Below are 72,089 nucleotides of genomic sequence, written 5' to 3'. Positions count from 1 at the left end.
GCCTCATGTACATAGACAACCATCTACTACTACCACCTAGGAACACAATTTGGGATAGATACAATTACATAAAAAAGCTAGAGTCTATGCTCTCTTCCACACAAACCAGTATGTCTAGCACTGAGAAGGTTGTCAACACAATCACTACACCTCAAACATTGCCCAAAACTACATAACACACACCCACATATGTGGAGGTTCTCAAAAAAAACAAACACAAACAAAGGAGACCTCAGATGCAAAAACACACATTAACTCTACAACTCTCCACACCAGATACCACACATAGTCCACACACCAGTGTCTTGCAACCACTACTGCCTAACCACAAACCCAACATATTAGTCATAGGAGACTCCACTGTGAGACACACAGATGTGCCTCTCACCAAGCTGTTTGTCAGGTGCCAGAATCCACCATATCACACGCGCATTCAAGTCTCTCAACAACAGGTACTGTTATGATTCTGTCATAGTCCATGTTGGTGTAAATGACTTGAGACATACTTCTCTGGACTATATGAAGAGAGACATGATTGAGCTCGCTGAATATGTGTCTCAGGAAGGTATGTCCCTAGCCTTAAGCAGATTCTACCATCACCCAGAATGATGCCTCAATACAAACAGAAAATAATTGACTTTAACAATTAGCTTAGTTTCTGGTGTCATTCCAGGGAGATCCAGTACCTGACAGCCTGGGAAGGTATGATCGACAGACCACAATGCTTTGTTAGAGATGGCTTGCATCTGTCTCACTTTGGCTTCAGGCTTCTGGCAAAGGCCCTTGCCTCTCCCATAGTGCATTTTAGGAAAAGTCATGAGGTTGATACTACCTACATAGAAATTTCAACAAAATGCAAATTAAAGGTCATGCTGCTAAACACTAAGAGTCTAAATATGAAACTGTACTCATTGCAAGCATTCGTAACCCTGGAAGATGCTGATATTTTTGCAAATACAGAAACCTGGTTCAAAGCTGTAGAGAGCATCCCAGGCTTACCTGGTTACTCATCCTATCATACATTCAGACCCCAAACTGTGGGCAGCAAAGCCAAAGGAGGTGGAGTTTCAATATATATTAGAGACACACACATCTCCAGGCTGGTCAAACAGTGTGGCACACATAAGACACTCCAGGTGCAGTTAACTGTTGACAAAACCCCTATTCAAATCATAGCTTGCTACAGGCCCCCAAATTTGACTCAAGATGTCCACTCCACCTATCTGGACCTCTTCGAATCTATCAAGATTCAAACCTTTACGCTGATCCTGGGTGACTTTAATTACTCAACCATACACTGGAAAACATACTCATGCCAGAACATAAATACCCAGAGATTCCTCAACCTTATCATTGTAAATGCCTTGGAACAGCTAGTAGATACCCCCACAAAAGGTGATAATATCTTGTATTGGTATTAACCAACATGAGTAACCACTAAAGCTCCCCTACAACATCATCTTCCATGGTAAGATCCTACCATAAGGCGGTCACTTTTGAAGTCACCATCTCCCTTGACCCCCCTCTAGCTAGGGTCAAACAAAAAAAAAACTTCTCCAAAGCTGATTACAACCTCCTGAGGGATAGTATAAACAGCTTCACAGCCCTCCCCCCTCTGTAGGAACTGGAACCATTGTCAAAATCTACACCAAAGTACTATACAATCATTTATATAGATACATGGAATCAGGAATACCTGATAGGACAATATCATCCTCCACAAGGAAGAATAAACCTGTCTGGTGGACATCTGCAATAAATAAACTACATAACAAAAGGAAAAAAATGGCTGTCCAGGACCAAGAAGGGGCAGGTGCCCAAATGGAAGCAATCTCTCCTTAGCCTGAACAAGCAAATATGAGCACTAGTGAAATCATCTAAAGCAAACTTCGAGTCCAAATTGGTCACACCTACTAGAGACAATCATAAAGCCTTCTTTACATATGTTCGCAATCTCAAAGGAGGCACCTAGATCTGTTCAGAACTGGTGGTCAATGACACTACATACACAAATGCTGTAGATATAGCCAATCTACTGGATGACAGATTCAACAAAAACTTCACCCCTCTGTCCCCCCATCAGTAAATCAAGACATCCCCAGTACCTGCCTCCAACCCTTATCTCTAGGGAATAGGTCATCACTACCCTCTCAAAGACAAAAAATACAGACTCTGTGGGACCCGATAACATCCCAGGCTGAATCCTATATAAACTCAGGCATGAACTTGCAGCACCATTAGGCACCCTGTTCAACTAAAGCCTGAATACCAGCTTTGTCCAAGCTGAGTGGAGGACAGCCATGTCATCCTTTTACACAAAGGCTGGAGCATCCACCGATCTGGGAAATTATAGATCCATCAGCCTAACTAACATGACGTGCAGGGCCATGGAATGGATTATCTTGGACCTCATTAACAGGGACATTGGCAACCTCAAAACACTCAACCCCACACAGTTTGGCTTTGTCAAGAGGAGGCCATGTCTGTTAAATCTGGTTGACGTCTTTGAGACAGTCACCAAAGCCATGAACAAGGGAAAGACGGTGCACACTGCCTACCTTGACCTAGCCAAAGCCTTTGAAACTATTCCCCAATCGGGCATAATAGATAAACTCTCTCAACTAGGCATCAATCCATATGTTACCAGATAGGTAGCAAACTGGCTCACTGATAGAACCCACCTAATCAAAATAGGGGAAGCCACCTCAAGCAGTAGATCTGTAATGAGCGGCATACCCCAGGGATTGGTCCTGGGTCCTCTGTTATTCGGGATATACTTCTCTGAGGTGCAGGCCAAACCAGTAGGCTATGGCTGACCAAGTTTGCAGATGACTGCAAACTGGGTGTGGTCATCAATTCCCCAAGTAATGTGGACATCCTCCAGGAGGGTCTCAACCAAACAAATGACTGGTGCCAGAAACATGGCCTGAAGCTGAATGCCAAAAAATGCATCATCATCAGCTTTGGGGAGAGTAATATTTCTACATATTATCATATTAACAACAATGTCCTAAGTATGCAATCAGTAGTGAGGGATTTGGGCACCCAGATTGATAGCAACCTGACTTTTGACCACCATGTTGCTTCCATTGTATGGAAAACTTTCTACATAGCCCATGTCATAAGTAAGGGTATCTCATCCAGGGACAAAGAGGTCATAACATCCCTGTATTCTTGGAATAAAATTGTAGTCTAATAGTAGTTTATTCAAGTTGAATACCCCAAACACAAACAGAACACTAGTTAACCTAGATTTCGTCCATAGGACTTCTTCCATTTCTTCTGGTTGGTTTTCATGGTCTGGTTCTTGGTTTTAGTGTTTGGTCGATCCCTGTATTCTTCCCTTATAAGGCCAATTATTGAGTACAACACCACCTTCAGCATGTATCTCACAAAGCAAATGCAGCAGCTGGAGAGACCACAGAGGTTCCTCACCAGGAGAATCTAGGGCCTCAAACATCTACCCTACACAGATAGGCTAAAAGCCCTGTCGCTCTACTCAGTTTCATACAGACTCCTCAGAGGTGACCTCTGTCTGGCATACAAAGCAATCTCAGACCCCACCTTGATGGAACTGCTGTATATCCTCAAGTAAAGCTCCACTCAAGTAACCCTTATGTGTGACCTCATCCTAGTCTGTGATATCAATAGAACTTGTTGGCAGGACAGATTTGTGTCCCAGAGACTCCCCCATATGTGGAATAGACTCCCTCTCCATGTCAAGCAGAGTACCTCATTATCCCTTTTTAAGTGCAGCCGGGATAACTGGATGGGAAAGAGAAAATACACCCCTGAGATTCATCCTGTGTCCCTGCTGGATAGGGGCTTTGTGTGTTGACTTATCTAAACATGGGCTAAACTCTTGGATAGGCTTATAAGGGCCTCAGGGTCAATAGCCTAGTAACTTCCTATGATGCTATAGGTATATTAGGTATATCCTAAGTAAGAACTGATCAGTTATTTCTTTTTTTAATGGCATCACAAACAAACTGGGGGATAGGCTCATTGTGGTTTATAGAAAAAGTAAAACCATTAAAAACATTTTGGAACCTGGTAGCACACATACGGGCCAACATTCCAACAAAAAACCTGGATCAAGCAAGTGTGGGTTTTGTTCCCAGTGAAGGTCGATTTTGGTGGGGAATTATGTGAATGTCAATTGAATCCCCCTTAAAGCCAATTTTGCTTGTAATTGCAACACCACAGGAGTGATTTATATTGCTCTTTGTCAAAAATGCTCTGGCTTTTATGTTGGGAATACCCAGAGGAAATTGAGGGAGTGTATTTATGAACACTCTTGATATAAGGAAAAATAAGGTTAATAGTTCCCTTGCAAAACACATTAGCAATAATCCTGGTCATTATTTTTTATTTTTTTGGCTTGGACCATTTAGTATAAAGCACTAGGGGAGGGCCTTGGGAAGATTTATTAGAGCAATGTGAGTTGCTATGGCAACTAAGGTTAAATGCCTATACCACCCCAAGGATTAATGAGCAGATATCTATGGGTACTATACTAAAATTAAGATCTTACAATATATAAGTTTCTTTTTTATATGTACATTTAGCTTTTTTTTTATATGAATGTTTTTTTATACTGCAAGTGTACTAGATTTGCTTTTACTTTATATATGCACTTGTATTTTATCCAATTTAACAGTTAATGGGTGTAAGGAATCATGTGATTGTTAATAGGTATTATTTAAAGCTGTTTGTACTTTAAGTGTCTTACTCTGAAGAAGTCTAAGTATCAGACAAAAGTGCTCAGTATTACAATATATTGATGTTTGGTTTACCCTTGGTCTTCCTTTTTGGTCCAGTTGGCTCTGTGGACTGCCTTTTAGTTTGGTGTCTGAGATTCCTGGATTAGCTGTAGAATAACCTAGTCAGTAATTAATATATTCCCTGCCACATGAGGTTGTCAGCTTGTAGTGATTTTCCTGACATGAGGCAAAAGACTAATGGCATACATTTGCCATAACCTTCATGCCTAATAAAACCATGGCTGTTGTACAACTGATGGCAAACACAACTTTTTGACAAAAGGTAGCACCACTTATATCAACTAGATTTTGCAATGTTGACAACACTGTTGCAGTTGAATTATAACTACTGTCAGTCAATGTTTTTTTTGCATAAATGACAGAGTCTTTAGCGCAAAGTTACCAGCTCTGACAGACTGCATTGTTATTCCTTCTCTATTCACACCTAACATTGCTTGCTTAGGTACCATATTTACTGTGTATAGTATGGCTGTTCATAATGGCATAAAAACACTGACCTTAAGGGATGTGCAGGAAATTACATCATCCACTAAGAGACAGTGTCTCTGTTCATGGCTGTATGCATTCTTAACTCACTGCAACACTTATACTTTTTTACTTTTGTTGCATTTGTATGTCATGATGTATGGTGCTTTCAGTCAGCTCCTCCCCACCCACACTGGATGATGTGGCCACTCTGCCCTTAATCTTCTCTATCACTTTTTGTCTATATGCCAGATATATTTTGCTTTTATCCACCTTCTCACAAAGAAACATATAATTGTTTATGATGGTTTTCCTTTCTGAAATGCTACAGTCTCATATACATTTACAATACAGCCAAAAACAACAGAAATCTAGATATGTGCCACTGTGGTCTCATTTGATTTCGTGATCCATGCCTACAAAGACAGGAAGAGCTAAATTTATACCTTGTGTGAGGATATCAGATATTGTTATCTGTGCTAGCATCTCTGGCTGTAGTTGTGTAAATACTTGTAAATAATTATAAATTATCCTGTGTTATAAATGCCAGCATGACTAGCTATACTTTTGTAAATACGTTTATGGTCTTTGATTGTGTCTTTGATTTGTGTAAGATATTTGAATCAAACAGTGTTCATCTGGCTGACCAAATGTACATGTCTTTTAAAAATAATTCTGAATAGAGGATGTGCCAGTCAGCTGACTCAGAGTGAAGCCATCATGTGCTAGAGCTGAAAGGAATGGAATCTCTACAGCAGCTGATTTTGTTTACTTTTCAAAAGTCTGAAATGAGAGAGTAAAATTCTCATAACAGCTTTCTGTGACTTTTAAAAGATTCTGCCATAAAAAGCAGGTTCTGCATCAGTTGTGTTCAGTTGTTATTAGTTGTTCAGTTGCAGTTGAGTGCAGCTGGTTGTAGTAGTCAGTGGTTGTTTTCCAGGTCAGTATTTATCACTCAGAGTTTTTCAGAGCTGTTCAGCAGAACTAATAGGATTTGCTATTCCAGTCACTGAGAACCAGGCAACAGCCTGAAGAGTGGACATATATTCTTATTTTGGTTGCAGAAGTAAGAGTATCATCTTGCCTTGCTGACTTAATTAGATTAGATGGACAGTTAATCTTTAGACATGGATCTACAGTTAGTTATTTAATTGTTTTTCTTCAATCAGTATGAAACCTATACTGCAATGTTATTTTCATAATTCCTGTGTGTGAAACTCTGTGGTTTATCGAAATCAGTTATTCAGTGTAAATATGTTTTAAATCATTTTTATGTATTAAATGTTTTACTACCTTCTATTGTGGCTGGTTATTTAGAAAGTCCTTTTAGTAACCTGAGAGTTTTTTACGCCTATTGTGATAACACCAAGGCCACTCAAAAAAGCCTTACTGCTTGGATTACATGCTGCCTTACATATCAAGATTTATTTTCCCAATATAATGGAACACCTGTTTTGAAGGGTATCATGGTAATTTAACTGGTGGCAGCATTATTGTGTAATTTGAGAAAGAAGACATAGGTAAATCTATGCCAGTCTTTCCCAAGAGTGTTTGCATATGTGATTATCACATATTTAAGAGTGAGTGTGTCAAATACCTAGTACTGAGACACAGTGCTCTGCAAGTGGGTAGTGTGCAAACTCATTTGGGGAGCTGGAGTGAAGAATATAGTCCGGTCCCAGGTTTGAAGCCTGCTCCAGGTGTAGTCTTAGGGGAAATTATGTGTTCTATCCCTGCTTTCAGTGATACTCCCCTACCATAAACAGTGGTGAGGATTGAGGCTCCTTAGTTACTGCCCTAGGTTTAAGTAGGGGGTTGTCACACCTTGTTTGTCTTTGTCAGCATTTGGCATTGTCAGTTGTTGACCTTATTTTCAAGTCATTATTGTTGAATCATGTGGCACAATTTCAACATGGAAAGTAGTCAATCTTATAAATGTATTCCATCTTCCATATAAATAAACATCTAATATCTGCTGCAGTCTAAAATGGCTCCTTGAAAATCAAAAAATTGCAATTAATGTTTAATAAATAAAAGGTATGGGGCATACCTGTTTTTCTTTTCCTGTTAAAGATGTAATTATATTTTGCAGAAGAAATAGATGAAAAGAAGACAGCTGAAGAAGGTAAGTGAACAGTATAGAAGGATTATTAAAGGAAAGGGTATTTTTTTTATTTTAACCCAACTATGTTCCACATATTTTATAACAGTCTACTAAAAAGGAATCACTTCACAATGGCTATTTTAATTCCTGTCAAAAGGTTAGCTACATCCGTGTCTTAACTGACTGCATTTTGTGCAGTGGTAATGATGGCAGATCAATCAGGAGAACTAGATCTAAAGGCTGTCAGGACAAAAATACAGCATGCACACATTGTTCAGGAAGTTACCGTGTGCACTCCTAATTGCATTAACCTGATTAGTAACAAACACTGTCACACCATCTACTCAACCATAAGTCTCTAGCATCAACATCTTGTCAAGAACAATCTTAAAATTTCATGATAAAATTTGATTTCTTCTGTGCCTTCTGAGTATCAAGCCTACCTACAATCAGACATGGCACATTTGTTTCCTAACCTTGGAAAATCATCAGGAATCACAGTGAAAGATCCCCAGATGGACTGTCATCCAGACAGCCCATGACAGTGCCTTATGTCATTGCCAGCACTATGGGTATTTGTGATGGCCTAACCCCTCCTGCTCGGTGGGATGTGAGGTGCACCTCACCATGGATCACCAGATTGTCTTTTCCATGCAAGTGCATGTTTCTGCACACCTGTGTTGAAGGCTACAACCAAGTGGCAACTTTGTGAGTCTAACTGCCACCCCCTAGACCATGACTCCCATTGCTTGACTGTGTTAATGAGTGGCCAATGCCACTGTGTCCCCTCCAAAAAATGCACATATCCATTTTCCCAAGTCACTTTTGTCAGCCTCCTGAACCACTAAATACATTTTGGTGACCTTGTTCTTAGCATGTGCTTTATATGTGTGTGTGTGTGTGTGTGTGTGTGTGTGTGTGTGTGTGTGTGTGTGTGTGTGTGTGTGTGTGTGTGTGTGTGTGTGTGCTTTTATCTTATTTAAAACATTCTTTGTTGCTTCTGATTTCTTTATGGCACGAGGAATGATACTTTAAACTCCAACTCCTCAAAAACTAAACTGCAGTTCTAACAGAAGACAGCAACTTTCAAAACTCACTGTTATATTCTAAAGCATTTTTAAGAGGGACTTTACCCCTGCACTCCCCATAAAGGGAGCCCACACCCTTACTTCAACTTCTAAGCTCAAGATATCTGGAAAAGCCAAAAATAATGGGGAGACAAAGGCTCAAAAGCAGTGCTATATTTTAAATATTGTTCTTATAAACATAGAAAGTTGCTAGAATACCAGCTTTTGCATTAGTACTCATTTTCTGAAGGATATGAAGTCTGAAACTCAATGTTTGTCATTATTTAGTGACTACAGTTCTCAATGATTTATCAGATAACCACAAATTTTATGAGGAACAGACCAAAAATAAAAGGCAAACATTTGGACAATTAAGAGGTATACCTAAATACCAGCTACCAAAAGCACTGACTATTTTTTTTTACCAAACTGAAGCTGTAACCAGAAGACTTGAACATTTATTCTTCCACAGTCGAAGCCGTAAAAAGAAGATTTGACTGTTTTTTTTTTTTGTCCAGTTTAAAGTCTAGACAAGTGAAGCTCAGAGAGCCACAGTAGAAGCCATCCCTGCTTCTGCAGTGCATGTCTCCTGCCTGGTCATGTGGTCAAATTAATGGGGCAGAGTGACTCCCATCCACTTCCCTTCTAGCACTCATACAGCATTCATTCTGGCTGATAAGCTTTCTCAAACACCTGTCCTTCTTCCAAACAACTAGTTCTCATTTCATTATTTTTCACTTACTAATTGAACTGATAATTAATTGGGACTGTAAGGTCCCATTTTAGCCATATCCTTTCTCCATCTTCTGGGGTCAAAGCCTAAGAAATAAATATGATAATTTGCTAATGGTAGTGTTCTGTACACATTGCCACTACAATGTTTTTTTTAATAATAATAATATTGCTTCACCCATTTCTAAGGTATTTAAACCATTCAGAGCAATTGCGCATCAAGATTTAAAGCAAACTAAAATAATATAATGCTCCAGTACAGATGAGAACTCCACTACACTGTGTCAGCTGACAAATTTAACTAGGCAAAACTGAACTCCCACTCACTGTTTTTATAGGATATCACTATCTGGTGTGATTCCTATGTGTGCACTGGCAATAATTCTTTTCTTTTGGGAGATTTCCTCCTTCTTCATATTTGCATGTTCATGGAGATGGAATATATTAGTATATGGGGTGTTGTGGCTTATAATCATATAAGCAACATATTTTTTTTCCTTATTGGCATCCTACACTATGTGTTGATAAAATAATCTGTGTTTTTATAGTACTTCTTTCCATCTCACATTGTACTGTTTCTGAGGACTGTTGGTTTAATCAAATGTACTTATGTCTTGGCAATCACAGACAAAAACAAAGGCTTTCAAATGGCAGATTTTGCAAATCATATGTATTTTTAACCAGAGGAAAGAAATTGTTAAAATTTATGATATAAATCCCAGACCATGTAAAGTGAATATGAAAGTGTACACTTGCTATATGCTACAAAAAAGTGGCAGCATGGTTGAAATATAGCTGACGTATTCAGTCTCAGTTAGACTTAAAATAGCACATATACTAGGTATGAAGGAGGAAGAAGTCAGAGCTAATTAACATAGACAAATTGACTGTGATACCTGGTTATACATGATTCAGTGTGAAGCCATTATTGTCCAAAAAAAAACCCTACACAGCAGGTTTCAACAGTCATACAAATGAATGTGATATGAAGGGAATTTTCATAACAGCAGTCATTTTTCACAGACATGGGATTTAAAATGATTTAGTGGTTGTTATGCCATATAACGTCAAACATCTGAATAACTTGCATTTTGAGATTAGTGGAGAAATTATTCTTGTATTTCTTAAAAACAGTGTAAATTTCTTCCACCTGATTAGTATCAGATTTTTCTCTTTCTGCATTTAGGTTTGCTTACCCATAGATGAGGATATATGTTTTCTGAGTTATTTAAATTCAGTTATTTCTGGATATGATATTTCTTACCTTCTTTATCATACATTTCTTAGTCTCATCCTTCCTCTCAGCAACAATGTCACATTAATGGGTAAAAATGCATTTACGTGAGAAGTGGTTGAGCCAATAATTCCAGCAGGAACAGATTCTTAATCCTTCGAATGATTGTATGACAAGTCTCTCCCAGCAGGATAATGTATATTTATCACTTCTTTTAAAAGCAAACATATTTCAAAAATGTAGACGTTGGATTATGCTTCTGATAACAATGCAGTAAGAGAGTAGACAGCTATAAATGATGGTTTTAAATATGAATACCTATGGAAAATAACAATTTCACTTGTATATATCAATATTTAGGAGATATAAGTTCATTTGCATATGTACAGGAACCTATTACAACCTACAGTGGTTATAAGAATACTGGAATTCTCTGAAAACCTAGTCTGCCTGTTTGAATCTAGCTATGCCAGGGCACATAATATATAAATATCATACTGTAGATATTTATGTTCTTCTTCTTCCGGCTTTTCCTGGTTAGGGGTCGCCACAGCGGATCACTGTCCGCTTATGATTGGCAGTGGAGTTTTACGGTGTCAAATTGCCAGCCCAGTGCCCAACCTTCTACAGAAGGCACACACACGCACTCATGCCTATGGCCAATTTAGTGTGTCCAGTCCACCTACAGCATGTCTTTGGGATTTGGGAGGAAACCGGAGTACTCGGAGGAAACCCATGCGACCACAGGGAGAACATGCAGACTCCGCACAGAAAGCACCTCAGCCGAGGATTGAACTAGAGAACCTCTTGCTGTGAGGTGGCAACGCTAACCGCTGCACCACCGTGGCCGTCCTACTGTAGATATTCATGTTAAAGCTGCTTATCTGCCACATGTAGGCCTCATCTGGAAAAGATTTTACCTCACTGATAGGGTTCAGAAAGTGGCTCTTGTTGTATTTCCCCATTAGGGTTCAGAAAGTGGCTTTTGTGGTTCATTTTTTGGGTTACTTATTCCTGCCTTATAAGGTACTTCAGTGGTCAGCATTGTTTGCTTTTTTTATTTTACCTTATGGGATACTACACTTGTCAACATTGTTTTCTTTTTCCTGCTTTATGGGCTACTTTAGTAGTCAGCACTGATTGTTTATTCCTGCTTTATGGTGTACTTCAGTAATCAGCACTGCATGCTTATTCCTGCTTTATGGCGTACTTCAGTAATCAGCACTGCATGCTTATTCCTGCTTTATGGCGTACTTCAGTAATCAGCACTGCATGCTTATTCCTGCTTTATGGCGTACTTCAGTAATCAGCACTGCATGCTTATTCCTGCTTTATGGTGTACTTCAGTAATCGGCACTGCATGCTTATTCCTGCTTTATGGCGTACTTCAGTAATCGGCACTGCATGCTTATTCCTGCTTTATGGCGTACTTCAGTAATCGGCACTGCATGCTTATTCCTGCTTTATGGCGTACTTCAGTAATCGGCACTGCATGCTTATTCCTGCTTTTATGGCATACTTCAATAGTCAGCATTATTTGCTTATTTATACCTTATGAATTACTTCAGTATTCAGAATTGTCTACTTTTTTCTTGCCTTATGGGATACTTTACTAGTCAGCATTGTTTATTTATTCCTACCTTCTGGGGTACTTCAGTATCAACATTGTTTTCTTATTCCTGCCTTATGGGGTACTTTAGTATCAGCATTGTTTGTTTACTGATGCCTTATGAGGTACATCAGTATCAGCATTGTCTGCTCATTCCTGCTTTATAGAGGACTTCAGTAGGCAGCACCATTTGCTTGTTCCTGCCTTATGGGTTACTTTATCAGCATTGTTTGCTTATTTATGCCTTCTGTGGTACTTTAGTAGTCAGCATTGTTTGCTTATTCCTGTCTTATGGGGTACTTCAGTAGTCAGCATTGCTATCAGTATTGTACACAGTATATATGCTGTTGTTTGGTGATATTGCTAGATAATCCAGTTACATGAATTGCTGCCAGATGGATGGAATGCAGCATTATCCATCTTTTTACCTGAATGTGATGATGCTAACAAGTTTGTCCAAAATGTTTCTCAGCTAATTAGATTTAATACTTAGTGTAAGGGAGAAGCTATGGTAGCACAAACAACTCCTTGGGATTTTTTTAACTGCACCTTTATCATTCCATCTGGAAAACATGTGATCAACAGGTGTGTTATGTAGGAGGAGTAGGTAACCCTCATGCAGTCCTGCATAACAAGCTCTGTGTGAAAATCAGGTACTTGGTACTGTAAGATCATTTTTATGGAAACTTAAATACTGCTGAATGATAAAAGCTACTTGTCTGACACATTCTGATATCTCCCTGCCACTGAATATGCTGCAGATCATACCTAAATCACAGCACCTTTTCTTCCTTATGCGAGATGCTATTTATTTTGTGCACCATTCACTAGGGTTGTTATGTGATTTAATGGTGCACCAGAGCCATATGGGATTAATAATCAGAGGTACACAATAGAGTAAGACCAGGTATATAGCCTTGGCTTACTGTGTAACCCATCTACTTCATGTATGGAGTATAAATGCAGGTTATGCCCCCCAGGATTATAAACCATTTGAAAACACTATTCCAACTGTAAACTAATTCCAAAGGTAACTTAACAGAACTTCTCATGCTCTGTCCAATGTGAGCAATCTGTACATTTTGTCCCCATGTAACTTTAGTATGGTAATGTACCTTTGTCAGTAGTCATGGCAATAGAAGGTGAAATTAATGTTTCATTTTGAAAAAGTGTTATTTTATTCTCATATTATGCACTTTTTCCGTGGTTGTGTACAAAGAAGTGAATAAAGTAATAACTGAGAAGATATGTACTTTTTCAAAACATCATTTAAAATAATACTAATGGAGGATGAAATTACTATCAGACATTGTGTTACATATACTTGTGTTGGGCCTAGACAGAATGAACTATGAGTTGTGCTATTAATATTGTGATAATCAGGAATAGATAATGTATGACTGTCATGTTTTCTAACTATGAACTATGAGATGTGCTATTAATTCTGTGACAGGCAGAAACAGGTGATGTATGACTGCCACATCTTCTAAGTCTCAGAATGATCAAGTGCAGTTCCTTATAGGGATTGTGTACAAGCTATCCATTTGCAGTCCTGAAAGGAACATGATTAAGGTTTAAACTCACACTACTGATAGGACCACATGTAAGTAAAACTGAGTACAATCTCATTTATAAGACTGCTTGCAATGCTTGTAGGTATTAGGCACAGCTATATCAGTTAAGGGCATTCATACATTTTTCTGTTGTTTCTGACTGTGCACTTCTTCATCAATGCAGTTTTAAATCAGAGATAAAAACTCTTGTTATAAAAATCACATCCTCCCCTCTCCTTTGATCTATCTACTTTGAATTTTCATATAGTGTCCATTTCTTATTCTACATTTTTTTGGAATATTGCACATACATGAACACAGCAGATTCCTTTGAGGCACTGACAAAATTATGTCATGACCTATACTTAACTTCTTCCTTCAAAACTATGTCTCCCTTTATATGACATCTGGTACAAACCTGGCATCATTTTTTGCACCCTGCATGGACTTTGCCAGATGATCCCACAGCACACTATCAGTGTGTTTTTTTTTCCCTGGGAAATAGAAACTAGGAATTTCGAGGCTGAGTAAGAGACATGGGGTACCCATTTGTTCCCTCATGGGAACCCCAATCACATCTTCAGTTCTCCAGTGAGAGTCTGGTGGAAGGAAGTAGCCAGCTTGCTGGTATTTTGAAGTGGCCTATCATCTCCTTATTGGAAACATTCCCCTCCTCTTCAGTGTCCTCCCTAAATAGCCCATTACTGTCCCCAAGGTAAAGTGTGCCTCCACGGAGAGTGTTGGCTCAGATGGTTTAAACTCCAATGGATATCACCTAGTGCTCCTGATAGGTGTCACCCTTGAGGTGAGCCACAGCTGCCTTCTCCTCCTGGGAAAGATGAGCCGAACTGCCACTCATTGCCATCAACCAGCTCCTACAGGCATCAGAGTTGCTACCCAGACTTGAGTTGCCCATGGCATAGTAAAACTATATACCATTTTTGTTACTCTCCCCCAAAATGTTTCTGTCATGCCTTGGGTCTGTGTAAAGATGCAGACGTCAGAAATGCATACAATATTCTAGATTAGTTTCACCAACTGTCTATGAAAAGGAATGACATTCTTATTGGCATTGACTCACTTCACTTGTAACTCTATAAACTGAGTACTCTGTTTTCTCACATTATTTCTTCATCTTTAGCTCATCTAATATAATTGCCAAGTTCTTCTCAGCAAATATAAATCTCTGTGTTTTAAAACATTTTCTAATCTTGCTAGATCTATATTCAAAACTTGAACAGCTTTTTATGTAGCAGTCCTGTTCTGTATCCTTCGTGTCATTATTGAAAAATTAATTCAAAATCTCCAGCGGTGTGTCTTGTAAAATCATTAAAAATGTTTGTATCGTATAAAATCAATAAAAATGTTTGTAAAGTACTGCCACGTGTGGTACCCAGCTGGTAAGCATCTTTTCATTGAGCAGACAGCTTTACTATTGTCCACTACTTCTTACTCTCAGTCTAATGTGTTATGAATGTTGCTAGCCTAGGACCCATCCCAAACATCTCTGATTTTTTTTTGCTAATCATTAAAGTAGTATCATATCAGATGGCTTGCTAAATTCTAAATAGGCCATGCCAATGCTTTATTTCCCATCTTCTTCCATTGTTACTTAAACACAAACTGAGTGGCATAGTATTCATAGATATTGTCAAAACTGGAATTAACTGCTTTATTTTTGTCAAATCTTTGTTTCACTGAAATCTGCCTGTATGAAACAATGTTCTTGCAGAACAGTGCACATAAAAAAATATACTTACCCCCAATGTTGTGCAATGACAGAGTTAGTATATTAAGATATGCAGTGATGTGGGCTGCTGAAGGGCTTCCCTCCATCTCACAAGACTGATGGTTTTATATATATTTGGATCAGCCAGTGGTATGGCATTTTGATTATTTTTATAGTTATGACAAATGTTTCATTGACATTTAGCAATGTAGTCCAAAAATTTGTTAGGCATATCTAGCATGACCCTACCACTACAAATTCATGATGCACTCGGCCTCATGGCTCACTGGTTTTCAGACATTCCAAAACTGATTTCATCAGTGGTGATGTTTGGCTCTCTCTAAGACTGAGACAGACCTGACAAGTTGGCAGTTTCCAGCCTATGTACTGCCAACAATTCTATAAATAGAATTTATTTTGCTCTCTTAATGTTCTCTGAAAGTCTTGTAGAAACTTAGGAGGGAATTCAATAAACCCTACACAATTTTTTTTCATGTATACATCACAGAGTGATGTGTACACGAGCATAAACAATGTGAGATTCAGTAAGCCTCTTTCAGTGGCACTCAAATATGTGCGAACATGGAAAGATCTGTGTAATGCAAATTCCTGCATGAGCAGGTGAATTATATTCAAATTAAACAGTGGAAGTGATCCAACAACCAGAAAACCATCTGTGTAGACTCAGTGTCCATGTTTGTAGTGTAAGCAGAATTTTTTTTGCATACAAGAGTCTACACAGACAGTAGGGAATGAAAATGTCCACAAATATGGACATGCCTCCCCTGAAAAGGGTATATCATAAAGAATATTGGGGAGAAATATATTGTGGATGTGGAAAAATGCATGGGGAAATGTATAATCAATAATATCTATTTTTTATAAATCTCCACCTGTTTGCTCTATGTGCCATGGTGTGCAAACGTGCTTAATGCAAAAAAAAAAAAATTATAAATGTATGTATGTCACAGAAATGTACTGTAGGACCTTGCATCGGGCCTGTATAATGGTGCATTTGTGCTGTTGCCTGGCCCACAAGGGTATCATCCATGTAGTTTCCAGGCTGTCAGCATGAATATGTATGCAAATGAGGTGCATGGGCTAGAGGCTGAAGTTAATGCCACTGGTGCTGATGACCATAGGTCTAGGTCAAAGAGGAGAAGTGTGTTCAGGTCCAGGGTAACCTTCCAGGAGCTACATGAGCTGGAGATTTTAGAGCACTACAGGGTAGACAGGGACATACTACAACAGCTCACTGAGCTCTGCCACTCTCAACTCAGAGCTAGAGTTAAAAGAGGGGAACCCATTCCAGTGGAAATTAAAGTATGTATAGCCCTTAGGTATACTAGCTACAGGTACTTTTCAAAGACCAGCTGGGGACATGATGGGGGGGGGGTCTCCCAGGCATCTGTATCCAGGATACTCCACCAATTTGTAGATGCTATGCTTCCACATTACTTTGAGCACATATATTTTCCCCTTGATCCTGAGGTGAGGGCCACCACTATGCAACACTTCTACCTATCGTGTAACACACTACCATGAAGTACTGGGTTCCATTGACTGCACTCATGTACACATCAAGGCACCATCTGGTGAGCAGAGTAGAATCTACATTAACCACAAGGGATACCACTCCATCAACTGCCAAGTCATGTGCAATGCCCAGGGGATTATCATGAGTGTGTGTGCTGGAAAACCCTGGCAGTCATCACAACACCCGTATCTGGCACATATCACAGCTGTACTAGATGTTTGCTGGGGGAACATCCCACAGAGCCATTTATTGGGGGACGCTGGCTACACCCTGGGACCATGGATGATGACACCCATTAGAAATGCACACGCACCCACAGAAGAATGCCATAATGAGGCACATACATGGATGAGGAACATAATAGAGCATGTGTTTGAGCCTCTGAAGACAGGGTTCTGGTGCCTCGATATATCTGGTGGAGCTATGCAGTATACTCTAGCCACATGTGCAGTGATATTCACAGTATATGCTATGCTGCACAATCTGATCCTGTGGAAAAAGCTGCAGCAGGCTCAACAAAGGGAAGGGATACACAGCCCCCCCAGCAGTGCCTAGGTCACCACAGCCACAGTCACAGGAGGGCTCCGAGGAGGTACTTCCTGCTGATGTCCCTGTAAGCGAGTACACCCTGGCTTTGGCTAAGAGACAACACATAGCACATTCACTGACAATTTAGGGACTAACATCTTAATCCTACTCATATACAGATAGTAACAGTGATGCAAGCCAACTCACACATCCGGTACCTATCTATGTATCGGCTGTGTACTACTTGCATCACACAGAGTCAGCCCTGAAATACTGTCTTGTCAACTGCTTCACTTGCAAGGTAATTCAATAACATAAACAGTATTATAGTGGACTGTTATGTTAGGTCATCATAGCTATGGACTGGATACAATATGCAGGCTACTATACTGGCATATTTGGACAGACAGTACATCCACATAGAACTACTGACAACCATTCTACTAACATGTCACTATTTGTAGTCAGTAGGCCTCATGCATGGAATATTCATGCAGTCCTACTGCAACAGATTACTGTTACGTCATTCAAGGGACATGTTGGAAGAGAGGTTAACTGATAGACTACTGTGTGTCCTGGCAGAACATGTGCATTACTTCCCCACCCTGCAAAGCAGCACTATCCCCATGTAACTGCCACTAAAGTTATATTGTATGACCTATCACACAGCTAGTATGTTACACAGCATCAGTACAGTAATGCACAACCTGAATTTACATTTCATGTGTAATTTAATTGAGAACAGCACAGTATATATTTATGCAGGTGATGATGTGATAAGCGATTCCTTGCTCATCTACCAGCCTCTGTGTCTCAAAAAAATAAGGCAGGTAAGTTGTGTGATAGGGTCCAGGGTTCTAATCCTTCCATATCTGATTATTATGCATGTGAAGTAGCAATAAGTATATCTTTTTACAGACTGTCTCTGTGTGTACTATACTAGTATGATTCTATTTCACATAGTAATTACACATGCATCTGTGCCACGGTTCTAAGACCTATTTAATAAGTACATTGCTACTAATGGATAACTTAGTAGCAGAATTGTAAAGGCTGGGATATAAAAATAATATATAAAAAAATATATCAGCACGAGTATGTAGAAAATACATCCAGTACCTTCTGTAACATGATGTAGTATAACAATATAAAACAGTTATGAATGAAGGATTGTGCTATGCTGTGATTCATGTAGAATTGACAGATCCATACACAACACACTGATCACTACATCAGAACAACTAGGTATTAATGCACTCTAGAGAAGATGGATAGCTGCATGGCTTACATATAGGACATGGCAAGTATCATACAGCAATTGGACAGATGATATTTATGTTTACAGTCAGGGTCTTTCACAGGGCTCTGTACTAGGCCCAACTTTCATTTCAATTGTCTGAAGATCTATCTTTCACAATTTGTTGTTCTACAATTTGTATGCATTTGGCTTGAGATTGGGTATACTATTTAAATGTGTTACACATTGGGCATGTCTGCACAAGAACTGGGCTACAGAAACATCAGAAGCTGTTAAATACATTGAAAAGTAAGCCATTTGAAAGACAGAAAGAGAAAGGTGACTATTAAATGCAGCACAGTGATTGAAACTGTAGATTAAGCAAGGAACTGGGTATATAGGTAGATCCAGATTGGTGTTTTCCAAGTCATCACACACTCCTGGCCTGATGTACACCTAGGTGGAGCATGGAGTCAGTTTATGCAAAAGGAAGTCTCAGGTGTCAATAGTGCACCTCCCATTTGTGTGTTGCTAAGCAACGTGCAAACAAGCCAAAAGTTAAGCAGAGTTCAAATCTGTTGCCTCACATGCTATTTTGTTTAGTAATTTATATATATATATATATATATATATATATATATATATATATATATATATATATAGTTTATATATGTTTATATTTATAAACAAATATATATATGTATATATGTGAGTGTATATGTCTGTATTGTCCTACATACACATATCGTGGATAGTAAAGCTGTACTACGACACATAAAACATTGGAGGAAGGGACACAAGGAAAGGCTCAAGATTACATAATGCACTTTCAGACATTTGCATCTGCGTAGACCAACATGTGTTGTAATCTTAGGACTTTTGGAATATCTAAAGTTCACAGTTCTGGCCGTCTTCACCCATCATATGTAAATGATACCACATGTGACAGCAGGACACAATGTACTATCAAACACACATAACCATGAGTCACACCTGTGTACTTGCAAACAGCTGGACGGTGGTGAGTCATATCACATCTCCCTAACAGACCATGTGGTACCCTTGGAATGTATGGCATGGCATAGGAATACATACATATATTGTGAAGTCATATGTATATAGCTACGCCAGCAAGAATGCCCACATTCACTACAGACCTCTGCGTCTGCTTCATTTAAACAAACACACATCAGTAACTGGGCAACTGCTGTAATGTATTATGTTGTGTGCCCAATCATCTCCTGGGTAAATTTTCTTTTGCCACAGAGCTGTCCATCCACATGCAAACAGACTCATATGCCCAACACAGGCTGGTGACATATAGCTAGGCTACAAAACAGTTGTCTTACTGTTGGGCTACTAGCTGCAGCTGACAGTGAAGCTGTGTGATTATGCAGCCCTACCAACCCATTAAACCCAGGGCTTCTTTATGTCTTCTATGATAACATAACTTGCAGTCATTTGGAATATCACACTTAAGCTGTGGTGTGTGCAATAAGTACTGTGATTTGTAGTGTATAGTAATAGATAGGTAGGCGCTCTAGTCCCCCTCCAGACCAATTGGTGTGTGTGTTTCTGTGTGTGTGTGTGTGTGTGTGTGTGTGTGTGTGTGTGTGTGTGTGTGTGTGTGCTCACGTGCATCTCCCTTCCAAATGAATGTAAATTTAAAACTGCAATGGGTCTGCACTTTTTGGCCTTTGCACTTGATGCAGGCCCCAAATGTCTTCTCCACCACAAGGCCTGCTGATGTCATCTACCATAAGAGTACCTAAAGCCATATCAAAGTCAGATTTAAACTGTGACACATGCGATAAGTACTGTGATCTGTAGTGTGTAAGACTGGATAGGTAGGGGTTCTAAACTGACTCAAGGTCACTTGCTGTGTTTATGTGCATCTCCTCAAAAAGCAAGTGTGTATTCCACAATACCATAAACAGAGACAGGGTTTTGCAGTGTTTTGGGCCTATCAGGTGGTGCAGGCCTTTGGACTCTTCCCCATAACAAGGTCTACTGATGTCAACTACCATAAGAGTACCTAAAACCATATCATTGTCAAACTTAAGCTATGGCACATGTGATAAGTACTGTGACCTGTAATGTGTAAGATTAGATAGATAAGGGTTCTAAATGCACTGCAGCTCATTTGGTGTGTATCTGCTGTTCAGTGTTTTGTATACATAAATAGGTAGTGGTAATGATCTAACTACATCCATTCTGGTGTATATGTGTGTGTGTGTGTGTGTGTGTGTGTGTGTGTGTGTGTGTGTGTGTGTGTGTGTGTGTGTGTGTGTGTGTGTGTGTGTGTGTGAACATTAGCCAGTATGTTACATCAGCCTATGGTATCATAGCATCATTGGGCTGTAGTAGATTAATGGTGCTAGGGCCCTCATACACCTAGACAACTTTTACACTTAGTGACACATTCAACATCTACTGCCCCTGTCCAGAGTCTACAAAGTTGGAGGCAATGTGGTGTAATTATGGTCATCCATCCAATCATAAAGATTGCATCTCTAAAAGGCCAATGAGGTGCTCAGTTTGCCTTGAAGTGGACATGTGTTCCAAAGGTGTGTCAGTTCGTACCCTCCAGCAGGTTTTATAAAAGTTGTATACCAGGTTAAGATCATAACTGGGAGTAAACTGGTTATCCATGTCACTTATGCATGTACAGCATGTCCAATAAAGCAAGGTCACAAACTGACTCATATGCAACACAAAGATCACCTCTGAGTATTCTGTTTGACACACACTAAATTGATGGTGATTTCAGACAATTCCCATGGAACAGATGCTGAAACTTGCATCCCCCTTGTGAGGAACCTTTGTAGTTTCCCCAAATGACACAGCTATTTGGCTAGTAACATACCAAAAGGAGCATTACACTCAAATATTGTCCTGATGAGGGAAGATTAAATGGAAGTACTAAGTACATATACTGGAAACAATGCTGTCATATATGATATGAGCAAGATATTATGAATTTACCATTATGTAGATATGATGATCTAAGTTATAGTAGCTGTCAACATGTCTCACCAGGTCTCTCACCCTTGCCTATGTACTTAAGATGTCGCTATTTATCTGGTACTTAGTAAGAACATCGCTGCTACCAAAATGAATGACAATACATATATTTGCATTGAGTTTAAGGCCATGTGTTTGGCAACAATCATCCATCCCTGTAACGCCATAATGTAGAATGTTGCCATATTATGTATATTCTATGACCACTCACAGTTAACAGGCATCATTAAACATTGTCAGCCATAGTCATTTACATTGTGTTTGTGCTTTGGTGAAATGGATTCCAAACAGTAGGTGATCCAGGACTGAAGCCTCTGGAACACCATTGGTTACAGCTCAACTATTGAAGGTGTCTTCCCCTATTGAACTATATGACTTGTATCAGTGAGGCAGTTAGCAACCCCTATAATGCTATAAGGGTCCAAGCCTAGTTGGGTGTGTTTTTCAATTATGCATGCATGGGGGATAGTGTCAAATGCCTTCTCTTAGTGCAGGTAGGCTGTATGCACAGATTCACCATCAACTAGGTTCTTGGGGACTGTCTCACAAACGTACAACAGGAATAACAGGCATGATGTCACTTTGACAAATCCAAACTGAATGGGGCAAGTAATTGAATGTTCTACATTTTAGTTGATAATGTCCACGATCTGCCCCATGGCCTTGCAGATAAGGATAATGAGGCTGATATGCATATAGTTTTCAGAGTCACTGGACACACCACATCTGTGCAATGAAATAATCATGCCTGGTTTACGGTCAGCTGTGATGAAGCCATTGGTTACACTATGATTGGGAAGAGTTTCCAAGGGTGTTACAACTCCATGTTGGAGCTCATGTAGGGCACAACCTGGGATGTTATCAGGTCCCATACATGCTCTCTTTCTATCCTAATAGTGGCCAGTTATGACATGCCCTACAGAGATACAAAGTAGTGGGCAGGTGGTAGGTATGTCATGGTGTTCATGTGGTGGGAGCAGGGGAATGAGGTTTTTGCAGACCCAGCTAACCAAAAGATGACATATGTCTACAGCACCAATATATGTGGTATCATGAAGGACAAGCTTGACACTAAACTGGGCCTTTCCTTTTAGGTTACATATGTAAGCATAGAATGCCTTGTGGTTGTACTTTGTGGGGGAGGCTAATTTGGAGCAATACTTTGTTTTGGAAGAATTCACAAAAAACTCTTATTTGCCTGCTCAGGCAGATGAGGTAGTGTTTCCATTTCAGGGGGGTCTCCCTCTCTCCTACTCTTAAAAAGCAATGTCTTCCTGTTATTGTAAAACCTGTTAATGGCAGTTGTTCACCAGGCAGGTTTACTCTTCCATAATGAGCTTGTATTGCATCTATCAGGTGCAGCCATTTTAATGCAGTTATACAGGTGTTTGTATAAAGTATTGGTGTACAGCTCAGAATAGTTGCTAGTTCCTTCTAAGGAGAGGAGGTGCAGTGAAGCTCTTGATACCATCCTGTAAGAAGTTATAATATGCTTTGGTGAAGTTTATTACTCTGTCTTCTGCAAGGAGGGGGTATCAGGTGTGATATGTACTTTGAATGAGACCGATTATTTGTCATATCAGACCAAGGAGGGGCACACAGTGGGGGTGCTACAGTGGTCCTCCATATCGGTAAGCACACCATCCAGTATGTAGGCTCCCCTTGTGGGAGTGTCAACCAGCTGGTGCAGGGCATTGTGGTTAATGACATCAGGAATATTTGTGCAAATGAGTGTGAACATGACTAATATACTCAGTCGGTGGGTACTTAACACCACCCAAAATAATGGTGTCTGGATGTAGCTTGATAGACTCAAGTAAGTGCAAATAAGCAGAGTGGGTGTCCTGAGTCATGGAGGGGCTCCTGTAGCTGGCAATTACTTGAATAGGTGCCTACAAAAAGGCCATACCATCTGGGTTGTCTCCAGGGAATCATATTGTGTAACCAATCTGGATGTGTATGTATCCATGATGAATATTGATAGACCAACCCCATTACTTTGCATGCCATGAGTTTGAGGTCTGCATGTGTGGAAGGAGTTGTAGACTGCTATGACAGTGTGGCTCTCCACAGTCCTGACCCAGGTGTCTGTAACTGAATAAATGTGTGCATCTATTAAGGTGAGGTCTGCTTCCAGTGAGTGAGGTCTCGTGTTGACACTCCTAGCATGTAGCAACATACCCTTGAAGTTGTTTGTAGATGGGCTTTTTACATTAGAATTTTGCCCCTGGGATACCACCTAAAAAGGGCAGTATGGGGTTGGCGAGAACCTTGGCCAGCAGCCAAAACTGCACAGGTAACAGATGAAGACCATCTCTGACAAAGCATTGAGGTCTGTTGATAATGTCATACCAGGGTGACAGATAGTGGATCCCCTTTGAATGACATCAGACACTAAGCCAATTATTGATGTAATTCGTTCTTTTTTCATGTAAGCATCATCCAAGGTGATGTCAAATGAAGCTGAAGACCAAAGGCATACATGTCTGAGATACATAGTCCAATAGCTCAGTCATTTTTTTCTTCATATACTCCTGATAGGTACATTTCAAGTTGTGCACACAAACAGGAACTATGACATAGTCATGACAGTATCTGTTGTTGAGAGACTGGAGTGCATGTGTGATATGGAGTAATAGGGCACCACACATACAGCTTCCTGTGACCTTCCCCTTTTGAAACCTGGGGAGTGAGACATCAAAATGTGTCATGATGCAATCATATATGAGACAAACCAGCAACCAACATTAAAAATCATGATGAAAATAACAAATTCCAAGTACAAGAAATGAAAACAACCTGCAACCAGACAGCAATAAATGTTAATAGTTAAGTGCTTTCATCAAGCATGTATCATAGTCCTCTTCAGAACAAGTAAATCACATTGCAAAACTCATTTAAAAAACCCTCCAAATAAGTCACATGCAACACAACCACCAATCAAACTGAGTGCTCATAAACAAGCCAAATGTACACACCTTCAAAGCTTAATAAAATGAAACTAAGAATAAAGCAATCCTTGAAACAGACCAATAGAAATCTAAAAATATTGAGCTGTAAAACATATTCACTTGTAAAACAATTTACAATTCAATAAAATAAATAAACAAAGTCATTAACAATAAAACACATGAACTTAAAAATACCTAATAACCAAAAACTTTAAACAGTGTGTGAGCGTAACTTCAAAATACTATATAAAGAAATGTCATTCAAGCCTGGGTAAACACATGCATTTAGTCTGATCTTCAATTCTGATTTTCAACTCCACAGCCTCAATCCAGTCAACCTAAGGACTCCTCTAGGGTTTTTAATAACCTGATCAATCCCCATGCATTCAAATTTGTGCCCTGGATTTCTTTCAACATGTTTATAAAGTGCATTATTAATGTTCTGGTTTCTAATATCTAGGGAATGCTCATAAATACGGTTCTTAAATCTTCTTTGAGTTTTCCCTACATAAAAACAGTTGCACAATCCACACAGGGCCATGTATATTACAACAATGGAGTTGCGGATGCAGTGAAATGATATCTTAACCTTAATGTTGTTAACACATACAAAGCTCCCATTAGTCAAATATTTACATTGGTTGCAAGACCCACATTTAAAATGACCTTGTCTTGCTTCAATAGTCTTATTCAAAATGTTATTCCCTATTTCTAAAATTTCCTACCTTTTATATACACAATATGGGGACAGTCCCCAAATACTTCAGTATAACAACTGAAGCAAGAAAAAAATGTTCCAATTTTTCCTGAGGGAATAAAAAATAGCTTTGTCTTCAGATGTATAAGTAGTCACAAATACTAAGGTGAAATCTTTGGCCAAGTTTTTTTGGTTGGCATTATGGTTTGCTTGTAAACCACCTTCAGAATGTAATACAGGGACATACACCCCTCCATCCTTGTTTACTACTTTCCTAAATACATTTTCTAAAGAAGACTTAATGGATACCCATGATATAAAAACATGTCCATTAACTTATATGCCTCAGCTTTAATAATCTCATTCTCAGACACCATATGTGTTAGTCTCACAAACTGGTCCTGTACAATTCCCCTTTTGTAATGTTCAAGGTGAGCATTAAAATAATGTAACAAACTATTAGAGTGAGTAGGCTTTCTGTAAATACTACTTACAAGCATCCTATTAATAGCATTATTTGTGACCTTCACATCCAAATAGTTAATGGATGTGTCATTGTAAGCACAGGTAAATCTCAGAAAAGGTGTGGTAGTATTCAGGTACCAAACAAAACTATCAATAAGCCCCACCATTTTTTCCAAGCCATGAACACATCATCCAAAAAATGGACATATTATTCCCAAAGTGGTGTATTGAAAATATCAAATGAAAACCTTTTTTCCCATTGTAGCATTATTTTGTTTGCAGATATGGGTTGACTGGAATGAGGCTGTGGAGTTGAAATGGCAGATCAGGCTAAATGCATGTATTTATCCAGGTTTGAATGACAATATTTCTTTACATAGTATTTTGAAGTTATGCTCAGACACTGTTTAAAGTTTTTGGTTATTAGGTATTTTTAAGTTTATCTGTTTTATTGTTAAGAATGACTATTTATTTTATTGTATAGAAAATTGTTTTACAAGTATGTTTTACATCTCAGACAATGTTTTTAGGTTTCTATTGACCTGCTGCAAGGATTCCTTTATACTTAGTTTCATTTTATTAACTCATTAACTCCGAGTACCATCCCATGGTGCCTCTGTGCTTAAATCCGATCACACTATAAGATGAAAGGAATTGCATCATGTTACCCCCAAGTGCCTTCCACAAGCACAAGTAGGTTTACAGCCCTAATTTAAAGCTATTGTTGAAAAATAAGTTGAAAAAGTAACTGAACATTGTCAGCTACTTTCTCAACTTAGGTTTCAGAGTGGAGATACCTGATGGTCATATTGGACTTTTCTGAGAAAATTGGCTTGGTATGCATGCTAACTTTTCTTCTGATTACACCAAAGCTGATTTGGTCTGTGTTTCATGATGCAACTGGTAGCAGACAATCGGATTCTTGCAATCCAGGCCACTACTTGCATAACACCTCCACCCCCAGATCTAAGTTTCCATTGCCCTGTCAAAATAAATAGAGGTTCCAGCAGCAGCTATTCCCTTTTTTACTGACATTTGCAGAATTTAACCGCATTGTTACTGGATCCCTCTATTTAATATCTATGCCAATCAGTTTGCTAGAGAGGAGAGTACAGCCACAGTCAAAACAAAACTCAAACAGCTGCAATGCAGATCTGTTACCGTAACTGACTTCAACCAAGGACCAGATTCATATTTGTCTGCTGAGGTCAAGTCATTCAGTATTCAGGCAAACAGAATTGGGTTTTGATAACACTCTGTAAGCAAAATTGCATTCTCAGCTGATTGATTACCTGCTGTTTGGGGGTGGGGGCAGTTAAGCTATTTTCAAACATTACTGCACTCTTTAAGCCCCGTTCCTTCCTCTCTGTGCTTTCTTGTGTATATTAGCCTTATTGCAGACCTTCACGTCATTCAAAGAAAACCACACATATCCTTTCAAATCTTCTATATCATAATCTTTTAAAAATATTGAAAAGGTTGCCCATTTATGATGTATCTTTGGTATCCCATTGGCTATTATCATTTAAGTCAAACACAACACACATCCATTTGTTTCTGCTCTTGCAACTTGCAAGATGGAGATAATTTTCACCCTTCCTCTCCTCCCTTGAGGCTGATACTCGCCACTATAATAAAGAACTCATTACATGGTAATTTAAGTATTGTGTACGTGTGAGTGTGTTTATGTGTCTGTCTGCATGTGTGAGTTAATGCTTGCATAAAAGCAGAATGTATGTGTGCATGAAAGAAGAGATTGTGTGTATGAGACTGAGTTGGCAGTGAGATAGATCGAGCCATTGTCTTACACTCACTAAGCAGCGCTGTTGCTCTTTAGAGAATGTAAAATGAAAGTCAAGGAAACAAAAAAAAGTGTGTGCATGTTTCTGTCTGGATGTGTCAGTGAATGCATGCATGAATGTAGAGACTGTGTGTGTGTGTGTGTGTGTGTGTGTGTGTGTGTGTGTGTGTGTGTGTGTGTGTGTGTGTGTGTGTGTGTGTGTATGTGTGTGTGTGTGTGTGTGTGTGTGTGTGTGTGTGTGTGTGTGTGTGTGTGGTGTGTGTGTGTGTGTGTGTGTGTGTGTGTGTGCGTGTGTGTGTGTGTGTGTGTGTGTGTGTGCATGTGTGTGTGAGAGACAGAGAGAATGAGTGAGAAAGATCTTGTGCGAATAAATGCATGCATAAAAGCAAAAGAGACTGTGTGTGTGAGAGACTGAGAGAGAATGAGTGAGAGGGATCTTGTCTGAGTGGGGTGTGTGTGTGTGTGTGTGTGTGTGTGTGTGTGTGTGTGTGTGTGTGTGTGTGTGTGTGTGTGTGTGTGAGAGAGAGAGAGAGAGAGACTGAGAGGGAGAGTGAAGAGTGAAGAGTGAGAGTGATCCCTGGCAGTAGCAGCACTGGCAATGAGGTTCATGTACCTCTCAACCATACCACTCAGTCTGTCAAACAATAAATCTGGACAGAGGCAAATAGGGACAGATTTTTAAATATTGCCATATGTAGTGACTACAGACCTTATTGACATGCCAGGAAAACCATAAATGTTGACAAACAGGCCAAAAATATGTGGTAAAATTCTGGACAGTTAAGAGGAATGGTCACACGTCTTTATATAAGGCTGTTGATGTGAAGGCTTTAGTGGGAATTGATTCTTATTTTACAACTCTGTGGTACTTTGCACTGTAATTAGCTGCTCCAACTTTATCTGAACCAGTAACTCTTCATTACAATGCTACAGTGCACCACTCATTTTTTAATGGTACAATGTTCAATTTGTTTAAAGAACATAGTGTAGATCAGAGTGTGTGTGTATGTGCCATTAAGAAACATTTCTAGATGTAGCATGTGCATATAAATACTGAGCATGTGCAGGCAGCAGTGCCATTTTGAGAGAACAGCCAGAGTGCTAACATGTATGAGTGTGGTAGTCAGTCTGTTTGCAAGTTTATTTAAGTTTAAGTTACAAAGCCTCATTTCTGATGTTCTTGTGTGTAATAAAGCTGCTTGAACTGAACCCACGAATATTCATATGTTTTATCCTGACCAGATGAATGACGTGGTGTCAGAACCAGGATTTGAAGAACAACTTCTTTGAGCCATGAGATGCTGAGTTGCAGGTGAAGGCAGTCTAAGCAGGTTGAGTGAAATGGAACTCAGAGAAACAAAAAAGGGCAAGAAACAAACAAAAGGTAAGGAAAACTGCGCAAATGATTTATTTGGCAAAGAAAATGAAATGGCACATTTTTAAGGTGCAGAGCACATTATTAATTAAAGAAGTAGCACAACACAAATTATTAAGCAAATGAAAGGCACAAACTACATTATTAATTAAACAAAATGTTCAAAATCATGATATTTGATAAAACTAGCAAAACTATTCATATGGGGCTCAGAATTACCTTTGATTTGAATAAAGGCCCTGTTTAAAGTAAAACGGGCACAAGGAAAGTTTAATGAGCATGATAAGAGATTAAAAGGGCATAACGAGTAAATAAAAGGGCAAATTAAGCTTAAAGAGCAAGGGGACTGCATATTTTTTAGTAAAATACCATATTTGGGTGCAAACCATGAAGCCATAAAAATCCATGAAAAGCATAACTAGAGTTGTTCGAAGTATCTCAAAGTGTGCAAAGTGTTTGCAGAGTGTGTGCTTTATTACTGTGCAATTATTTCCAATAGTTTGCTGTGTGCAAAGTACAGTTATATTGCAAAGTGCAGTCAAAGTACAGCCATTTTTGAAAAGTTTCTTGTGATGGCTGCATTTATTCACAGAAGTCCGCCATTTCAAAGTGTTTCTTACACTGTGCAGAGTTATTTCGCAAAGTACAGACATTTTGAAAGGCTCTTGTGCTGTGTACAGTTTATTTGCAATGTGCATTCATCTCTAAGTGTTTCTTACTCTGAGCTTCTTCTGCCATGCACAGTTTATTTGCAAAGTAGGATCATAGGATCATAGGAAGTTACTAGGCTATTGTCCCTGAGGCCCTTATAAGCCTAGCCAAGAGTTTAGCTAATGTTTAGACAAGTCAGCACTCAAAGCCCCTGTCCAGCAGGGACACAGGTGGAATCCCAAGGGTGTATTTTCTGTGTCCCATCCAGTTATCTAGGTTGTGCATAAAAGGGGATAATGAGGTACTCTGCTTGACATAGAGAGGGAGTCTATTCCACAGATGGGTAAGTCTCTGGGACAGAAATCTGTCCTGCCAACAATTCCTATTGATGTCACCGACCAGGTTGAGGTTACATGTGTGGGTTGCTCGAGTGGAGCTTGACTTGCAGATATGCAGCAGTACCATCAAGGTGGGGTCTGAGATTGCTTTGTATGCCAGACAGAGGTCACCTCTGAGGAGTTTGTATGAAACTGAGTAGAGGGACAGGGCTTTTAGCCTATCTGTGTAAGGTAGATGTTTGAGGTACTGGATTATCTGGTGAGCAACTTCTGTGGTTTCTCCAGCTGCTACATGTGCTTTGCGAGCTACATGCTGAAGGGAGCATTGTACTCAATAATTGGCCTTGTAAGGGAATAATACAGGGATGTTATGGTCTCCTTGTCCCTGGACGAGATATCCTTACTTATGAGGTGGGCCATGTAGAAAGCTTTCCAAACAATGGAAGTAACATGGTGTTCAAAAGTCAGGTTGCTATCCACCTGGGTGCCCAAATCCCACACAACTGATTGTGTGCTTAGGACATTGTTATTAATGTGGTAATATGTGTGGCTGTCACTCTCCCCAAAGGGGATGATGATGCATTTTTTGGCATTCAGGTTGAAGCCATGTTTCTGGCACCAGTCATTTGTTTGGGTGAGACCCTCTTGGAGGATGTCCACATCACTTGGGGAATTGATGACGATGCTCAGCTTGCAGTCATCGCAAACTTGGTCAGCCATAGCCCACTGGTTTTGTCCTGCACCTCAGAGAAATATATCCTGAATAACAGAGGCCCCAGGACCGATCCCTGGGGTATGCCTCTCTTTACAGGTCTACTGCTTGATGGCTTCCCCTATTTTGATTAGGTGGGTTCTATCAGTTTGCTACTCATCTGATAACATATGGATTGATGCCTAGTTGACAGAGTTTATCTATTATGCCCAAGTGCAATATAGTACAGTCATTTTAAAGTATTTCTTACACTGATAAGGAGTTGTTTCATAAAGAACAGTGAGTTTAGAGTGTTCTTGTGCTACAGAGATTTATTTGGCAAAGTGCAGTTATATCAAAGAGTTTGTTGTGCTGTGTAGACTTATTTGGCAAAGTACTTATGTGTGTATGTTTGTACATGATTTCAAGCACCTTCACTACTGTGTGTTGATATGGCAGAGGCATTTTGCAGACCAGTCCACTTGTGGTTGATCATAATATAGCAGAAAATGGAGAGTATTCAAGAAGGAATATGATATTTTCATACAAGCAGCTTTTTCTGACAAAGATGCATGTACAAGGGCATTAATTTTGCTTAACTTAGCTGGGTCAGAAGCCATTGAAAGAGAGCATTTGTTTGTGTATGCACCAGATGTATATGCAGGAAAGGGGGAAACCATCATATTGTGGTACTAGCTGAATCCAGGGAGGACCCTGAGTGCTTGAAATGTAAATTCAGAGAAATGTGCAACCCCCAGACAAATGTTACATTAGAGAGGCACTTATTTTATACAAGAGACCAAAAGCCAGGTGAAACTTTGCAGCGTATATCACTGACTTGAAAAATAAGGCCAAAACTTGCAGATTTGGTGGCTTGAAAGATGAGTTAATAAAGGACAGGATTGTGTGTGGTGTTAAATGTGCTGCAGTGAGAAAGATGTTGCTTTGTGACAGTGATTTAACGTTAATCAAAGCCAGAGATTTGTCAAATCCATGAACTCACAGAATGGCACACAGATATGCTTACAAGTGATAAAACTATGGTTTCAACAGCCTCTAGATCAAACATGGACAGCATGCAGCATGTAGCAAGCAGAAACAGGCCTAAGCACATGGCAGCAGCAACCACTGTTGGTGTGGCTGGGAGAACCTGTAGCTTTCTAGTAAGTTCCAAGACTAGCTCAGTAAAAAGGGCATGCTCAGTACAGTATAAGAGTGAGCCAGCCAAACCCCAAGTCAAGTCTTATTGTTAACTGTTGTAATTGTGGAGCCAACCATGAGTATAAAAGAGAGAAGTGCTTAGCATTTGGTCAGCAATGCCACAAGTGTAAAAAATGGAATAATTTTTAAAAGTTTTGTAAATCAAGCAAGCCTCATTCATTTACTAAGAAAGGTCACTCAAAAAAGCAAGTTGATCATATAGAGAGCTGCAACCCTACTTTCTATGTAGATGGTGTATCAGTGGTCTGTGAAAAGGTTAATGTAGTAGATTTATTGGCAAAGAATGAAATATTTGTGCTGTCTTGATCCATGGTAAACCTACATCGCTCAAACTAGACACTGGTTCAAACTGTAATGTAATGTCAGCAGAAACATTTCCTAAAGTGAGGGCTGGTGAGCAACTTAATTTGGGCAATTGTGCAATGCTTACTGCTTATGGAGGTGAAGAGATTCAAACTGAAAGCTCAGTAGTGCTTTCATGCTATTCAGCTGGGAACAGTTACAGCTTGCAATTTTATGTAGTCGAAGACCCGTGCAGTCATTGGTAGGTCTCAGAGACAGTTTGAGAATGAAACGGCTTTTTTTTACCGAAGAAGTCCATCATGTAAGCACATTTCCCAGTTCCAACATTACTGATGCTATTTTCTTCAAGTATGCCAATGTGTTCAACGACAAGCTAAGCAAACTTCCAGTTGTGTACTCTATGAAGTTAGAACCAGAGGTCAGTCCAGTAGTCAGACCAGCAAGAAGACTTACAATAGCTATGCAGGACAATGTCAAGGTCCAGTTAGATAAAATGCTGCAGCAAAGTGTGATTTGTCCAGTCACAAAACCAACTGAGTGGGTGCCTTCCATGGTAGCTGCTCATAAGAAAAAATCAGATGAAATCAGAATATGCATTGACCCAAGAAACTTGAACAAGGCATTAAAAACAACTCATCATCCTATGCATACAGTTGAGGAGATTGCAACCCTCATGCCAAATGCCACTGTCTGTCTTAGATGCAAAGAGTTTATTTTGTCAAGTAATGCTTGATCACAACTCTTCACTACTGACTACATTAAGTACCCCATTTGGTAGATAAAGATTCCTTAGGATGGCTTTTGGAATAAATTCTGCCAGTGAAGTCTTTCAGCATGTAATGGAGCAAATTTTTTCAGACTACCTGTGTGCAATAATAGTTGATGATTTACTGGTAGGAGGTAAGGTGAAGCAGAGCATGACAGAAACTTCAGGAAAGTTCTGGACAAAGTGTGTGAAGTGAATGTGACGCTCAATCCTCTGAAGTGCAAATTCAGATTACCAGACATTACATATGTAGGTCATTTATTTACCAATACAGGCTTATGACCAGATGCTTCTAAACAAGCAGCCATTCTTGAGATGCCAGCTCTAGACAATGTCCAAGCCTTACAACATTTTCTTGATATGGTTAACTATTTGTCCCTGACTTTAATAAGTTATCAGCACCTTTAAGAGAGCTGACATGCAAAAATGTTGCATGGTCATGGTTAGAACAACACCAGAGGGCATTTGATGTCCTCAAACAGCAAATTGCTAACCCACCTACATTAAGATACTATGATTTCTACAAACCAATAGTTCTTTCCTGTGATGCTTCAAAGTTTGGTCTTGGTGCAGTTATTCTTCAAGAGGGCAAACCTGTTGCCTATGCATCTAGAACTCGTACCCAAACTGAGATGCAGTATGCTCAAATTGAGAAGGAACTTTTGGCAATTGTGTCCACATGTTTGAAGTTCCATGATTATATTTATGGCCGAGCTATTCAGATAAAAACTGACCATCAACCTTTAGTCACTATTTTAAAGAAGACTATGCATTCCACTCCAGCAAGCCTGCAAGGAATGATGCTCAGACTGAAAAAGTACAATTTAGAAATGGTCTGTACAAGAGGTAAACTTCTTTATCTAGCTGATACATTATCCAGATTGCCCAGAAATACTATGGAACAGTTTGATGCAGAGAATTTTGACTTTGATGTCATGGAAGTGTGTAATTTTTCTACCATGAGACTTGATGAGCTGAGAGATCATACAAAGACTGATCTAATATTGCAAAAGCTCGACTAGTTCATCAATGTAGGATGGCCATCAAAGCAGTCATGTATACTGCCAGAATTATAACCTTACTTTCCATACAGAGATGAGATGCTGATGGGATATGGTATCATTTTCAAAGGTCCAAAAGTTCTTGCTCTTACTTCCTTATGGCATAAATACATTCAGATTTTACATCTTGGCCACCCAGGTTCTGATTTTACCAAAAGAAAGGTGAGTGGATTAGTATTTTGGCCTTCTCTAGCAAAAGACATTGATAAAGTGTGTTCTTCTTGTTCAGTGTGCAAGTCTAAGGCACATTTGCAAAAAGAGCCACTTCAGCTAAGCCAAATTCCTGAACTACCTTTGCAACAATAGCAACTGACATATTTGAATGGAACAGTCAACATTACTTAATGTTGGGAGACTTTTATTCAAACTTGTTTGAGATCGATTTGCTACCTAACCTAACATCCAGTGCTGTTATTACTAAGATGAAATGTCATTTCTCTGTCCATGGTAGTCCACACAAAGTTATTTCTGACAATGGTTCTCAGTTTGCCAGTCAATTGTTTCAGAGACTTGCTTAAGAGTGGGACTTTATCTATGTTACTAACAGTCCTAAATATCCTCACTCTAACAGTCTTGCTGAAAGGGCAGTACAGAGTGCAAAGCAATTACTGGAGAGGTCAAAGTGTGACAATACTGGTATCTTCTTGAATTTACTCAGCCTCAGAAATATACCCGTCACAACCTACTAGGCTCACCTGCTCAGACACTTCTATCTAGGCAAACCAAAACAACTTTGCCTATTAGTTCTAGTTTGTTTGTGCCTAATGTTAAAACAACAGAGCAATCAAAGCCCAACTTTTTAATAAGTGTTCTTCTCAGTCCAGCTATGATAAAATGAGCATATTTCTTTGTCTGTTAAAAGAAGGAGAGACAGTGAGGATGCAAATGGCGAAAGGCTTTTATCAAATTGGTCAAGTGAGAGGTATATGTACCAAGCCAAGATCCTACTTAGTGGAATCTGAGGGTATAGAATACAGAAGAAACCGCAGACATCTTCCTGTATCAGAAATGATATTGCAGCATCGTACTTGTGATACAGACTCTAGATCTCAGAGCAACCTTGACAATGTTAATACCAGAGAACATGCTGCAGTATCCATGCCCATTCATGATGATGTCCCAGATGTCCCCAAAGTTAAACATTCCTTGAAGACAGTTCCTGTTTTTAGATCCAATTCTGACTTTTATGTTACATGATCGGGTCATATTTCTAGACCTAGTGTAAATTACACAGCAACTTGAACATAATTGTTTTATATGTGTATGATTTTTGTATGATTGCATGTCAAAGAATTAGTTTTGTATAACTGCTCATCAAAAGATCATTTCTGTAAATTGCATGTCATTGAATACTGTCATTTCATATATGGATCATTTCTCAAAGAGGGAGGATACAGATCATAGCTTGTGTATGTAATTTTAAGAAGCATTTCCACATGTAGCTGTGACACCCGTGCACTGGCCCAGTAATCAAGGAGCCTCAATCCTCACCATTAACACCAGTGAGGGGCGTTCACATTGGGAAGGATAACAAATACACACACAGTAAAGTACAATTTCCCTTAAGAGCACATAGAGATCACAGTCAGTCTAGGGCTGGTTTCCTCCTTTTCTCTCCAGATCCCCAATAAGATTCCCTACTTGCACAGCTATAGAGTGGGGTCCTTAGCCAGAGTCCAAAGGAACATACTCCTAGCACTCTCTCTGTCCAACCAGTGCTTTGTGTCCCTGCCCAAGTAGTTGACACACACATACACACACACACTTTTGAGTTATGATTTATATACAACCACAGAGACACTCCTGGGGAAGGCTGGCACAGGTTCACTAGCTTTGCCGCTTCTGTTCAGGCTATAAGGTAGTAATCACTGCCACCAGGACCCTTACTTATCAGCTACTAAAAAGGCCCATGCCATAGGGTGTCCAATTATTACTGTGCAATATTATTATCCAAATGGTAAGTGTGACTGAGCAGCAAAGCTTATCTGGAGTGGCTTTGTACAGTATCACTATATACATGCAATTTACTCTAGAGCTTAAATTATCTCTACACAAAACAGCCTCAGTTGAAATGTTTAAAAATATTTAATAAATAATAAAAGCACAAGACAAATCTCCCCAATTTAAAACAGTTCTAGACAAGAGTTCCTTGATCACAGGAAAATGCTTAAAATAATACTGTAGAATAGTCTGACATAAATATAGAAAACAGCTAGTCTAATCTTACTATTTTCTATTTCTGGGAGAGACACTAAAGTCTAAGGTCCTACTTACATACAGACAGAGCAAAGCAAGTGCTGGTGAGTGGTCAGTTCTGAAGACAAATGTAAAATGCTCTCTCTCTGTCTCTGAGAAAGTTCTTTAAAATAATAATTCATCCTACTGCCTCATTTTAGATTACATCATGCTTAATAATTCTCTGGTTTCCCAGGCTAACAGAATCTCTCCATTAACATTTCTTAGTAAGCTTGCACCTGGTCAGGAAACTACACCAAATAAATATATTATATATGTAAAATCTAGCAAGTAACTCTAGTCTCAAAACAACAGAAATAATCTACTGGATCAGACACCATGACTCTAAGCCCTGAGATCAAAACAGTCATAAAATGCTTGACTTATCAGCTTTTTTACAGCAGAGTGCACTGTTGTTACATTTTTGCAGTTCAACATCCAATACAGTCTTTTTCACATTTAAAAGAATGAGCCTATGGCTTATATTACTATTTAGAAATGACAGAATTATTTACAAAATTCTATCTAGCTAGGCTAGCAGCCTTCACATATCTTTACATATCTTACCCCCTGGAGAACTTAAGCTAGTTTTTCAAGTGACCCTTGAGAAATACTGCTTGAGAGGGTTAGGTCTATCTGAGTATACCTTACCCCATTTCCTGTCTTGAGAGCCCATCTGCATTGGCATTGCTGCTCCACTATGGTGCTGTACTGACATATCATATGCTTGCAACCCTAGGCTCCATCTTAGCAACTTGGCATTTTGCTGACTGGCTCTATTTAACCATGTTAGGAGATTGTGATCTGCCACTACAGTGAATTTTCTTCCATACAGTTAAGGGTAACGTTTCTGCAGTGCCCACACTATGGCTAGACTTTCCTTTTTTTCAGCTGCATAGCATTCCTCCCTGGGTTGGAGCCTGCAACTGAGATAAGCCACTGGGTGCTCTTCTCCTTAAGAAGAAATCTGGCTATGTACAGCCCATGGCTCGAAGCATCCACCTGCACAACAAATTATTTGCTGTAATCTGGACTGGCTAACACAAGGGGTCCTCCCAAAGCTTCTTTAAGCTTCTGGAATGTCTGCTCATATGCTGTGGTCTACACTACCTTATCTGGCCTGTTCTTCCTTGTCAGGTCTGTGAGGAAAGGAGGTATGGTACTATAACTGGGGAAAAACTTTCTGTAGTACCCTGCAGTCCATAAGAATGCCATCACCTGCTTTTTGGCAGCAGATGCAGGCCATGCCTGAATGGCTTCCACTTTGGCAGGTTATGACCTGATCTTACCACTCCTCACACTATGTCCCAGGTAGGAGACCTCTGCCATACCCACCTGACATTTGCTAGCTTAATGGTCAACCCTGCCTTCTGTAGCCTGCCCAGCACCTCCCTGACATGTTGAAGTTGCTCTTGCCAGGAATGGCTGTAGAAGGCAATATAATCTAATTAAGCAAGGGCAAACCCACCTGCTCCTGCTAGGATATCATCTACCAGCCTCTGGAAAGTTGCTGGGGCATTTTGCATCCCAAAGGGCATATTTGTGAACTCATACAAGCCAAAAGGAGTCACAAAGGCTGACTTCTCTCTAGCACTGGGAGTCAAGGGCACCTGCCAGTAACCCTTGGTAAGATCAGTGTTAGTAAGATAGTTAGCCCTACCCAGCTGCTTTAGGGCCTCATCTGTCCTAGGCATGGGGTAAGCACCTGACTCTGTGTGACTATTTAATTTCCTGTAGTCCACACAGAACCTGGTGCTGCCATCCTTCATTGGGACCAGCACCACTTGGGAGGCCTAGGGACTGGTGGACTCTTGAATTACCCCTAGTTCCAACATCTTCTTTTTCTCCTGCAACAAATTCTGTTTCACTGTCTCAGGCACCCTATAAGGGGCCTGCCTAATAGGCCTTTGAGGTCCTGTATCCACCTAGTGCTGCACCAGGTTTGTGCACACTTCTTTACCCAGTAATCATGTCTCCAAACTCCTGTAACACTGCTTGGATTTCTCGAACATGGGTAGGAGATAGCTGCTGGGACTTTGCTGCCCCTTCCACTGAGGTGTCAGTCCAAGCCTCACTGAGGAGATCAGTCAACAGATCTTCATCAGACTCCTCCTGCAATCCACTCCAAACACTCAACACAAGGGCCTTCCTATCATGGTAAGGTTTCATCATGCTAACATGGTACAATTTGTGCTCCTGCCTAGCAGTTCCACCATGTAGTTAACATCACTTACCTTTCTTAACACTTTGTAGAGGCCCTCCCAAGCTGCTTGCTGCTTGTTGTGTGTGAAAGGAATGAGAACCATTACCTGCTGCCCTACAGCATACTCTCTAGCTTGAGCATTCCTATCATACCATACCTTCTTCTGTTGTTGGGCTTCTGCCAGGTTCTCCCGGGCCAAACCCATGAGTTCCCTAAGCCTTGTTCTGAGGGTTAAGACATATGCCACAACAGACTCCTGGTGAGATTCACACTCACCATCCCACTCATGTTGAGTTAAATCTAGAGGTACCCTCACCCTATGCCTATACAGCAACTCAAAGGGTGAAAAGCCTGTGGATTTCTGGGAAACTTATCTGTAAGCAAACAACAGATGGGGCAAATATTTGTCCCACTCCCTGTTAAACTGGTCTACAAATGCCCATAGCATGAACTTGAGTATAGAGTTTAACCTCTCAACAAGACCATTAGTCTGTGGATGGCAGGGGGTTGTCTTCAGGTGCTTCACCCCATAGTACTTCCACAGACAAGCCAGCAGGTCTGACATGGAATTGGTACCTCTGTCAGTCAGTATTTCTTTTGGGAAACCTACCCTGCTGAAAATCTCTAACAAAGCATTTGACACCTTTTCTGCCTCAATGGAGGACAAATACACTGCCTCAGGGTATCTTCTAGCATAATCTACTACCACTAGGATATACTTTTTCCCTGTAGAATTTGGGGTACTCAAAAGCCCCACAATATCCATAGCTACCCTCTGAAATGGCTCCTCAGTCACAGGCAAAGGCATCAAAGGAGCTCTCACCTTGTCTCCTGCCTTGCCTACCTTTTGGCTCTGCTCACAGTTCCTGAAGTACCCTGTTACATCTCTGGAAATTCCAGGCCAATAAAAGTTCTGCATAATATGCCTCCTTGTATGTTTTATGCCCATATGTCCTGCAAAGGAAATATCATGGGCTATGGCTAGAAGTGCCAGATGGTAGGCTCTAGGCACTACCAACTGCTGTATCCTTTCACCTTCTAGCCCTCCCTCAGGGGTCAACTCTCTGTACAGTAACCCTTTGTCCCAGTATACAGATTCCCCTTCCTTTGAGAATCAGGTGCCTCACTAGCTACCTGCTTCAGGCCTTGCAATGTAGGGTCTGAGAGCCGAGCCTATCTCAACTCTCTCTTTGTAAACCTTCCCAGCTCCCCTTCCACAGGAAGCCTTGCATCCTCTGACAGCAGTGCCTCACTGTCAGCCTCGGTACTACTACTCACTTCTACCTTTGCAGTCATTCTGTCCAAGGAAACATAAGTACCCACAAGCAACTGTGGCTCCCCTCCAGTCTCACTGCTACAAAGTAGTTCCCTCCCTGAGGTAACCACTTCACCAAGTCCTGGCTGAAAGTATGCAGTCTGACTGGATCTCCCCAGGCTACCAGACCCACATGCTTGTCTCCAAGCCTGACTGCGTGTAACTGCATGAGCACATGGTACTGCATTATCAAAATCATTCCCTATCAGGACATCTGCAGGGGTATCCCCAAACACACCTACTTGCTGGCTTCCTTTTCCACTCTCCCAGTCAAGGTGAACCCTAGCCAAAGGTATTTGGAATGGGATCCCTCCTAAAGTTCTGACTGGAGTAGACTGACCGGGCAAGTAGTGCTCCTCTGTAACCATTGCATGCTTTACAATGGTTATGTCAGAGGCTGTGTCTCTCTTAGCAATGGCCTCTTTGCCATTCACTACAATAGGATATAACCTCTTGTGGTAGTTTGATACCCTTGTTGTCCCAAGACAACCTACTATTGACATTTTGTCTTTCCCACTTACTGGCTCTCTCACCTTTTGTTCCCCACCTTGTCTCTGTAGACATCTGTATGCCACATGGCCCCACTGGTTGCATTCAAAACATTTAACCCTAGGTCCTGGATGTGTACCTGGACTAGTGGCTTCCTCTGCTACTGGAATATTCTGTTGGGGCAGTCTGGGCTGCCCACCATGGATTCCATTAGACCCATGAGCAGTACTGGGGCTCCCTTTCCTGTGCAGGGATAACCTGCTTGCTAGGTATAGGTCTCCCTTCTTCCCCAACTCATCTGAAATAACACATTGTCTATCAGCTAACCAGATCTTCATGTCCTCAGGCAAAGTGCTAAAGGCTTTTTCTCTCAGCCAAAGGTCTTCCAGCCCTTCAAAAGTGGTGACCTGACATCCACTCACCCAACTATGAAAATAAGTGCTCAGTTCAGCAACATATTCACACACACTTTCATCTGCCTTGCGACTATGCTCACAAAACTTTTTCCTATATGTTTCAGGTGTTAGCTTAAAAAATTCTAACAAACAATTCTTAATAGCAGTATAATTAAAACAGTCAATGTCAGACATTTTGGACAAAATAGTTACAGCTTTACCATAGAGTAAGGAGGTCAGGTACCCTACCCAGAGCCTTTGGTCAGTATAATACTGTTTACATACCCTCTCAAGCATATGAATGAAATTATCAAAATTATCCCCCTCTGTAAACTGCGGAAAAAAATCACTGACCTTTTGTGCTTCTGGGGTCCAGTTACTCCCTTCCCCATTACCTCATGACTCTGGTGAAGAGTCAGCATCTCCTTTTCATGCTGCCTCTGCCTTTCCCTCTCCTCAGCTTCCAGGCATAGCAGTTTCTCATTCTCCTCAGCCTGTAGACATCTCAGTCACTCTGCTGCTTCTGTTTCCAAACGCCTGGCCTATAATGCAAGTCTCTTTAGCTCCAGATGGATTTTTAAGGCCTCTGCAGAAAGGTTGAGCTGTCCTTTCTCTGAGTGTGGTACATCTCCACTGCCAGTCTGATCGCCCTCCTGATTGCTGTTTTCTTTTTTTTTCTCAAAATGTTTTTATTTTTCAAATACAGTTGAATAAATTCCATACTATTTGTATATAACATCTTAAATAACTATGTACACTATTTACATCAGCCTGACACTATAACAGAGCATACTATTATTTTATAGGTATAACAATCCAGTTATCAGAGTGTATCTGTTCAGTTATTGTAAAGTGTCAATTAATGATAAGACTTTTTTCCATGGATTGTTAATAATTGGCTTAGGATGAATCCTTACGTCTTTAATTTTAATTTCCAACAATGCTGTGGTCCTCCGTAGGCTGTAGAAGTCTTCCAAAGTCAGTATTGTGTTTGTATTCCATCTTCTTGTTATACACTTCCTTGAGATTGCAAGTATTGTCCAAACTAGATACATATTTCACTCATTCAAATGAGGACCTTTGTACACATTTAATAATACTAGAGCTTTAGATAAGTTAAACGATTCATTAAATAAAGCTTGTTAAAAGTTTTTAGTACCATTCCAAAATGGCTTAATTTTAACACAGTCAAATAAATGTGATTCCAATCTGCACTGTGTATTTGCTCATACCTACAGCATATTCCCTTTGTGGAAGATTTAATTTTAGTAATTGTATCTGGAGTTAAGAATGCTCTGTGCAAGCATTTCCAATTAAAAACGTTCCACTATTGTGTAAAGGATGTATGTTTTATTGATAATAAAATATTTGATTTAATTTATTCAGTTAGCTGTAATGAGTGTCATTTATTTATATAATTCCAATATGAGGATTTGGGTGTTGTTTTATAATTTATCAATATCTTGTAAAGTTTTGAAATACTATTTCTCATGTCATAATCATTATATATGATTTCATATAGGTATTTCACAAGTTTAGGTAGTTCTTTAAATGAAGAATTACTAATTATTCTGCATAAATCTTTCAAATATGTCAGAATGCTTTTCATAGTAAGCCAATTTTGTTGTGGAATTTTGTATGTTGTTTCTATTGTTTGCATATCCAGAACTTTTAGGTCTTTGATACATTGAAACCAACAAACAAATCCTTTCTGTTCCCAGAAATTAATTATTTTTCTGCATATTTTATGTGGATAGCTCTTTGTAACTATGAATGGTGTTAAAAGATCAAACCAGATTTTTAAATCTATATTTGCATTAATAATTTTCCTAAATGAGTCAATGTAATAATTAATCATACCAGTTTTAGTGGGCTTAGTTATGTTATATTGCATACTAATACATAATATGTGCCATGGCAAATTGTTTTTTCTGTTATTTGAATTTTTTTTGTAAATCAAATTAATTTATTGATATTACAGTTAGTAATTCTTTTCAATTTGCAGAATAATTTGGACTTATCCAATCTGAGATTGTTTTAGATATTGATGCTTTTATATATGTTTCTATATCAGGAAAGTTTAATCTTCCATGTTTCCATGGTCTGCAGGAAAAACAATGTTCCACCACAGCAAAAATAATAAAAATAAAACTTTTAATGAATAAAAACTCATATTAACAGAATCAGGACAAGCGCTTTCGGCAATATGCCTTCTTCAGATCCTGATTAATTGGTCCTGAGCATCTTATTTTTAAAAGAACTAACATCTAATCATAACAAAAACTTTTGAGTCATATGGCACATTAGTATAAAATGTAAATCGGTATAATTCATCAACTTTCGTAGTTGACCAGTCACTCTCTGTGTACATAGAGATTTTGACTTTATAGCCAATAGAATAGTTACTTAATCTCTTCCTTATTATTTCCTCCAATAGAAAGGAGTTAGTCCGAACCAAGTCTCTCAACCAATAATAAACATAGTCTTGTCAAACCCCTCTTTACCATCCAATAAGAATGAAGTCTGAGTTGACAAAAGTCAATGAAATTAGGTTTCTATTGGATACAAATGTGAATTAGACAAGCTGATTGGCTATTGACTAATAATAACAATCAGCCAGTATGTATGTTATAAAATGAATCAAGTTGCTTTTTAAAGTTTAATCATAAAGTGACAGAACTGAATCTTGGATGATCTTTACCAGATGTTATTCTGATAATCTGATTGCTGAAGTTTAATACCATCAATGACGCTAGCTCATAAAATAAAAAGAGTCAGATGCATCGTAGAATTTTATTTTGAAATGCTACAGCCTGCTTAGGAGTATTCTCTTGTATATAATTATATATTAATCCACTTAAGAGGTATAACTATGTGGAAGGCAGTTTTAATCTGACTTGCTGAAGAACTGCTTTGTGGAAAGCGAAGGAGCACATAAAGCCCCTTAGTTTTTTGATGCCTTTATTTGGTGCAAATATGAATTTAACCTTGACTGGCAAGAGAATGTATAATAGCAACTAGGCAATTTTCTATGACTAGGTGATGTTTGAAAATCCATTTTTTAACTATAAGAGCTGTGCACAAGTTATTTCCATCTGCCAGTGGAGTATCTGTGAAATGAAATGGTACACCAAGCTCTTTAGCATATGGAATATTCTCATTCGGTATAAATGGAGAGTTGACATGTTGATTGGGTAGAGAATAAATATTAACGATTATGTCATCTTTGATATGCCAAAAGACTCCTCACCTAGAGCGAAGTAACACACAAAGCTTTTTAGCTTGTTGATGTCTTCTGTTGGGAGTAAATGTCAACTTGGTATGCTGACTGGCCAAATAATGAATGATAGCAATTATGACATTCTTTAAATAATATGAAAGGTGCTGTTTGATGCCCTCTATTGGGAGTAACATGGACTTGGTATGTTGATTCGCCAGAGAACTATGCCATTTTGTCAAATAACATGGATAGGCATTATCTGAAAGTTCACTTTTTGATCACAAGAGCCATGCAGAAGTTAGTTCTAAATGCTGGTGAAATATTTATTAAGTCATGTGGCTTATTAAGCCCCACAGCCTATAAATGATTCTTTTTGGGTATAAGTGTGGATTTGACATGTTGGTTGACTAGAAAGTGAATTATGTTTTTACATCACATATTAAATTGTTAACTATACATTTTAAGAGCCTCTGTAAGAGCTATTATTTGAGCGATACCAATTTGTAGCATATCAGGATGTAACCTAGAGCCCAAGTAAGAACACAAAACTTGTGATATGTTTCATCAATGGGGAACTTTCTCCAGATATTTAAGTTTATAAAGAAGCACAATATGAAGTTTTCAAACAGGGGAATTGCATTTGCAAAGTTACTATAAGTATACTTGAAACAGTGCAAAAACAAAAAGGTAGCAATGTCCACCACAGCAGCTGACATACCACCAACATCAACCAGGAACAGACCGATGCAGCTGATTTGCGTCTTTCTGGCCAGCAGCACAATTTGATTATTCACGAACATATTTCAACTAATGTTCAGCAAAATCAAGACTCAGGGCTTATTGGCGTCCCTTCAGACACCGACTGGGTTAGGAATACTGAATCATTCAGTACAGCGTTTCTGCCTAACCAGGTACGACCGGCCACAAGCTTGAATTCAGTGAGTACTCATTTTATTATTGAAAAATTGAAACTACTTGACACAAAATTACTTAGACTAAAGAAATTACAACTGGAAGTTGCATATCTTAAACAATGTTTAGCGGCCAAAGTGGTTCCTAAAGGGATACGTTGTTTTCACTTCCCTACTGGCCTTTTACCTGATATGGCATTCCACAAAGATCTTATTTGCCTCTTTGACCAGCAAGGTTTCCAATTGTTGGAACTCATGGTGAAACACTATTCTATACACATTTAAAACATCACACAAGAGGTGGACACTATTGACTCTTCTATTAAAACAGACTTGGACTTTCCTAGGTATAGATACGACTATGGTCGGATTTTCCCTAGTATAGACCAACTTATCGACAAATTGAAAATTAATAAAATTAAGAAACTTGACCGGGACAGAGCAGCTTATAATGACAATACTGCATACCCGAAACTACAACAGCCTAGTGCAGTACAATTGACACCAACTTATGTTCAATTGACTGACACTAACACTGTCGATCAACCATTTAACCCTACTGCACACATTCAATCTACAGCTGGTACTCTGTCGACTTCTATTCAAGACCCTATTGAAAATCTTAGGCGTAGTGAAAGACTAAGACAAAACCATGACACTAATAACCACCAAGGCAATACTAACAATCATCAAGGCAATAGTCATGGTTTGGTTGATTCCAGTTCTAGCTCAAATTTCCAGAGGGTTACAAACAACAAGAATCTACCAGCCCCTCAGAACACACGGAATCAGAGGAACAAGAACAAGAACTGGAACAATCGCCGGAAGAGGTAACAACGGACAATTTTTGTCCCAACTTGAAACTTTCAACTAACTCTCGAGGCAATTTTTACATATACAATTTTTCCTTTGGACATTGAACTTACATTGACTGATTTATTAGCATACGGGGTTACTTTTGTTCCTAGTAGAAACTTTAACTTGGCAAAAACATTGATTGATTTAAAATGCTTTGTAAGAAAATTAAACTTGAAATTATTTTTTGCCAATGACATTTGTCTACCTAGCGACAATTTAAAACCTCCTAGCACATTTAATCCACCCCTACATACAGTTTTGCACTTGTTTGAGAATATTTGTGAACTTGACCTTAGACATTTAGCTCAAACAAGTCCATCTAACAGAGTACAACAATCTTCTAACATTAGTACTGAGCAAGTCAATGCTCTACACCTCTTGAGCAAGTCTTCAGTATGGGTCATGAAGCCAGATAAGGGTGGGGGACTGTTTTTTTTTTATATTTTCGATTATAATGCTAGAATGGGTTTAGTTCTTAATAGTCTAGCATACAAGAGATCTTCCCTGAATGAAATGAACATGTCTCAAACAAGAATTAGATCTTATTTTAGAGACTTATTTGTGGAAAATAAGATCGACCTTCAAACCATTAACTACATTAACATTTCTTTTCCAAAAACACCATTGATGTTTGGCATACCCAAGATCCACAAAACTAGGGATAATCCCCCTATGAAACCTCTTATCGACGGACGCAATTCTCTTACATATCCATGTGCAAAACTTGTAGACAGTATTTTGCAAAAATATCTTAAACTTGTCCCACAAGTGTGTAAGGATTCGTGGTCTTTTTTAGAAAAGATAAGTAGTTTGCAGTTTGACAACTCTGTCAACTTTTTGACAATCGACGTTGTCGATCTCTACACATCTATTCCACACATTGAAGCAACTGAATGGTTAGCATTAATGTTACTAGACTTGAAAGCTTCTAAGATAGAGATCGACCTAGTCACTGAACTTGTTGACATTATTTTGTCTTCTAATTTTTTCATATTTAATGGAGAATATTTCTTACAGAAGCAAGGGGTAGCCATGGGCTCCCCTTGTGGGGCCAGTTTGGCTAATTTATTCATGGCTTATTGGGAAAAATCTTTCGTCTTCAATAACGTGGATATTATGCCTCATCTGGTTTACTATACCAGATTCCTGGATGACATTTTTATTCTTTTTAAAGGTGATAGTGAAGCTGCATCACAGTTACTGCATTATTTTAACTCGACTACTTCATTTTTTCAGTTTACACATACATTTGAGGCTCATTCAATTGATTATTTGGATGTAAAATTGACGAAAGATCCCTTGAATAATTGCTTCCATTCTGCTATACACAGAAAACTTTCTTACTGTAATTTACATTTACAGACCCCTTTTAATTCATAACAAAGTCGACTCCCTACCATTTGTCGAAATAAACTCTAATTTAGGGGTGAATAGTGCACACATTCCTATTTTGGAGTCAGTAGAAACTAAATTTAGTGATAATTTTAACCCTACTATACAGCAAGACCAGCACCACTTGTCTTCAATAGTGAACTATAGAACCAGTTTCATGACCACCTTTAACAGAGATATTGAAGGAATTAAACGTATCCTGTTTAAAAACTGGCATTTTATAAGGGGTAATCAATATTTAGTAGACAAGTTAGGTCATTCTCCATCTATTGTGTATAGAAGAGGTGCTAACCTTAAAAACCTCTTGGAAACGAAAAATGTCACTATTGGCAGCAGGGTAAACGAAACGTTTGCATGTGGTTCTTGTAACATGTGCAGATATGTCAAGTCAGGTAGTTCATTTATGATTAATAACAAACATTTTTTTAATAAACATAAGCTTAATTGTAATTCTAAAAGTATCATATACTTGGCTACTTGTGACTGTTGCTCTGTGTTCTACTTGGGTAAAACTGACCGTAAATTCAAAGATAGAATTTACGAGCATATTTACGCAATTAGAAAAAGCAAGAAAGACAATGCTTTAGCCAAGCACATAGACACTAACCCTGGTCATAGTTTCCATTTTCAAGCTATAGACCAACTTCTGCCTGTTATTAGAGGCGGTCCATCTTCTTTGTTATTAGAAGTTCATGAGTTGGAATGGCAACTTTCTTTAGATGCATTTTCTTTACCAGGACTTAACGAGAATTGTAATATAGCCTGTCTTTTGAAACTTAGGAGTTTCCTTAGATACATTTTATAGCTCTGCATTTGGGTATGATAACAGTTGACTGATTTTATTTGCAAGAAATATATATTCCTGTTTTTAAATTTCAGTTGTTGCAGTATTGTTTTTATAATTTTCTACAAACAGCTTTTATTCACAGTTAAGATATTTTAGGTTATTAGACCAACTTTTATATAGGGTGTTTTGTATTTTGATGCACTTTTTATTACAAAAAATTGATTATATTGTTTACAACAACCATTGGAAGTATCACACTTCTTAATTAGAATTAACAGTGCATTCACTTGCCAATATTAACTAATTAATTTGGCAACGGAGTAACCATTGACACAATTGCGCATAGGTTTAAATTTGGTGCCATTTGTTATTTTCTTATTTTCCTCTGAAAAAGTTACTATATTGTAAGTAATGAAAATGTGTTGTTTTTAAATAAACTATATATGTTTAGGAATTCTTTTTTTGGCTGCTTTGTGGTGGACATTGCTACCTTTTTGTTTTTGCACTGGTTCGTGTTTTTTATCTCCTTTGGTTTAGTATACTTGAAACAGCCAGTATGGAGAGATTTCTTAGTTATATATTGTGATACTATCTTTGACTGTAGATAGTTCTTATTGGCCACCAAAGAGAATATTATATGCCGATTGGTTAAGAACTGAACAGCATTACTTACGCTATCTCGAACTGCAATGAGTATATATATGGTTTCTATTGGTTGTAAATGTGAATCATGAATACTGATTGGTTAGGAAAGGAACAGTAAAGTAAACACCTTTATTCAGAAACTGGGACTCATAAGAACTTATGAATAAACTAAAAAGTGGAAGCTAAAAAGTGTGGAAAGCACTATGAAATTATGAAAGGAATATAACTGAGGGATGACATTATGGGTTTACCGTACCTATGGAGATGTGTAATTATGAGGATAAGACACTCCAAATAAAATGTTCCATGAATTGTCTCTGTTGGTTGAAAATGTGTAATTTTAAATACTGATTGACTAAGAAAAGTATAGTAACTATTATATTACCAGTAACTGTATCTTCTGTGAAGATAGAACATAATATGATATATGAATATGTGATACTATTTTTTTGACTGTGAATAGCCTTTACTGGCTATGAAAAGGAATTCCCTATGTGGTTTAGCTAGTAAATGTATAGCAATATATGTGTTATATGTGGATTGGCCAGGAAATGTATAGCAATATATATGCCATTTCCACTCATAATGAGCATATGAATTGTCTTTATTGGTTAAAAATGTGAACTCTGAATACTGATTGGATAGGAAAAGAACAATAAAAAATGATAACACCAGTAATTGTATTGTGAAATGGTAGTCTTTGAGAAGACAAAATACCAATCCTTAGAACCTTCAATAATATAGTGATCAAAAAGTATTAAAAGCATCATGAAATTAAGAATGGATTTTTACAGAAGGATGATGTAATGGATCTGCCATTTCTACGAAGTTGTACAAGTGCAAGAATAATTTATTCTAATCACAATGAGTTAAAGAATGATTTCTATTGGCTAAAAATGTGAAATTCTGAAGATTGATTGGCTATATAAAGAATGAGTTACCATCATGATACTAGCAATCGTATTATGGAATAAAGAGCTATGATAAGATATAATATGGAGATTAAGAACTTTCAATTGCTTTGTGGTTTTTAAAAAAGTATCATGATATCATGAAAACATGACAACATGGGTTTGCCATCTTTGCGGAAGTTCTGCAAGCATGAATAAAACATCTTTCAAACCCTTTGTGATAAAATAAGTGTTGTAAGCAAGGCCATCTGGATGTTAAACATAAATAATAACCAATAAGTGATTACCAAATCCATCTAAGACAGAAGCATTCACGTCTGACAAAAGAAATAAAATATATATTTTTTCATTTTTACTACAATTACACTGGTTGTCTGATTCAATAGGTAAAGCCTAATTTCATTGACTTTTGTCAACTCAGACTTCATTCTTATTGGATGGTAAAGAGGGGTTTGACAAGACTATGTTTATTATTAGTTGAGAGACTTTGTTTGGACTAACTCCTTTCTGTTGGAGGAAATAATGAGGAAGAGACTAAGTAACTATTCTGTTGTCTATAAAGTCAAAATCTCTATGTATACAGAGAGTGACTGGTCAACTACGAAAGCTGATGAATTATGCTGATTTACATTTTATATTAATGTGCTATGTGACTCAAAAGTTTGTGTTATGATTGGATGTTAGTTCTTTTAAAAATAAGATGCTCAGGACCAATTAATCAGGATCTGAAAAAGGCATATTGCTGAAAGCAGTTGTCCTGGTTCTGTTAATAAGAGTTTTTATTCATTAAAAGTTTTATTTTTATTATTTTTGCTGTTGTGAAACATTCCTTGTTTTTCCTGCATTTTTCTGTTTATCCTGAGACATGCTTTGGTAGAGTATACTTGATTTTACATTCCTATAAGAAAAGTGCAGTCCGGGTCTGAACTGTCTGCAAACAGCTACAGTTAACTTTGAACCTAACACCACTCTTAAGTATTCAACTCTGGTACCACCTTTAACATTCCTATAAGAAAATTGCAGTCCGGGTCTGAACTGTCTGCAAACAGCTACAGTTAACTTTGAACCTAACACCACTCTTAAGTATTCAACACCGGTACCACCTTTAACATTCTTATAAGAAAAGTGCAGTCTGGGTCTGAACTGTCTGCAAACAGCTACAGTTAACTTTGAACCTAATACCACTCTTAAGTATTCAACTCTGGTACCACCTTTAACATTCCTATAAGAAAAGTGCAGTCCGGGTCTGAACTGTCTGCAAACAGCTACAGTTAACTTTGAGTATGTGTCTAACTGTTTGAGCCAATCTTCATTTTCCCTGAGAGCACTGTGCTTTGGCTGTAAGCAGCCCCCCCCCCCACCACCACCACCACACACACACACACACATCTTCCACTTTCTCTTATTCCCTTCTGTTAGCAAATAGTATCAATAACTGATCAATACTGTGTGTTTGTTTATTTAAACTATACCACAGTAGCCTACTGATACAAGGTTATCCTGGTTTTCCACCTGAGAAATTAATACAAGACTTACAGTTTCAGAGCAGTCCTTGGTCAATTGTGATTGTTCTTAACACATACTTGTCTTGCTTTGGCTCATTAGCAACAGTACAAAGAACTGCCTGCTCACACCCTTGTTCTCCCCTCCCCTTCCCTGTTTATTACCTTAAGACAATCCCAGAGTTAATAAATATTACCTGTGGCAGGCACCATTTGTAAAACTACAATCCACTCTGCTACAGGCCCCATGAAGGCTCAGTGTCTCTCCAGTAAGTGTTTTACAACTGTAAATGCCTATTTATGTTGAATTATATTAGACATTTTACAACTGTATATGTTTATGTTGAATTGTGTTAGACATCTAATATGTTTTATGCTTTATTTTTGATGTTACTATGGCATGCACCAAGTTGTTACTAGTATAATAGTATGTATGGTCTATTTGCATAGCTGCACCTTGTTCACTAATGTTATTCATGTAATAGTGTTGTGTGTGGACAGCTCATACTAGTATCTAAATTATTTCCATAAGTTTGTGCTGTTACTGGTGGATAGAATCACATTAGAGAACCACGACAGATTGCTGCTCGCTATATTTTTATCTGTTGCTGCATAACTGTCTGGTTTTTGTTTTCTAATGTTCTTCCAATTGGCTCAGTATCTGCATATACTAAGTAGTGGTTCAGGACATTGCATGTGGTAGCTATTTGCTCAGTGTGTTTTTTATAATCTTTCTAATATATATTTACCATCTCAAAAGTGCTTACTCCTCTCTGTACTCTTCTTTTCTAGACCTAACACCACTCTTAAGTATTCAACTCCGGTACCACCTTTAACATTCCTATAAGAAAAGTGCAGTCCGGGTCTGAACTGTCTGCAAACAGCTACAGTTAACTTTGAGTATGTGTCTAACTGTTTGAGCCAATCTTCATTTTCCCCTGGAGAGCACTGTGCTTTGGCTGTAAGCAGCCCCCCACCACCACCACACACACACACACACATCTTCCACTTTCTCTTATTCCCTTCTGTTAGCAAATAGTATCAATAACTGATCAATACTGTGTGTTTGTTTATTTAAACTATACCACAGTAGCCTACTGATACAAGGTTATCCTGGTTTTCCACCTGAGAAATTAATACAAGACTTACAGTTTCAGAGCAGTCCTTGGTCAATTGTGATTGTTCTTAACACATACTTGTCTTGCTTTGGCTCATTAGCAACAGTACAAAGAACTGCCTGCTCACACCCTTGTTCTCCCCTCCCCTTCCCTGTTTATTACCTTAAGACAATCCCAGAGTTAATAAATATTACCTGTGGCAGGCACCATTTGTAAAACTACAATCCACTCTGCTACAGGCCCCATGAAGGCTCAGTGTCTCTCCAGTAAGTGTTTTACAACTGTAAATGCCTATTTATGTTGAATTGTATTAGACATTTTACAACTGTATATGCTTATGTTGAATTTCAAGCCTGTACTCCAACCTGCTTACTTACACTATCAGACTATTTACCCCACTCATAGGACCAAAAACTGGGACTGGGTTAGCCCCGCTCCACTGCTCAAGCTCGGGCTCGCCTCCCCTCCCTTCCCCTTATCCCACCGCCCCCACTGTGTCTACATTTATAGCCACTAGGCCACTCCCCTACTTCCTCTCCAACCTACACAACTTCCTCTCCAATTCCCCCCCCACCACTTTACTGTTTAACCACTACTATTCCTCTGAAGCACATTGACCCCACCTATTGATGACATATAACATGTCTATAAATAATTATAAACTCCTTCCTCTTATCTTACCACTCTTAATTCTGCCATACTTTCTTACTAGCTATGAAAATCTCACATTTGTAGGTTTTTCTTATCCAAAATGCCAAACCAAGACCCCCCTACCTCCACTGACTGCGGAACTTGCCCACTACTACACTACCCAAAAATTATAAATTCCAACCACTTGCTTCTAAAAAAAACACTCCAATCAACATCAAAATCCAAATATGAACTAAAACTACTATTCAAAGTTATTAGACTACTAGCGTATCTAAAAAAAAACATAACCAAAGATGGGGACATCCATCCTAATCCAGGCCCAACCTTAACTCAAAATCCTACCAGCCCACCACTCTCCCACCGACTGGTCAACTCCCTCCTAATATGCCACTTAAACATTAGAAGCCTAAACAATAAGATACATAGCCTGCATGCTGTACTAGCCACATACCTCCCCAACATAATGTGTCTATCTGAAACATGGCTCGCCATCAACCAAAGAAAATGAGATCCTGCCTCCTGGTTACAATATACTTAGGGCAGATAAAGTAAAAGAAAGAGGAGGTGGAATAGCCGTCTTATATAATAGCACACTTAACTTCATAACTAACCCTATACAACCACCCCAGGTCTCTAACGCTGAAATACTAGCTCTAAAAATTCTACTAAATAATCATAAGGGCATTAACCTAATTGTCACCTATATTCCTCTGGGAACAATGTAGAAACACTAGAGGTCATTCTACATTGGATAGCCAACAACTACCCTCAAGAAACCATTGTCCTGGGCGATGTTAATATTGACTGGAACCAATGCACAGCACAGTCCAACTCCATCCCTGTTAACCTACATGGATTCTCTCAGATAATATCATCTACCACACGTACAGGTAACAATAACCAAAAAGAGTATACTAGACTGGATACTCACCAACAGTCATCCCCAGAACTATATGTCTGAACTCCCTAATGATCTTAGTGATCACCTGCTCACATACATCATGAAAGACAAAATTAATTGTACAAGCTTACCTATTTATAGGTCTATCAGATCCAAGAAAACTTTTGACCCAACTAAATTTCAACTTGAACTCAAATCATGTAACTGGACAAAACTAAAGTTCCTTCCCTTGATGAGGCAGTGTCATCATTTAACAATTCATTCCTTACTATACTTGACTCGCATGCCCTAAATGCTCAATAAGAATTAAAACTCAACTAGCACCCTGGCTAACAACAGACACCAAAACCAAAATAACAACTAGAGACAAAGCGTGGGATAAATGGCACTACCAAACTACCCTAGATCATATCAAATTCCAACAACTTAGAAATGAGACTAAAAAGCCATCATACTAGATAAGAAAAATTACTTCTACAATCTGCAACATAAACATCAGAATAACCCTCAAAAGTACTGGGCAGGCATGAATAAACTTCTCCAACCAGGCAAATCCACTACTCCGACCCCAGGAACATTATCTGACAAGAGCCAAGAAGATATAGCCAATTCATTCAATACTTTCTTCACAGAAACCATCCAGTCATTAGCTAACCAACTTTCTCCTCCCCACACTTCTATAAACACTATACCCGACTCACCACTCTCTTTTAACTTCCAGCCAGTGTCCACATCCTTTATCATATCCCTTTTGAAAAAACTGAAGCCAACCACCCTTTCAGCTGATCTTCTGCTGGTTAAATACCTGCAAATTGCTGCAGATGTCATAGCCTACCCTATCTCAATCCTAATTAACAGAACCATAACTGAGGCCTCAATCCCCTCAATTTGGAAAATATCCTATGTTATTCCACTCCACAAAGGAGGTTCATCCACAGAACTATCCAACTATAGACCTATAGCCATACTATCACCACTTGCCAAAATTATGGAAAAGTGCATGCACAACCAACTAATGCTCTATCTAACCCAAAATAAACTACTCACAGACTCTCAACATGGATTCAGACCCCGTCATAGTACAACCACTGCCCTCCTCTCTTTTACTGAAAACATTAATCTTAACCGGAATAATAAAAAAATATCCTCCGCTCTCTTCCTGGACCTATCGAAAGCCTTCGATATGGTAAACCATCAGTTACTTCTATATACTTAAAAACCCTGTATCTAGATACTCCAGCCCTTGACTGGTTTCAAGCTTACCTCACTGGGAGACAACAAGCAGTAATGTGGCAAAACAAGCTCTCCTGCCTACTACCAAATACCATAGGGTTCCTCAAGGTTCCATATTAGGACCTCTCCTCTTTTCAGTCTTCATAAACGACATCCAAACAGTCATCCCTGAAGCCACCTGCATTCAATATGCAGATGACTCGACTATAATATGTTCCAATGCCTCTCTTGCAAATCTACTAACTACCACCCAACATAGCTTCACCAAAGTCGAAAACTGGCTTGCCAACCATCTCCTGATCTTAAATCCAAACAAAACCAAGTTACTTCTCTTCTACCCAACCAATAGATCTCCGACTGAAAACGTCACTATAAAATCCAATAATGGGACCATCATCTCCCCAGACACCTATACAAAGCTATTAGGAGTAAACATTGACAATAAACTCAGATTTGATATACATATCAACCAAGCCATTAAGTCAGTCAACAAGAAACTTGGGACCCTATATAGAATTAAATTCTTCCTTACCCCGAATGCCAGGGCAGCCACAGCCCATTCACACCTTCTCTCTACCCTACTATATGCCTCTCCTGTCCTCACTCACCTTAACAAATCTGATCTGGCCAAGCTCTCATCCTGCTATAATCACATTGCCAGGTTCGTTACAGGCCTACCCTACAGAACACACCACTGTACTAACCTGAAAAAGCTTGGATGGATAGAATTCCCACACCTTCTTCACCAGTCCCAACTCATAGAGGCCTTCAAAATCCTTAAACAACCTGAGAATACCCCAGCACTAAAAACTTAATGACTCCCTACTCCAATCTAAGCTGCCTTCGCTCAGCAAACAGACTCCTTGTCCAAACAACTAAATCTCTCAACCTAGGTGGTGACGCTATTTGCCAACACCACTGGTAAAATATGGAACTCTCTCCCAAATAACATCACGCTTGCAACTTCTCTAAGTCAATTCAAAATAGTCTAAAACTCCACTTCAAGTCACACTGGCTATGTCCTTGCTCAAACCCAGACTAGCTCTGTGCCATTAACTAAAACATAAACAACTAGCTAAGATGATAAGTACTTTGTATACTGTGATAAAGAAATATGTATCCTGTCTAACTCTATGTCATTATACTGCCTACCGTCCTTGCTAATATGTTATTAATGTTACATTTGTAGTAATCTCAGAAATAGTAATGGCAGTCTTGTACTTGTATGTAAATAGCCTATGTTTTTGTTAAGTTCTTTCAGCTCATTTACTGTACCTAATTTTCAATGTAACTCTGTTGGAGCTTTTCTCCCCGGGCCTCCGCTGAAAAAGGACATGTATCCAGTCGGACTATCCCGGTTAACAAATGTAAAATAAATAAATAAATAAATAAATAAATAAATAAATAAATAAATAAATTTTCTCTAGGATTGTTTCCATGGTCTGATATGATGTATTAAAGCTATTCTGTTCCTTTTGGGAACCATAACAATTTTATTAGGCATGATTTTATTTCTTTGAGTATATTCCTTTCTGGTAACAGTTATATTGTCAAAGCTATATGTAGAATCTTGGGTAGTAAAACCATTTTTATTGACTGTAGTCTGTCCTCAAATATTTATATTATTTTGTTCCACTTTTCCACAGAGATTTTAATTATATTGATGATATTATTGTAGTTTTTGTTTGAGACTAATTCATTATTATCCTTGCATAACTCAATTCCTAGATATTTTAAGGTAGATTCTTGTTTCCCTGCAATGTGATTACCCTTCATCTGCAATTCTCTTTTTTTATTTAAAAATAAAAATGTTGATTTTAATTTATTGAAATGGAGTCCTGACGTCCTGTAAAATGTGACAATTAAAATATCTAATTCTTCTAATGTCTCTTTTGTATTGGATAATGTTAATAATATGTCATCAGCAAAGAGCATTATTTTAGAATTTTATTGTTCATACACATCTACTACTTTGATTTTTGTATTGTTATGTATTGAATCTGACAGTATTTCCATAGCCAAAGCAAATAGAATTAGTGACATGGGACATCCTTGTTTAGTACCCTTTGTTATATGTATAGATTCAGAGCTGAAAGGACCTAGCTTAACATACGCTAAATTATTTGTATATATATTCTTTAGTAGATGAACAAAGGAAGGAGGACATTCAAATAACACCAGAATTTTGAATAAATAGTCCCTATTTAGGGAATCAAAGGTTTTCTCTATATCTAAGCCAATTACGAGTGTTTCTTTATTTTCTTTGTTAATATAATCTATAAGAGAAATTATCCTTTTAATATTGTCATGTGTGTGCCTATGATATATAAATCCAGTTTGATCATTATTTATTGTTTTGGATAGTGGTATTTTCATTCTGTTAGTTAATATTATCATAAATATCTTATAGTCATTATTTAATAATGATATAGGTCTATATAAGGTACAGAGGTTTGGGAATTTGTTTTCCTTTAGGATTGGTGTGGTTAAGGAATATCTCCAAGAGGGTGGTATTAAAGCTTGTAACTGAATGTCTAATAGAGTTTTATGGAAGAGGGATGGTATATTTGAAGGAAAAAGTTTATATATTTCCATAATTATGCTATCTATACCTGGAGCTTTATTATTTTTACACTCTTTTATTGTATCTGTAATTTCTTTGTAGGATATGGGTGCTTGCAGATCCAATTTCAATTATTCTGTTTTTTTTTATATTAGAATATTTTTCATCTAGATTTAATTGATTGATATGTATATTTTCTTTTTGGACATGTTCCATATAGTGATTTATATAGGCATCAAGAATGTGACCTATATTTGAGACATTTTTCCCTTTCTTTTCATGGAAGATACTTTTAATGTTATTAGCTTTTGATTGTATTTTGATTCTTGTGGATAAATTATGTAGATATTTGGGAGAAGTGGCAAAGGTATTAATTTTTAGTTTTTCTAAAGCTAAACTAGTTTTATGTGTTAGAATTTCATTGTATTTATTGTTTAATACTTCTGCTTTCTTTTTCATCTCCAAATGGTTTTGATTTTTTTTCAGCTTTTACTGACAAAAGGTTGGATTGAATATCTAATAATTCAGAATCCCATTCTCTGATTTTTTATACCAAGTTAGGATTTTACCATATATGCAAGCTTTTAATGAGTCCCATATCATTATTTTATTTATCTCTGTGATGTAATTAATATCTAAGAAGAACTGTAATTCAGATAATAACCAGGGTTTGAACTCTTTAATTTTAGTTATATATGCTGGAATTCTGGAGTTAAAGATTAATGGTTTGTACCCATTTTGAAGTTTCAGTACCAATGAATTGTGGCCTGAAAAGGGGCAGGGAGTGATTGAGAAATTAATAATTTTAGAGTGTAAGTCATGGTCAGCAAATATTTTATCTATTCTAGTGATCTTGATAGGAAAACAGCAAAGATTTATCTTCTTTAAACTGAAAGTATCTACAAGATGAAATGATTCTACCCACTTGTTTAAAGCTTTTGATACAGCAGATGTACACATCAGTCTTTTATTTGTAGTTTCAGAAATATCAAATATACAGTTAAAATCTCCTCCTAATATTAAGTTGCCTTTATAATTATTGGAAATGAAATCCAAGTGTTTTTTAACAGTTCCTGATCCAATGCCTGGGAACCAGTATAGATTGGCTAGGGTCCATATTCTGTTATTATATTTAACTATTACTAATGCCATAAGGCCTTCTTTATTTTCATACTTATAAATGATTTCTGGTTTAATCACATTTGTTTTCCATAAAATTGTTATCTCTTTTGTCTTTGTCTTATAAGTGGATTGCGCCAATATCATATATTCCTTAGGATTCCATTTATAATTGTCATTTGTTTTGAAATTAGTTTTTTGAAGGAATACAGTTTGTGCTTTGTTCAATTTTAAATATTTCAGTAGATTTGATCTCTTGTTAGTATTTTTAAGCCACTGGTATTTAAAGATAATAAAGTTAAATCCATCTTAGGTTATTTAGACTATGTATTTTTGGTTTTATTGTGATTATTAAACATTTTCCCATGATAACTATAAAGTATATGTTTGAGCTTTTAAAGGAAATTATCAGTTTTATACTTTGAGCGTTTACCAATAAAGTAATGTTTTGGTCAGGTATACTAAATATGTTTTTGTGAAATAAATTTAAATTAATAAATGTTAACAAAACTAAAATCCGCACTAGTCATGGAATGAAAATCATTCCTAATCTGATGGCTGAAACTAAGTCCATCAGATTATCACTCATACCTTGACAATCCAGAACATCTGAGCTTCATAAATTGAATTATCATATGGGGAATATTTGTAATAGGAATAAGCGGTATTTATATTATTTTAACAGATATAGTACTTTTATAGATTAGACAGAATTCTAATACAATATAAATGTCTACTTATTGTATAAGCAATTAATATTTACATGAAAGATAGATGACAAGCAATTCAATAATAGTAAAGTAGGATGCATCATATATAAAACCTCAGAAAAGATTATAGCACACAGTTATTTAACACATTCACCCTTTTTGATGAAGTCTTTCAAAACTTATTAATTAATATAAATATATGGTAATAATATTTATACCTAATGTTTATAATGCAATGTATTTTACTGGATATATCAGAAGTTATATTTCATTGTTTACCAGCATTTTAGTAATCACTTTGTTTGTTGCTAACTTACTTAAAGCATCAAGGTATTTTATGTAAACATTGATGAAGTTAGTGCATTTTAATTATCAGTGCATCCCTCTTCCCCCCATTTCCTACAGATAAGGATTTTCATATCTGTCATTTCTTATTATAAAAAGAGTGAAATTATAGGTTAAAAACAATAAATTCACTTATTGTGATTAATGATTATAAGTTCCCTTTCCATGTTCATAAATTGCTATTTTATGGCATATACTGAAAGTTTTTAGATTTAAATGGCAACATTCTATTTTGTATAATCAGCAAAGGTTAAATTGAGTGATTATTTTCATTTTAATACTATTTGTTCAGAATGTGATTGTTACATTATGTGACATTCCTAGTTCAGGCTTCTATTGTTTCCCTTGAACAACTTTGTCAGCTTGATGTCATGTATAAAACATTAGTTACCTTGGTAACAGGTTAAGTATTATGTATGGTCAAGATGTGTTAGAAAACCACAAATCAAGTTAAAGCAATTATATGACTTGTTATGTACATTGACCTATATGAGAAAATCATCATGCATCCCCTTGATGTTCAGTATAGTGTATGTCATTTATGACAAGTTAAAACAGTAGTGTTATTATACTCAAGCCCATGTTATTAAACTGTCTATTATCAATTTAATACTATTTGTTCAGAATATGATTGTTACATTCTGTGACATTTCAAGTTCAGTCTTCTATTGTTTCTCTTGATCAACTTTGTCAGTTTGATGTCATGTATAAAACATTAGTTACCTTGGTGACCACTTAAGTGTTATATATATGGTCAGGATGAGTTACAAAAGCTACAATTCAAGTTAAAGCAATTACATGACTTGTTATGCATATTTACTTATATAAGAAAATCATTATGCTTTCCCTTGATGTTCAATGTAGTGTATGTCATTTATGACAAGTTAAATCAGTAGTGGTATTATACACAAGCCCATGTTATTAAATCCTGTCTTTAATATCTAAATTCATCAGACTGCTTAATCTTATATGATGGTTATATATTTTATGTCTAAATTTACTAAAAATCATACATTACAGAACTATTATGTGCATGCGTTTTTTATCAAGAATCAACTTAATGAGCTAAATGAAGTGTTGGGAGACCATCAGTATGTGTACATGTGGTTTAAAACAGCCCTTTTATTATATATATATATATATATATATATATATATATATATATATATATATATATATATTTTTTAAACCAAAAACGTCATTGCCAAGAATCATCTCAAAGGCTTCTCAGAGCTGTTAAGCATTATCGTCACTCTGTCTCCATTACCATAGCAACCTGGGAGCATCTGGTTCCATTAATGTGCCTAAGTACTGCATACCAGAGGCTGACGATGTACCTGAAGCAATGCTTCACTTCACTGCAACTTTAAGCCTTAATACCCTCTGTTTCAGTGAGACAGCAGCCAGGAAAAGAACAGAGAGCAAACAGATAAAAAAAAAAATCTCCCAACAAGACTCCACAAGAGACAAAACACTCCTCCAGCCCTCCCACCTCTCACTCAGCAGACATACAAACAAACCATTCTCCGCCAAAATATCCCAAACCACAGCTACATCCACCCCCTTCCCCCGGACCCAGGCCAAAACACCAAACGTCCCCTCCCAACACACAAGTACAAGCAAACCTCAACCACAAGTCACAACCCACAGCCCCCCAGAGATGAAAACTCCAACATATAACAGCTGCAGACACAGCTGCATCCACATACACCATATCAGACTCAATCAAACAGCACTTGAAGCTACGATACCTGCCAAAATTGATATTAATTATGTTTAGACAAAATAATAATGACATCTGCGCTAGCTGCCAGACACAGCCACATTCATGCACACCATATCAGGATTGATCAAACAGCACTCGAAGCTATGATACTTGCCATAATTGATATTAACTATGTTTAGACAGAATAATTATGACATTTGTACTAAGAGCTCATTACTACTACCTAACCAAGATATACATGACATTTCTAAATCATACTTTAACTGAAGAAGGCATTAGTCTCCATGACAGCATCTTCTCTTTTCTTCAAAACACTCTACTGTTACTGCTATTATATATGATGTTAATTTATTACATTTGAGTCTGAACTCTGATGAATGGTAGCTTGTTGAATTAGTCGCCTCACAGTATGACGCTGTCCAGTTCGATTCTCAGCTAGAGCATCTTCTGTGTGGAGATATGCATGAATGGGCGTACCTTCATTGAAGGTTGTGTGTCAGGGCTGGTAACTCGGCACATAAAAATTAACTACCAATCATTAGCAGACCAGAGTTCCGCTGTGGCGACCCCTAACCGGGAAAAGCCAAAAGACACAAAATTACTTAAATTATTAAAAGTAAAATCAATAAAGAATGAACAAGATAAGTATTCATTGAGTTTAAGTAGGGGAATAGAAACTTCTATTTTGGCTTATGTTGTTGTTGTTGTTTTTCTTTCGGCTTTTTCCAGTTAGGGGTCACCACAGCGGAACTCCAGTCCGCTAATGATTGGCAGTAGATTTTTATGGTGCCAAGGTACCAGCTCAACTCCCAACCTTCAACGAAGGCACACTTTGTTTGGCTTATATATAATGTAAATAGTAACCCATCTTGACCTACCTTTGTTTGTGAAGAATTATTGGACTATTTGAACATTCTGAATAAATCATTACTGTTTCTCAGTTGTTTAAGAATCCCTCCTTTTTTTAAATAGAAACAGATGACAAGTGATGTACCATATCAGTTGATACATTGAGAGATATAGTTGTAAGAGTTATTTATTTATTTTTTTTGGGACAGCTATCTTGGAATCAGTTTTTTGTTTCTTCTTTCTAGCATCAGTCCAAGGATTTGTTTATTTTATTATTTTATGAGTAGGAGACATCCATTCCATTTCTTCTGGGGTAGAGACTATGGTGTTGCTTTTGATGAAAATAGTAGCTTTTTCTAAGTTATTAAAAGTTCTCATCTCATTGGCAAAAAGTATTTTTATCTTGGCTGGAAAGGCCAGCTGTGCTTTAATTTTGTTTTGTTTCAACAGTTTTATTATTGGCCAGACTTTTTCCTTTGTTCTAGTATTCTGGAAGAATAACTATTATCAAACCTTATCAGGCTTTGATTATGTTTTAAGGGTGATTTTCTCCAAGCAGATTTTAATATTAGTTCCTTGTCCAGAAACAAAAGAAATGTTAAAACTATGGATCTAGGTGGAGTATTTGTTGAGTTAGAAGCAGGTTTCCTCAGTGCTCTATGTGCCCTTTCAATCTCAAATGAAAGTCCCTCTTTTAAGTCTAAAAAATCAGGAATCCAGGTTGCTAAAAATTAAATAATTTCTTCTCCTTCAGTGTTTTCAAGCAAACCAAAGATCCTTATGTTGTTTCTCCTTTCCCTGTTTTAAAAGTCATCTATTTTGTTAAGCAGCCATGTATTCTGCTTAAGCAGAAATTATTTTTGGAATTCTTCCTCTTTGAGTCTCCCTATAATGTTATTTAGAGAAGTCTCTATATTTGTTATTTTTGTATGGTGTTGCTGTAATAGTTCCTTAAGAGTATCAGTCTGTTTTTGAGAATTTAATTTGAGGTTTTCTAAGTCATTTTTAAAGCCATCCATCTTCAAAGATAGTTCCTGTAAGGTAGATGTCATCAATTGCAGTTCTTTTCTCAAAGCAGCATCTGTATGAGAATTCCTTGAGTTGTTCATACTCAGTGACTCAATATATCTCCAAGTTACTTGACAGGAAAATTTGTATATCTCCACCAAAATTGATATTTATGTAGTTTAGTAGTTTAGCTATAGATTCCTGATGTTTTAAACTTGAAAATAATAACATTTTCCTATATTATTATACTAGTTTATTGAGCTCTCAAAATTAATTGCTATCGGTTAGCCATCTAGCCTGATTGCTGTTTTCTGATGCAGCTGTGACCAAAGCTGCAATCATGTCTGCCTTAGTCAGGTTTCCATGCACCAGTCCCTTAGCCTGGCACATCTCAGCCAACTAGCACCTTGACAGCTTGCCATACTCCTCTGCTGACATGATTGCCTGCTCTCCCCGACTAACTAAGCTAACAAAAGAAATATAATAATTGTGATCTGAACTCTGAATATTCACTGTGTGGCTGATTTAGATTACAAAAATACCTTCAGTGATCACTGTACACAAGCTACAGGAAATCACTATCCACACCACTACAAGCCAATTGCCAACCAATTAATATGTGGTGTGGATATCTCACCACTGCCAAACAATTATTATGTGATGTCCATGCACTGGCCCAATAATCAAGAAGCCTCAATCCTCACCACAAACACCAGTGAGGGGTGTCCACATTGGGAAGGATAACAAATACACACACAGTAAAGTACAATTTCCCTTAAGAGCACATAGAGATCGCAGTCTGTCTGAGGCTGGTTTCTCCCTTTCTGCCTAGATCCCCAATAAGACTTCCCACTGGCACAGCTATAGAGTGGGGTCCTTAGCCAGGGTCCCAAGCCGAGTCCTCCTAGCACTATCTCTGTCCAATCAGTGCTTCGTGTTCCTGCCCAAGTAGCTGACCCACATACACACACACACACGCACACACACACACACACACACACACACACACACACACACACACACACACACACACACACACACACCTCGAGATATGATTTATATACAATCACACAGACACTCCTGGGGAAGGCTGGCATAGGTTCACTAGCTGTGCCTCTTCTGCCCAGGCTATAAGGAGCACACAGTTATTTAACACATTCACCCTTTTTGATGGTCTTTCAAAACCTATTACTTAATTTAAATAGATGGTAATAACATTTATACCTAATGTTTATAATACAATGTATTTTACTGGATATATCAGAAGTTATATTTCATTGTTTTCCAGCATTTTAGTAATCATTTTGTTTGTTGCTAACTTACTTAAAGCATCAAGTTTGTTTTATGTAAACATTGATGAAGTTAATGCATTTTAATTATCAGTGCATCCCTCTTCCCCCCATTTCCTACAGATAATGATTTTCATATCTGTCATTTCTTATTATAAAATGAGTGAAATTATAGGTTAAAAACAATAAATTCACTTATTTTGATTAATGATTATAAGCTCCCTTTCCATATTCATAAATTGCCATTTTATGGCATACACTGAAAGTTTTTAGATTTAAATGGCGACATTCTATTTTGCATAATCAGCAAAGGTTAAACTGAGTGATTGTTGTCAATTTAATACTATTTGTTCAGAATGTGATTGTTACATTCTGTGACATTTCTGTTTCAGGCTTCTATTGTTTCCCTTGAACAACTTTGTCAGTTTGATGTCATGTATAAAACATTAGTTACCTTGGTAACAGGTTAAGTATTATGTATGGTCAAGATGTGTTACAAAACCACAATTCAAGTTAAAGCAATTATAGGACTTGTTATGCATATTTACTTATATCAGAAAATCATCATGCTTCCCCTTGATGTTCAATATAGTGTATGTAATTTATGATAAGTTAAAACAGTAGTGTTATTATACTCAAGCCCATGTTATTAAACTGTCTATTGTCAATTTAATACTATTTGTTCAGAATATGATTGTTACATTCTGTGACATTTCAAGTTCAGGCTTCTATTGTTTCTCTTCATCAACTTTGTCAGTTTGATGTCATGTATAAAACATTAGTTACCTTGGTAACTGCTTAAGTGTTATATATGGTCAAGATGAGTTACAAAAACTACAATTCAAGTTAAAGCAATTACATGACCTGTTATGCATATTTACTTATATAAGAAAATCATCATGCTTCCCCTTGATGTTCAATGTAGTTTATGTCATTTATGACAAGTTAAGACAGTAGTGTTATTATACACAAGCCATTGTTATTAAATCCTGTATTTAATATCTAAATTCAGCAGACTGCTTCATCTTATATAATGATTATATATTTTATGTCTAGATTTACTAAAATCATACATTACAGAACTATTGTGTGCATGTGTTTTTTTTAATCAAGAATCAACTTAATGAGCTAAATGAAGTGTTGGGAGACCATCAATATGTGTATATGTGGTTTAAAACAGCCCTTTTATTATATATATATATATATATATATATATATATATATATATATTTTTTTTTTTTTAAAACCAAAAACGTCATTGCCAAGAATCATCTCGGAGGCTCCTCAGAGCCGTTAAGCATTATCACCAGTCTGTCTCCATTAATTTAGCAACCTGGGAGCATCTGTTTCTGTTAATGTGCATGTGTACTGCATACCAGAGGCTCACAATGCACCTGAAGCAAAGCTTCACTTCACTGCAACTTCAAGCCTAAATTCCCTCCGTTTCAGTGAGGCAGCAGCCAGGAAAAATACAGAGAGCAAACAGATCAAAAAAAAAATCTCCCAACAAGACATCACAAGAGACAACACACTCCTCCAGCCCTCCCACCTCTCACTCAGCAGACATACAAACAAACCATTCTCTGCCAAAATATCCCAAACCACAGCTCCATCCCCTCCTCCCCCCAGACTCAGGCCAAAACACCAAATGTCCCTTCCCAACACCCAAGTACCAGCAAACCTCAACCACAAGCCACAACCCACAGCCCCCACAGAGATGAAAACTACATATAACAGCTGCCAGACACAGCTGCATCCACATACACCATGTCAGGCTCAATCAAACAGCACTCGAAGCTATGATACCTGCCATAATTGATATTAATTATGTTTAGACAGAATAATAATGACATCTGCTCTAGCCACCAGACAAAGCCACATTCACACACACCACATCAGGATTGATCAAACAGCACTCAAAGCTATGATACTTGCCATAACTAATATTAACTATGTTTAGACAGAATAATGATGACATTTGTACTAAGAGCTCGCTACTATTACCTAACCAAGATATACATGACATTTCTAAATCATACTTTAACTGAAGAAGGCATTAGTCTCCATGACAGCATCTTCTCTTTTCTTCAAAACACTCTACTGTTACTGCTGTAATACATGATGTTAATTTGTTACATTTGAGTCTGAACTCTGATGAATGGTACCTTGTTGAATTAGTTAATTAATTACTTAAATTATTATAAGTAAAATTAATGAAAATGAACAAGATATGTATTCATTGAGTTGAAGCAGGGGAATAGAAACTTCCATGTTTATGTTATATGTTGCTTTGTTTGGCTTATATATAATGTAAATACTACCCATCTTGACCTACCTTTGTTTGTGAAGAATTATTGGACTATTTGAACATTCTGAATAAATCATTACTGTTTCTCAGTTGTTGAAGAATCCCTCCTTTTTTAAATAAAAATAGATGACAAGTGATGCACCATATCAGTTGATACTTTGAGAGATATAGTTGTAAGAGTTATTTTTTGGGACAGCTATCTTGGAATCAGTTTTTTGTTTTTTCTTTCTAGCATCAGTCCAAGGATTTGTTTATTTTATTATTTTAAGAGTAGGAGCCATCCATTCCATTTCTTTTGGGATAGACACTATGTTGCTGTTTTTGATGAATATAGTAGCTTTTTCTAAGTCATTAAAAGTTCTCAGCTCACTGGCAAAAAGTGATTTTTATCTTGGCTGGAAAAGCCAGCTGTGCTTTAATGTTGTTTTGTTTCAACAGTTTTATTATTGGCCAGAATTGTTCCTTTGTTCTAGTATTCTGGAAGAATAACCATTATCACACCTTATCAGGCTTTGATTATGTTTTAAGGGTGATTTTCTCCAAGCAGATTTTAATATTAGTTCATTGTCCAGAAACAAAATAATTTTTATAACTATGGATCTAGGTGGAGTATTTGTTGAGTTAGTAGCAGGTTTCTTCAGTGCTCTATGCACCCTTTTAATCTCAAATTGGTAATACATCCTGCTGATTCATTTTAGAGTGCATCATTCTTAACAATTCCATGGTTTCCCAGGCTAATAGACAATCTACATTAACATTTCTTGGCAAGCTTGCACCTGGTCAGGAAACTACAGCAATTAAAGACATTATATATGTAAAATCTAACAATTAACTCTAGTCTCCAAATAATAGAAAGAATCTGCTTGTTCAGACACAATGGCCCTGAGCCCTGACATCAAAACAATCATAAAATGCTTGACTTATCAGCTTTCTTACAGCAGAGTGCACTATTACATTTTTGCAGTTCAACATCCAATACAGTCTTTTAACATTTAAGAGAACAAGCCTGAGGCTTATATTACTATTTACAAATGACAGAATTATCTACAAATTTCTATCTAGCTAGGCTGGCAGCCTTCACATACCTTCACAGTAGCACATGCATATAAATGCTGAGCACGTGCAAGTAGCAGTGCCATTTTGACAGAACAGCCAAAGTGTTAACATTTATGAGTGTGGTGGTCAGTCTGTTTATAAGTTTATTTAAGTTTGAGTTACAAAACCTCATTTCTGATGTGCTTGTGTGTAATAAAGCTGCTTGAACTGAATCCACGAATGTTCATCTGTTTTATCCTAACCAGATGATTGACATATAGTATATATTCTAAAATGTCTGAGCCATTTCTTAGAAGGCCTACCTGTTATTAGAATTGTGATATTTCACTCTAGCAGAAGGTCCTACTGCTTAACTAGGCTACTCCTGCCTCTTGTCAGCTCACCGTCCTGCGAACATGCTGAGAGTGTTATCATTTTGTCTGAAGGAGATCTCTACTTCATGAGGCCATACTGCATTGAATTACATTGCCTACTCATTTACCTTTCTAACAGCAAAATTTCATTTACATTACCAGCCTGCAAAATCTGATGGCATGTGAAATCTCATTCCTTGTCATTTTCAACCTGCGTAAAGGAGGTTATGTTTTTATATCCCCTCTTTGTTGTTACCAGCTGAAAGAGGATCTCAAAGGTTTAGCTAAAAACGTTTTTACAGCTGACTGTCATGACTCACCTTACTATATTAGAATGATAGACAGAACCTTCTTATAACTGATTCAGTATTATGTTTGCAAAGCAATTTGAGAAAGTAATTTCTTATAGTATAATAATATTCATATGCAAAATTTTTCATTGTTATGTCTATGAATTAGGTGGTTTGATATTACAAAAGGATCGAGAAATGTAATTTAAAAGAATTTTATTAAATACCTGTAAGAATCTCAACAGCTGGCTTCAATGACATTCATCAGCACTGTTTTAAGTCAAGACTATAAGTGTAATTTAGGCTTTATGTTTAATTTTTTTTAGCAAATGACTTTTATCATTGTTACACAAAGTTTCAGAATAAAGAAATATAACTAAAAAGGAGCCATCTTCTTATCTGAATAAAAGGTTTAAACAAAGATTTGTGGTTATTTGCGCACGCGTGTGTGTGTGTGTGTGTGTGTGTGTGTGTGTGTGTGTGTGTGTGTGTGTGTGTGTGTGTGTGTGTGTGTGTGTGTGTGTGTGTGTGTGTGTGTGTGTGTGTGTGTGTATGTATGTGTCTGTATATATGTGTGTGTATATAAGTGCTATGCTGTATCAGGAAGAACTTAGCTGGATATACTTATTGGGTGTCATACCTATTCCCATTTTAAGAAAGACTACTGTGTGATTGCGGTTAAATATTGGTTAAACATGAGTAGTCTTCTTCTAGTATGGACCATTTAAATTTTCTATTTATAATTACATCAGTTCAGATGCTTTGCTTTTCCAGATTATAGTTAAAGCAAAATAATATTCCTTATGAATGTGTTTTTCTGTCATGCCACAGGGAGAGTTGTAGTTGGTTGATCACAGAATCTTCGCAGGAGTCATGCTGAGTCATTTGGGACTGTAGCTTATCTTTCTGACAGGATCACATCTGATGAGCTATGTGAGCAGCAAAAGATACCAATTACATACAAGTAACTAATTTTGATATTTCCATACAGTGAGTTTATTTGGTGTGTGTGTGTGTGTGTGTGTGTGTGTGTGTGTGTGTGTGTGTGTGTGTGTGTGTGTGTGTGTGTGTTTATAAATATACCAGTGATCCAAAGGAAATGAGTGTATGGTCTTTTATTTATTTATTTATTTATTTGTAGTTTAAAATGTGTTTTTGGGCTGTAATACCCTAAATGCATGATCTATTTGATAAACTCTAGCAAAATATATTTGTTGCTGCGCTTGATGCCTATCTGGTACTCTTTTACTGTAGTATTCCTGATGCTGATGATTTTCTTATTGAGTTTTGTGTGCAAATTGATTCCAGTGACTAGATTCCCATTGCTCTGCTTATTTTTCTTGTTTCTCTGTTTTTGGCTTGTAGGGCTCGGTCACTTATTTTAAAAATAGCTGTATTATCTTAGCATCCAATAAAATTGCATTCCCGATAGTTTATTGCTATACAGGGCTACAAGTCTAATCCGTCACTTGTGTTTGAATCAGTAAACTACTGGTTGTAATAAGCAGCTTTTTGTTTTCAAATTTATCTGACTGCATGTGGTATAGTTTTGATGCATTGTGGTGACTGATGCATACCTCTCAACTGTCCAGATATTTGCAGATTTTCACAGAATGTCCAGACTTTTTGCTTCATATTTTTGGTCTGTACCTCATAAAAATTGTGATTTTCTGGATTCTTGTAGGAAATCAGTAGGGATGAAAGTGGGGGTTACATTCATTAAATAATAACAGATATTTCAGTTTCAGAATCATATCCTTCAGGTAATGCAAGATCTTTCATTCTAGCAAGCTATTTAGTTTATGAGAGTAATATTTAAAATTTGTCCCTGTTTTAGGGCTTTTTCAACACATTATTTGTTGCTTTGTCCAGGTTTTTGGTGTTAGGAGTTTGAGAGAGATGGACTGATGCCAAAGGGCAGTACAGACAGGAGAAAAGCTCAAAAGACTGACATGCTGAATGCTGCCTATGATATTGTTAGCAACTCTAAGGCAATAGTGCACTTTATTTAGAAAATGAGTTATTATATCAGGTAGTTTATGTGTGTGTGGCTGAGTATGAGTTCACTGTCTTCACCTTTCTATCTTCAGAAATGACGTGCATCTTGCACTACTAAGCTGGTTACCTCTAGATAGGTAATCAAGATGCTGTTTCACACAGAACCATCGTCTTGTTTATGAAACACAGGATGACAGGAGAATAGGTAATCAAGATGCTGTTTCACAAAGATGCATTGTCTTATTTAAAAAAAAACATAGGATGACAGGAGGAGATTACTAGTCTAATGACCCTAGGGCCATTATAAGCCTAGCCAAGTTTTAACCCTTATTTCCACAACCAGCACCTATCTTTCCTGTCCAAGAGGGACACGGGTGCAACTCCTGGGGTGAATTTATGGTTTATGCATACATCACCTTTTTACTGAAGAGGTCACTTGGGTGAATTCTTCATTTTGGTGATTGTACATACTGGGAAATATTACTAAAGGGTCGTTTGAGGAAATGTTTCATTCTGAAGCCACTACTTGCATAATACCTCCACCCCCTCACCTAAATTTCCTCCAATCTGTGCAAAACATATAGGGTCCAACAGTAGAAATTCTCTTTTCTTATTCTCACTTTTGCAGAATCTACTGCTGGATCCCTCTGTTTATTTTATCTGCCAATGGGTTCTTGAAACATGGCAGTTCTGCTATAGCCACAGTCTTGGAAACACAATGCATTTGAGAGGTTAGAGTCGCTTGGGTGAATGCTTCATTTTAGTAATTGCAGATACTGGGAAATGTTACTAAAGGGTCATTTTGGGAACTGTTTCAATTTGCTGACTGTGCATAGCCGGACCTACTAATGAAGATGTTGCTTGGGGAAATAATTAATTTGTGTATCGGGAAGTGCTTGTGCATACATGGTCAGACTGCTGAAGTGACTGCTGGGCAAAATAGTTTATTGTGTCATTTTGGTGCTTGCACATACACAACACAAACAGCTGAAGGGGTTACTGGGAAAAATAATTCATTAGTGTGTCAGGGAAAAGCTTTTGCATAAGTGGACAATCCATGTTGCCACTGTATTGTCCTGGGAGCTGGCTTTGTTGTAATACTGATTCACTTGCTTACTTTAATTCATAGCATGGTGCCATGACCTGTTCTCTTATCTGATCTGGTGGTTAGAACATTGTAGTACAAATACAGTGTAAAAAGCATAGGTTATCTTTGGCTCAGGTTTCAGAGATGGTTATGATATAGTTTTTTTTATGTATCCATCTTTAAAGTGTGTACTTGAATTAACTGGAAACAAATGAAATGAGACTGGAATGAATATTTTAACTTATCAGGTGCCAGTCTCGCCTTTATTGGCCAAGTCTTTGTGTACTTCTCAGAATGAATTCTGCCCATGCTGTAGTTTGGTTAAGAATCATTTAATAGCTCTTAACAATATCCAAATGCAGTCTTCTGGAGCACTGCTGATAAATAACAGTCTGTGGAAATGTTGGAATGCTGGATAACAGTAACAGTGCTGAGAAATATATCCAAATGTTCTGCATGTATATTCTGACTCTCCTGACTAATATCACATGAGACAGTCTTACTTTCTACTGAATAATATTGGATAGCTGACCTGACTTGTATATATGTATAAGAGGGTAGGCATAAGAAAAAGTAAGAAAAGGGGGAACAAAACTCCTCAGATAATGTAAGGAAATTGGGGAAACTATGTTTACTTCTTTGTAGTAGAGTCTTTTGGGGGGGGGGTGGAGCAGATGTGCATACACACATATATGTGTG

The sequence above is a fragment of the Protopterus annectens genome, chromosome 6.part0, assembly GCF_019279795.1.
Source record: "Protopterus annectens isolate FY-2018-M chromosome 6.part0, PAN1.0, whole genome shotgun sequence".
Classification (NCBI taxonomy): Eukaryota; Metazoa; Chordata; order Ceratodontiformes; family Protopteridae; genus Protopterus; species Protopterus annectens.
The sequence above is the reverse complement of the archived record's forward strand: the minus strand, read 5'-3'. Positions refer to the sequence as shown.